We start from the raw sequence: 71,535 nt of genomic DNA, 5'->3' as shown, positions 1-71,535 counted from the left end.
TTAATATCCATAAATGAATGTCAACAACATAACTCTTCAAAAATAACTGAAGATATAAACACAGAGTGAAAAATCACAGAAACACAGAACTTTTGTGGTTGGAAGACACCTTTATGATCATCAAGTCCAACAGTTAACCCAGCACTGCCATGTCACCACTAAGCCATGTCCCTTAGCACCACATATATACAGCTTTGAAACCCCCACCAGGGATGGGGACTCCACCATTGCCCTGGGCAGCCTTTCCCAGAATTAAGCTCCTTATCCCATTGAAATTTTCAGGATAGACAAGCAAAAGAATGTTTCTCTGTGGATAGGAATAACCTTGCAGGTATTCAACAGTAGAGGAGAGTGTGTAGAAATGTGAAGCAGAAGGAGGACGGAGGTTTGGGGGCTATACCTAGTGAAAAAGCACCCATAGCACAGTGTTGAGCTGCCCCAGTCCTTTGATTTTCCCAAATCTTATGCAATAGCTCCCTTCTCCTTTATGAGAAGCTCTCTACAGCTCTCAGGAAGGAGGTTGGAATGAGGTGGGACTCAGTCTCTCCTCCCAAGGAACAAGAGGAAATGACCTTCAGGTTATACCAGGGGAGGTTTTGGAACAATTTCTTCCCCCAAGGGTTGTCAAGCCTCAGAACAGGCTGCCCAGGGTAGTGGCAAGGTCCCCATTGCTGGAGGGGTTTCAAAACCTTGTAGATGTGGTGCTGAGAGACATGGTTTAGGAGCAGACTCAGTAATGTTATGTTGAAGGTTGGACTCAATTATCTTAAAGATCTTTTCCAGCCTAAACAATTTTATGATTCTGTGATTCTATGACCTACTGCAGTAGGAGCATGGAAAAGATCAGAGCAAGCAACATCTTTCCAGCCTGAGCAATTAAAAGGCTCCTTTATTCTTTCTCTTTATATTTAAGGTAAGAGATATTTGGCAGTGAAAGAAAAATGCACAGAAAGCACACAAGACATTGCTAATTCTTTTTTGTTGGTACTCAAGGGTATGGTGTAGTAGTGGTCCTGGTAAAGTTAGATAATGGTTGGACTTGATGATCTTGAAGGTCTTTTCCAACCATAGTGGTCATAAGATTTCACTCTTTCATGGTAATGTTTCCTACACTAAGGAATATTCTTCTTGGCTTTCCACCATGAATATTCCCTGGCTTTGTGGAAACCATACTTCCTGTAGCTCTGGTTCATCCCATAAATTCAGCTTGGCTGTAGCACTGCAGAAAAACAATTTAGCAACTTATGCTTTGTTTGAATTGTATAATTTGCTACCTGTAAAGTCCCAAAACTGATTGAGAACAATTAGTATAACAACAGACATTTGAGTAACTGAACTGAGTGTTGCAACAGCGACACTCAAGACCAAGGCAGAGGTAGAGCATTTGTCGTGGTTTAATGGCCATGGTGGTCTTAGGTTGATTGGACTTGATGATCTTAGAGGTCTTTTCAAACCAAAACAATTCTATGATTCTACGAAGGCATGAAGTGGACCCTCAGCATGTTTGCCAATGATCCCAAACTAGAGAACAGCAGAGTGGATTTTCTCACTGTGCAGCAAGATCTAAAGGGTGGGGCAAGAGGATGGGGGCAAACCCTTTTCAGTGATGCCCAGTGACAGGACAGGGAGCAACCAGCACAAACTGGAACCCAGGAGGTTTCACCTGAACAGGAGGAGAAACTTCTTTGCTGTGAAGGTGCCAGAACCCTGATGCAGGCTCCTCAGAGAAGTTGTGGAGTCTCCTTCTCTGGAGAGATTCCAAACCCATTTGGACATTGTGATGCTGGGCAACCTCCTGTGGGTGACCCTTCTTTAGCAGAGGGCTTGGACTGAATGATCTCCAGATGTCCCTTACAATCCCCACCATGCTGTAATTTGGGTTGGTCTCCTCTCCCAGGCAACCAGTGACAGAACAAGAGGGCACAGTCTAAAGCTGCACCAGGGGAAGTTTACGCTCAAGGTGACGAGAAAGTTCATCATGGAAAGAGCAACTGGCCATTGGAATGTGCTGCCCAGGGAGGTGGTGGAGTCACTGTCCCTGGAGGTGTTCAAAAAAGGATTGGTTGTAGCACCTGAAGGTTTAGTTGTCAGGTGGTGTTCGGTAATAGGTTGGACTTGATCTCTGAGGTCCTTTCCAACTTGGTTGATTCTGTGATTCTGTGGTTCTTTTATTCTGCAACTCTCTTGCTCTGGCAATTCAAAGACTTCCTGTGTTAGAGTCAATACTTCCTCTGGCTTTCTTTATGTTCCCAAGATTAAGTCTTGGGCAAATTTGACCTTCAGTTTTGAGCAGATCGTCTATGACTTTGAAAGTGACAGCGATGAAGTATGGAGCTTTAAGGACCTTCACAATTCATCAGGGCTGTGACAAATTGTGTTAATAGCCCAGAAAAACTCTGTCTCTTGGATGAGTACTCTACATTAGCTTGCTGTGTCTCCACAGTGCTGATGAGACATCCAATGTAAAGCAAAGAAACAACTGTGATTTCAGGTCATGAAGGAAGGGAAATGACCGAACAATAACCCCACAAACAGGTCAGAAATTTGGGTTAATCTCTCCAGACAGCAGAGAGACTGCAATATTTTCCCTTCATTGAATGCTAAGTTAATCCTTCTAACAATGTAGGACAAAGATACCTCTCATCACCGTAAGGATGTGAGCACGCAGCGAGTGCTGGTCTGAGGAAACCCTTCTCTGGAAAGAAACAGTAGGATGCACTCAAGTGGTGTAGTACCCATCCCTGAAAGGGGTTTAAAAGATGCATAGATGTGATCTGATGCACAGTGTCTGTGCTCACTTCAGGGACAAACCAACCCAAACCTTTCTATGATTCTATGGTGCTGAGGGACATGGTTTAGCGGTGACCTGGCAGTGTTGGTTTAACAGTTGCACTTGATCTTTTTGGACATGAGGAAGAAGTTCTTTACTATGAGGGTGGTGGAACAAATTGCTCAGGGAGGTGGTAGAGGCCCCATTGCTGGAGACATTCAATGTCAGGCTTGGTGGGGTTCTGAGAAACCTTCTCTAGTTGAAGATGACCCTGCAGTGGGGGGTGGGCTAGATGACCTTTAAAGGTCTTTTCCAACTTAATGCAAACCATGATTCCTTGATCTTAAAGGTGTCTTTAAACCAGAATGATCCTGTGATTCTATGATTGTGTTTCTCTGCTGATATAGACTGTGCTCTCAAGCAGATTGCTGCAAATCATCTTATTATTAATTATAAGCATGATTATGCTTGATTGCTTTGTTCCAGGGTCTCACCAGACCAGTCAGGCATTTCTCCAGCTAACACAGGCACTGTGTATTTTGTAGAATGAAGAGTAGCTCTGCTCCTCAGCAGCCTGAGGGTTTGCTGGGAAGCAGCTGGTGCATCCCTAAGGAACAAGTAGAAACACTGACATCATTAAAACTGTCGACTATCTGCTCACTTCTCCTTCTGGTTGACTCATGGACTGGATGTCCTATCCTCACGTGGTGGAGGCAATTGCCCACCACTCCTCCCTGAACACTTCTTGACTAAGCTATTTTCATATGGTCAGGACCCTCTGATGTCACAACTTGCATTGAGCAGTGAAGATAGAAGGCACGAACATCTCTCTCCTTGCCAAAAAGCCTTTGCACAGAGCTGCAAAGATGCTGGTATGAGGTTTATTTTTAAAGATCCACAATTTCTAAACTCCCAAGGCTAAAAATCTTTCCAACACCTAGTGCCCTAGAAGAAGAAAAAGGGGGAAAAAAAGACAAGCAGGAGCCATATGTTATTGGTACCTTCTCATGTTCTCCTCCTACAACAAGAGCCTTGGCATACAAGGAATGTGCTTTTAATATCCCTTACAATAAAAACAGCTTCCAACCCTCTGTCCAACATACTTTGTCATTATTTCTCACAGACAAGTCCTGTCCCACTGACTCAAAATACTATTTTGCAGGCTTGTAGGTAAAAGAAGCTGGTTTATGAACTTGTCTTACAAAATACACATTATTTCCTGTAGATCTTGCTGGGTCCTGTACATGGGTCACAACAACTGCACAAACACTCCAGGCTTGGAGCAGAGTGGGTGGAAAGCTGTCAAGTGGAAAAGGACCTGGGTCTGTTGGTCAGCAATTAGCTGAGGATGATCCAGCATATGGACAGGTGGCCAAGAAGTCCATCAGTGTTTTGGTCTGGATCAGGAATAGTGAGGCCAGCAGGAGCAGGGGGGTGATTGTCTAACTGTATTCAGCATTGATAAGGCTGTGACCTGAATATTGTGTTCATTTTTGGGCCCGTCACTCCATGAAGGATATTGAGGTTCAGGAAGATGGTCCAGAGAGGAGCAATAAAGCTGGTGATGGGTCTGGAGCACAAGTCTTGTGAGGAGTGGCTGAGGGAACTGGGGTTGTTTAGCTTGAAGAAATGCAGGCTCAGGGGAGACATTCTCACTCTTTATAACTCATTGAAAAGAGGTTGGAGCCAGCTGGGGATTGGTCTCTTCTCCCACAAAACTAGTGACAGGACAAGAGGAAATAGCCTCAAGTTGCACTGAGTGAGGTTTAGATTGGACATGAGGAGAAATTGCCTCCTTAAAGGGCTGTCAAGCACTGAAATAGGCTGTCCAGGTCAGTGGAGGAATCACCATCCCTGCAGGGATTGAAAAGCTGTGTAGATGCGCTGCTGAGGGACATAGTTTAGTGGCAACCTGGCAGTACTGGGTTAATGGTCCAACTCGATGACCTTAAAGGTCTCTTTCAACCAAAATTATTCAATGGCTTTATGATTCTATGAATCTACAAGTCAAATAGGCAACAAAGAAAATTGAAACATGAAGAATGTGCTGATCATGAAACAGTTGTATGCAGATATCTCATTGGAGCTAAGGTCAAGTTGCTTTGGCATGGCCTCCCCCTCAAGGAGCAACATTATAGAGCAATGAGGTCAGCAGATGGGGAGCATCATTAAAGAAACATTAATTACAATGATCTAGGGAAATGCTACACTGATCTGACCTTCCAGATAAATAGTTTGGGAAGCTTCCTAATGAGCCTTTATGTGGTTTTGAGTCAACAAATAGCAGACACGGGGATTTTGCAGCTATTTGCAGTTGTCTTGTATCAACAAATTCAAAGTGAAGGCAAATAACATGGCTGACTGGTTCCTTGCTTCTCTTGAAGCCAGCAAGGAAATCATGCACAGAACATTAAAAGGCAACTGAGTGACATCTGCCCCTGAGCAAGGCTCATAACCTCAGGGTGTGACCATCACAGCTTCCTGCAATATGTCACAACTGACCCAGAAGCATTTCACATTCAGCCTCCTCTGGTTTCAAACTGCTTGCAGGACACCAATTACAAATATTTATCTTTATAAAGTGGCTGGTGTCGTTAATGCCTTGAAAAATCAAATCTACCCACAAGGAAGGTCAGTAAGCACCAAAGAGAAACTAGTACTTACTTCTTTTTTTCTTTTGGTGAAAAATCTTGTTCATCTGAAAGTATCAATTCCTCTTACCTTTCAAGCACCACATTTCATGTCTGTGTCTTTCCTTCACCCTGGCAAATGTTTCCAGCAAACTTTAGCTCTGCTATAATTAATTTTGAAAGAAGAGCAGACAAGCTGTTTGCTCTTGGTGGATCGTCTAGAGTCAGGTTTGCTATACAATGAAAAGTTGCTTCTGATTCTACTCTGAATATCAAATAAGCTGGACAAATGTAATACAAAATGTGAACACTGAATCCAGTTCTGGGGTCTCAAGAGAGACAAGGACCTACTGGAGAAAGTTCAGCAAAGGTTACACAGATGCTGAAGGGACTGAAGCATCTCTGTAAAGAGCAAAGGCTGACAGATCTGAGGCTGTCTAGCCTAGACTAGAAGAGCAGCCTGAGAGAGGTTTTCAGTGCTGATCAATAGCTAAAAGGTGGGGGGCAAGAGGATGAGGCCAGACTCTTTTTAGTGGTGTCCAGAGACAGTCTAAGGACCAATGAACAGAAACTGGAACCCAGGAGGTTCCATCTGAAGAGGAGGAGAAAATTGTTTGTAATGAGGGTGCCAGAGCCCTGCAGCAGGCTGCCCAGAGAGGCTATGGAATCTCCTTCTCTGGAGAGATTCCAAACCCACCTGGGCATTGTGATCCTGGGTAACTTGTTCTGGGTGACCTTGCTTCAGGAGGGAAGTTGGACTAGATGATTTCCAGAAGTCTCTTCCAATGCCTACCATGCTGGGATTCTGTGATTTGCCATGTTTGATGTAGGCCTACAAGAATTTCAATTATATTTTCTCAGTGAGGTTGATTTCTTGCAGTTAATTATTAGTTCTGCTCTTTTCCTCTGCATCAATTATCAAGCCATCATTAATCATATCAGATTCTCCACCATTAATCATAGCAGAATTCCCACTGCCATGGGAAAGAAAACAATAAGAAAAGTATACGGGACTACAATAAGACAAAGCAAGCACTCTGAGACCAGTGGCCAGACTGGGAGTGATGCTTTTCCAAGCTTGCTGCCTATTGAGTAAGATGGAGCTGTGAATCAAAATCATGGACTAGCATGAGTTGGAAGAGACCTTAAAGAATATCTACTTCCAACACTCCTGCCATAGGCAGGGACACCTCCTACTAGACCAGGTTGCTCCAGACTCTATCCAACCTGCCTTTGAATACTTCTAGGATTGGAGGCTTCACAGCTTCTCTGGGTCAGTGCCTCAACACCTTCACTGGGAAGAAATTCCTCCTAATGTCAAACCTAAATTGAGCTCCTTCCAGTTTGAAGCCATTACCCTTTGTCCTGTCACTCAGTGCCTTTGTAAACAGTCCCTTTCCAGTCACCCTGGTAGCCCACTTCAAACACTGAAAGACTGTTCTAAGGTCTCCCCGGACCCTTCTCTTCTGCAGGTTGAGCAACCCCAACTCTCTCAGCCTGTCTTTATAGCAGAGGTGCTCCAGGCCTCTGAGCATTTCATGGCCCTTCTCTGGACCCTTGTCTAACAGTTCCATACCTTTCTTGTGTTGGGAGCTCCACAGCTGGACACAGTATTCCCAGTGAGGTCTCTCCACCAATGAAGATGCAGGAAACCTTGGCATGTAGTTTAAGATACAGTGAGGCATATGCACAAAATGTACTTTTTTTTTTTTTATTTTATTAATGTAATAAATTAGCAAATCAAAAATAGCTGAATGAGGTATGATTAAAAGGGAGTTTTAGGCCAAAGCCACCATTGTGACAGGAAGGCATTCTGCTTGCAGGATAGAAGGTGAGATGATAATCCCCATTTGGTAATTCTGTTGCTACTCTACATATAAGAAACTGTGAAGATAAATCACTGGGGAAATCTGAAGTCTGTGGACAATGTCTCTTGTGCTTTTAATTGGACCACCCAGGGAAGTGGTGGACTCACTGTCCCTGGACAGTCCCAGAAGACTGGAAGCTGGCCAACATGGTGCCCATCCACAAGAAGGGCCGGTTGGATGAGCCAGGGAATTACAGACCTGTCAGCCTGACCTCAGTACCAGGCAAGATCATGGAACAGGTCATCCTGAGTGCAATCACACAGCACTTACAGGATGGCCACGGGATCATTCCCAGCCAGCGTGGATTTAGGAAGGGCAGGTCCTGCCTGACCAACCTGATCTCCTTCTATGATCAAGTGACTGCCTGGTGGATGTGGGGAGGCCTGTGGATGTAGTCTACCTGGACTTCAGCAAGGCCTTTGACACCGTCCTCCACAGCAAACTCCTGGCCAAGCTGTCAGCCCATGCCTTGGATGGGAGCACACTGCAATGGGTTAGGAATTGGCTGGAGGGCCGAGCCCAGAGAGTGGTCATGAATGGTGCCACATCCAGCTGGCAGCCAGTCACTAGTGGTGTGCCCCAAGGATCAGTGCTGGGCCCCAGGTTTAATGGCCACGGTCATCTTGGGTTGATGGTTGGATTCGACGATCTTAGAGGTCTTTTTCAACCAAAACAGTTCTGTGGTTCTGCGGTTCTAATAGTGCTCCCCTAAGAAGCCTTTTCAGTTTTAAGCTTTTAATCTTAAGCAATTATAACACACACAACAAGTAATGTTCTTCTTCCTGGCTTTGTTTGGTAGGGTTTCCACATCAGGAGCTGCAGTTTCTTGGCTGGAACCTAGCAGATATTGCAGACACCACTTTATATAAGGTTGTCATTTCAATTGCTTTTGGGCCTTGTGCTTGCTGAGGGCTGACATATATTAACTTGGCTATATATCTCCTGGACTGGAGCTGACCTCCTGCGCCAGCCCCAAGTGGAATCTGTTCAAGTGGATACACCAATATTGATGATATTGTTTTGAAGCAGATCCTGGGAAGAACCATGCCAAGGTCCATTTTATGGTCAAACAACCTAAGAAAAAGCAAGTATTTGCTGAAAAATTAGTGATTTTATAAAAATTAAGAGAGTGGAGAGAGAAGGAGAGAGGAGGGGAGGAGAGGAAAGGTTCAGTTTGGAGAGGAGAGGTTCGAGGAGGGGAGGTTCAGAGAGTTTCAGAGAGGAGAGGTTCAGAGAGGAAAGGAGAGGTTCAGAGGGGGGAGGTTTGGGGAGGGGGATAACCTTCTTGCAGGTCCTACTAATCCCTAGGTTTCACCATAGTTTGATGCTAGATGCTGAATTCCTAGGATCATGTAGGAAGTTGCACAAACAGAACAGGAGCCAAGCCTGCCAGCAGTGCTGGGAGTCAAGGCAAACACAGACGGTTGCAAATTAACTCAGGCAACCAGTAAAGCAGACCAGTAGGAAAGCTGCAATCTGCAACCATTCTGCTCCTGGGAAGACAAAAGTCCACATCAACTGAAAACGAAATAAATGGTTCACTGATGCTCCCACTGCATTTTTTAAACAAGATGAAGAATCTGTGGAATAGGTGGGGATGTGCCACTTGAAAGGTAATTTGCTCTGAGGGATTCAGCCTGTTGTCATACCACTGGTCCTTACTATAGAGAGAAAATTAGCTGCTGTGGAAGGACGCTTTCAGCATCGTTTTATCCAACAGCATATTCCTTGTTTGCCAGGATTTGGCCTCACCTACTATACCTTTCCCTCTGAAAACTGCAAATGTGATGATAGCCTAATCACTCAAACCTTCAAGCGATGAGGATCTGGAAAGGCTTGTTGTGTAAAAAGCTGGCTACACAGAATGGCTTAGCTTGACAGAAATAGAAAATATGACTCAGATAGGGAAAAGAGCTCTTTGCCCTTTAAAAAAATCACTCTCACTCTTCCTCCAACACAGAAGCCTTTTCAGGGAGAGCCTGGTGATGCTGCATTATTGATGTGAGACAGGTCTCCAGTGGAAACAGATGTGATCTGTTTGTTTTTCTCTGATAGTCTGGGTTGAGCACAAAGCAAATTACTGAAGGCCAGAAGACTTGGGTTCATCGAGTCCATTCAAAGCACGCTTTTGAAAGAGGATCTTAAATAATGAATCGAACATTTCAAGCCTGTTGCATAACCAGAAGTTCTACATGTGCTAAAAGAAATGGGTCCCGGGTGGCTTTGCCAAGGCAAACTGCAAATGACATCAAAATGCATATGTGCAGCTTTAGGACGTGTTTGTTCTCAAAGCAGGCGCTGAGAGTTGGGGTCGAAACCACATCACAGCCCAGGCTGGGGGAACACAGAATTGCTGAGGCTGGAAGAGATACAATTGAACTGAAATTGCAGGTTCTCACCAACAATTTTCCCAACCTGTGTTGGATCTTTTCTTTTTAAAAACACAGTTCACACCAGAAATGTTCTCTTTCTTGTCCATCATTTGCTGTCAGGCTGTTTCATACAGGGCATGTTGCTCCCACGCAAGGGGTCAAGCAGAGACAGGAGTGAGATGCTTTTGCCCAATCTGGTCACACTTCAGTTGCAAGAGGAATTCAAGGCCACTGCACAAAAAGACAGGTGGGGTCTCTCTACCCTAGAAAAGGCAAGTTGGGTCTCTCCACCCTAGAAAAGGCAGGTTGGGACTATCCACCCCAGAAACCCACACAATGTACATCAGGAGTAAACCCAAGCCACAGGATGAGGTTTCTGTATTTACTGAGATACCTGCTTAAGATTTGCCTTTCTAGCTCATGATGGACTCATAACAGGACTTGACTAAAGCAATCAGCAGTAATCTCTTGAGAATGAGAGAAGCAGGGTGATGGAACACGCTAGATTATGTCTCTAGTGATAGCTTCAGTTTAATCAGTGTTCGTGAAGGAGATCAGGAGAGAACACTGTTTCCTGGCCTCTGCTGAAAATAAGAGATTTCAAGTGATACCACTGACATATCTCAGCTGCCACTTCCTTCTTTTGTCCTCTTTCTTCATCTTTACACCTGTTTCTTGGCTTTCTTTCAATGCATTCAAGCAAACTTAGGGGGGACAAACAAAGGTGGGGTGGCTGAGGCTGCCAAGGTGCCACTGGTGAAAAGAAGACCAAGAGGCTTCCCACTCCTGATTACTGAACTCCTAAGTGGGAGATCTCATGAACTCTAGAAGGACTAAAGTGGGGAGAGGACAGGGGACCTCATATATTTCAGGAGAGGACAGCCCCAGTGGGATTGACATCAAGGAGGAAAATCATAGAATCATAGAATGGCTTGGAAGGGACCTTTAAAGCTTCTCTAGCCCAACACCCCTGCAGTCAGGAGGGACATCTTCAACTAGGGCAGGTTGCTCAGAGCTCCATCCAACATCACAAGGAATGTTTCCAGGCATGTAGCATTTACCACCTCTCTGGGCAACCTGGGCCAGGATTTCACCACCCTTGGCATAAAAAATTTCCTCCTTCTGTCTTGTCTAAAGCTCCCTCTTTTAGTTTAAACCCATCACCCCTTGTCCCATCACAGCAAGCCCAGCTAAAAGGTCTGTACCCAGCTTTTTGATTGTCCCCTTTAAGCACTGAAAGGCTACAAGAAGGTCTTCCTGCAGCCAGCTCTTCTCCAGGCTGAACAACTCCAACACTGTGGAGCAGAGGGTTTCCAGCCCCCTGATCATTTCTGCGACTTCCTCTGGCCCCTCTCCAACAGGCCCATGTCTCTTGTGCTGAGAACTCCGAAGACGGAGCCAGCACTGCAGGTACGGTCTCAGCAAAGTGGAGCAGAGGGGAAGAATCCCCTGCCCACGCTGCTGGGGATGCAGCCCAGGACACAGTTGGCTTCTGCACTATGAGCATGTGTTGCCAGGTCATTGAACCACGGAATCATTTTGGTTGAAAAGACCTTTAAGATCATTGAGTGCAACCATTCTCTAACCCTACCAAGTCTAGCGCTAAGCCATGACCTTCAGCACCACATTTCCACTCTTTGAAACATCTCCAGGGTGTCCAACCATGTGCAGCTCCACACCCCCAAGTCTACAAGACTCCCCAAGTCTACAAGTCTCCCCAAGCCTACAAGAAGGTTGGGGAGGGACTTCTCAGGATATCAGGCATTGATAGGACTAGGGGGAATGGAATGAAGCTGGAGGTGGGGAGATTCAGGCTGGATGTGAGGAGGAAGTTCTTCACCATAAAAGTGGTGAAGCCCTGGAAAGGGTTGTCCAGGGAGGTGGTTGAGGCCCCATCCCTGGAGGTGTTTAAGCCCAGGCTGGATGAGGCTCTGGCTAGCCTGATCTAGTGTGGGGTGTCCCTGCCCATGGCAGGGGTGTTGGAACTAGACGATCCTTGTGGTCCCTTCCAACCCTGACTGATACTATGACACTATGATACTTCTCCATCCCTTCATCACCCACCCTGCGCTGGTGCCAGGGCCTGCCTTATGGAACCTCGTGAGGTTCACACGGATGCCCTTCTCAGGCTTGCCCAGCGTACCGTCTTGTCCCGTAGCTGTGCCAGGCCGGGACGAGCTGCGGGACAGGGGACAGAGGAGCCCAGGGGGTAAAGGGGCGCACACATGCAGCCTGAGGGGTGAGGGCGCTGTGGGCGTGGACTATGAGGGAGGGGTCGCCTGGCGGGCGGGGTCAGTCGGTGGGTGCGGTCCCAGGATGGGCGTGGTCATGGTTTGGGGCGTGGCTTGGCGCAGGTGCGCAGGTGGCGTAAGGGGGGAGGCGGCCGCGTCCCTCCCGCCGCCATTTGCTTGTGTCGCGGGCACCGTCGCCTAGGCAACCGCGCAGAGTCCGGCCGCCAGCCGCGCACCGCCCGCCGCGGCACCGCGCTACCGGCAGCGGCTCTGCCGGGCCGGGCCAGGCCGAACTGGGCTGGGCTGGGAAGGATGCGGCATGGCGAGGGAACGGCGCTCCCGCCCGATTCCCTGAGGCGGCGGCGGATGCTGGTGGGGCCGAGAGGGCGTCCGGCGCTCGCCCCAGCCCCGCCGCCAGCCCGGCCGGAGCCGTGAGGAGCGGTGGGGGTGGCCGGTGGCGGGGCGGGGATGCCAGGTCGGGCCGGAAAGTTTCTTCCCCGCGGCGGCTCGGCCGCTTCCAAGGCGGATTTCACCCCGGTTCTCCTCGGTAAGTGACCGCGGTGATCCCCCGTGTGTCCCCCCGCCCACACAGACACTTCCAGCCGCCCCGCTGCCATCTTTGAGCTGCGGCTCCGTCCCAGCGACGCCCCAGGGTGGGGTGAGTGAGTCCTGGGGCTCCGAGCTCTGCACCCACGGCGGGGAGATGCCGGACTGAGCCTGGCCGTGGGGTACCAGGTGGAACCAGCCGTAACCACCGGGTCTGTGGAGCTCCCGACCACGGGGTTTGGTGACCCCTGCCCCGGTGAGCGCTGTCCGTGGGTGGGAAAGGGTTACACCGGGGCCGTTTAACTCTGTTTAAACCCTGTTCAGGCTTTACCGTGGACGGCCGAGCGGGCTCGGCGGGGGGCTGATGGAGATCTCGGTCAGAGCCTGCGGGCTGTGGCTCCTGCATGTCCCGGGGTGTCTCATGGCATTGCGGTCCCCCTCCTTGCTCTCCATCACCTGCACACCCTCGTTCTCGTGTCTCCAAAACTCACTGCCAGGCGCTGCCCGACTGCGAAGCTGCCTCGGAGCTGATTTTGTGTTAGTTTTCAGCTCGTTCTCCTCTCCAAAACCCGATAAAAATCATCTCCGAGGCACCTGGTGCGGGGCAGCAGAAAGAAGATTAAGCACTGGGAATTAAAGCTGGGTAATTCCGCTTTAGCATCACCAAAAATTGCAGCTGCTTTTTTATTTTCTTTTTTTCTCTTTCTTTTTAACTTAAATAGTTCAGTGCTAGGAAGGAGAAGACTGCTCTTTGTTTTGAGCACGCAGCTCCTGGGAGAGTAATTTAACCATGTCCTTGCTGACAACACCCTTCCCTTCCTGGAGAAAATAGATATGGGATGCAAAATCACTGCATCCGTGGCAAATCTGGGGATAGAAATGAGTTGAGATTTAAAAGCTGAAAAGGGAAAGAGGAGCAAGATATATTGCAGGGAGGGGAGGGGGGAAGGAGAGGGGGTTAGGTGCTTATTTAATCACCTTTCACTGAAATTAATTGAACTTTATGCATCATTTTCTATTCAGTGTTATCTCCCCATGGCAAGGGGATTGGAACAAGATGATCTTTAAGATCCCTTCCAAACCCTTCTGTGATCTTTGTGACACGCAGGAATAATTAGACACTGGGAAAGGGGGGAGAAGAAGATCGAGCTCCTCAGGAGCATGAAGGAATATCTCCCAAAAGAAAAATAATTTGCAAGATCTCCTTCACGCTGCTTTTTCGCAGCTCAAATCACTGGGACAGGAGATGACTCCGATGGGCCGTTGAAACAAAGCCATAAATGCTCAGTGTTAGTCCCCTGCCTGTCCGCTGCAAGCAGCCACTTCCCCAGGTGACTCTCACGAGGCTTCACTACTCCTGTAATCAGATTTGACTCGATATGTCATCTCCTACCTGCCAGCCACCATCTCCCCTTGCTGGGGGGCGGGGAGGAAGTGGCTGCCGTTACATAACAGTTACCTGAAGCATGGCACATGTTCCCAACCCAGGGGTGCCTCTGGACTGCAGGCAGGAGATGGATGTCTGTAATATTGCAGATCAAGGATGAAACTTTCACAGGGTTTCACTTTCCAGTGTGAAAATATTACCCTTGTGCATTTCACAGTTATTCCTGTCCCACTCCTTTGAGTCATAGAATTATTTCAGTTAGAAAAGACCTCTAAGCTCATTGAGACCAACCTTCAAACTAAGACCACCATGGCCATTAAACAATGTCCCAAAGTGTCACACACTTCTTAAAGGGACAGTGTCTCTACCACTTCCCAGGCAGCTTGTTCCAATGCCACTCTTCCAGGAAAGACATTTTCCTAATATCTAAACCTCCCCGGCACAATCTCAGTCCGTTTCCTCTCATTCTAAAAGGCAAATGTTGTGTTTAACTCTCCCCATAGTCATCTGCAAGTGGTGTAATGAAACAAATAGTGTCTGTAGATCAAATATTCCTGCTTTTATTTCCCCCATTCCTTCAAATCCTTTGTGACATCACTAATCCCAGTCAGTGTGCAGGGTAAACCCAGACCTTGTTAGAGAGTGGGGCTCAGCATCCTCTGAGCTTCATTGCTTTGTGAGCTCTTTCTGAGACCAGCAAGATCATTAATTTTCTTCACACCAGCAAGATAGTCTTGGTAGGAAAAGAGGAAACAGCCTCCAGTTGCACCATGGGAGGTTTATGTTGGACACGAAGGAAAAAATCTTCCCCAAAAGGGTTGTCAAGCCCTGGACCATGCTGCTCAAGGCAGTGGTGGAGACCCCATCCCTGAAGGGGTTTCAAAGCTGTGTAGATGTGGGGCTGAGGGACATGATTTAGTGGTGACCTGGCAGTGCTGGCCTAATGATTGGACTTGATTACCTTAGAGGTCTCTTCCAACCAAAACCGACTCTATGATTGTATAGCACTTCCTCTATCGTTTAGCTGTAGTGGAAATAAATTAATTGGTTGTTTGGCAGGAGCAGAGTGGGACATGTTGCTGCTGCGCTGCTGTCAGTCTGCAGGAGCTGTGTGGGCAAGCACAGCTGGTGTCAACCTTCATGTTGAGCATTTTAACTAGCAGGGGTTTAAGCAAGGAGCAGCAGAGACACCTTTTGTTCTGCAGGTCTCCCCCTGGTCCTCATCCTCTTTTATTTTCACTGCAGGAGCTGGAGTGGCCGTAGGGAGCAGCCCTCTGGGTAGCCAGCCATGATCGCCACTGGAGGCCTCCTGAGGATCTCAGCTAGGAAACAGGACCCCTTGCGACCCCAAAGCCAAGTCCCCAAACGCAAACGCAAGGCCAAAAAGAAGCGCAAGAACGACGTGGTGGTGGTGAAAGGCAAGCTCAAGCTGTGCTCCATCTCGGGGCTCATTGCCCTCTGTGGCATCCTTGTGCTGCTGGTGGGCATTGCCTTGGCTGTGGTGGGCTACTGGCCCAAGCCCAGCCAGGTGTACAGAGAAGGTAGCTTCAGCAGGGGTCGGCACCTGGCGCCACAGGGTGGCACCCCCAAGAACCGCTCCTGGAGCCAGGAAGGAGCAGAAGCAGGAATCCATCCAGACCGCCCTCCTAGAGCTAATAGCTCTACTGCTGCTACGAGCTGGGGATTCTCACAGTCCCCTTCTTCTTCCTCGCCTCCCCAGGCCTCAGCAGGTTTCCTTTTCCGTCTGTTCTCGAGCTACTTGCACTCAGACAAGCTGAAGGTGCTGGGGCCTCTCATCATGGGCATCGGCATTTTCCTGTTCATCTGCGCCAACGCGGTGTTGCACGAGAACCGCGACAAGAAGACCAAGATCATCAACCTGCGTGACCTCTACTCCACCGTCATCGATGCCCACAGCCTGCGGGCCAAGGACAGAGGCACCCCAGCCTCGGCCCCTCTCAATGGCTTTGTCAACTACATGCAGTCCCGGGGCCTGGAGCTCAAACCCGGTGGGGAAGGCCTGGGTGCTGCAGCCATGCTGGCCAAGAGCTCCTGGCCACCAGGACTTGGTGTCTCCCTTTCCCCACCGGACCTGGCGTCCCCACCACGGCGTTCCTCCTTCTGCATCCCACCACAGCCACCCAGCCTGGCCGAGGCTGTGTACAGCATCTACCAGGAGCGTGCGGCCCGTGCTGTCACCAGCCCACCTTGTAGCCCACCGGAGAGCTGGGACCGGCGCAGCACAACCAGCTCCATCGTTGGCTCTTCGCTGAGTGCTTTTGCCCTCCTGCCCTTGGCACCAAGCAATGGAGGAGGCTGGCGGAGGCCTCCTGGGGAGAAAGGAGCCCGGGAGATCCCACGGGGTGAGTTTGAACTGAGCTTGACCAACCTCAGCAGCGGGCACATGGAGGGAGGCTGTGGGTTAAGAAGGCACAGGCTGATCCTCAGGCGGCAGAGCACCAGCTGCTTGCCTGATGCCAAGCGTCCCCTTTTCCCTGAGCCACATTGCTCCCCAGCTGTTGACAGGGGTCTGGACTCTGGCTTCTTGGTAAAGGCATCTTCTAGCTACTCCAAATCTCTGGATCTCGAAGGGTCACCTCCGTCAACGCCTCCTGCCATCGCCAGGACAGACTCCCAGAGCTCCCAGTCTAAGCCTTCCAGCAGCAATAAGGGCTACAGCCACCTGGAGGAGGCAGGCACCTCCTTGGAGTCAGTTGCCAATACCCCAGCCAGTAAAACCCAGGACTGTGAGGAGGAATCACTTGAGAAGATGGACTCCCTCGAGTCTACCAACAGAGAACAAAGAGGGGAGCAATCCCAGAAAAGACAGTACACAAATAAACAGAAACTCTTTATGATTTCTAGGTCACATGCCGTGTTCGAGCTGGAGGACGGGGAGCTGGAGAGTACTGGCATCTAAACAAAAGGCACAGGGACACCTTGCAGCCCCCCACACCTTCCCCCCAACACACACCTTCCCCATCTCCTTGTGGACTTAGGAAGCTGATTAATATCCAAAGAGATGCAGTATGTTGCCCCTGAGAATTGAATTCCATCAGTCCTGCAGATGACTTCAGGAAGAGAAAAAGAAAATCCTTTCCTGTCCAAGCGTGACGGTTACATTCCAGGCAAGCCAAAATTGTATTAAATATCCACAATCCAGCAAGTTCTTGGGATCAGATTAATATGATTTTGGACAGTCTTAACTGTGCACTTTACTGGTTTGATTTTCCAAGTGCCCAAGTTCTTCTCCTCTGATTTCTTTCTTGCTGATTTGCCACCAACTGCTTGAAAAAAACCCAAACCAATGCAAGGCACCTTTGGAAGCTTGAGGAGCAGCGTGGTCTTCAGGTCAAGAAAGCTGAGCTCGCTCTTTGTTTTGGTTCAATCACTACAACGTTTGCAAGGCCTTAAGGATGACGCACCTTGACAAAGAATGAGTTTGTCTAAATCCTGGGGAGGGGAAAACAAACAAAAAAAAACCAAACAAAAGATGTCCACTGAGAAGAGACTGGAGCAGAACAGAGCTCTGACTGTTTAGTTGCAACCATGACACTCCTGAACCCAAAAATCCCACCTACAACCTGATACTTCGTTAAGTATTGTTACACATGTATCCACTAATAGCATTAAAAAGTTATTTTATTTTATTTTTTTTATCTAATAAAACATTTACAAGCAAAACTGCCACACACAACAAAAAAAACACCCAGCCCTTTCTTCTGGTAAGTAAGTACAGACAGCAGAAACTTTGAGTTTGGTTTTAACATCTGGAAGATTATAGAGATTATGTGAGGCCAAAAGGTTGCTTTTAAGTGGGTAATTAATCATTTAGGAGTCCTTCCACCATAAATAATGGCTCAAGCCCCTGAGAAAGCACGCTTGTCTTTTCCAACCTAGTTAATTCTATTCTATTCTAATATTTGCACTTTGGTCAGGCGTTAGAATAGACTACCTGGGGAGGTGCTGGAGTCACTGTCCCTGGAGGCGTTGATGAAACGTGTGGGCACGGCACTTTGGGGCATGGTTTAATGGCTATGGTGGTCTTAGATTGAAGGCTGGAGCTGATCTTGGGAGTTCTTTTCCCACCAAAACAATTCTATGATCCAATCAGCAGGTTCTTTCTCTGCTTCTAACAGTACTGACAGATGATGAGGTTTTGGACATGCTGAGGAAAAAATAATGGTTTGAAGGTTTGACCTATTAAAATTGGATATTTCTTTTTTATGAAGAACACATTAATCTTGCACCTGCAGCCTGTTCCTTCTGGATTTTTGGCTTCCCTTGTAAGCCTTTCGTTAAACCTCTCTGCTGTCACAGCTCCTATTCATGAATTCGCGTGCATCAACTTAATTTAAAAGCCTAATGATCACCCTGTCAGTCTCCCAGCAGCTGGCCCTGCTGAAGTCAGCAGAGATTTCGTGGTGAGGATTTCTCCCTGCCTGAGAACAGCAGCAGGTTTCCTGCCGGCTGCAGAGTGCCCTGTTCCGTAGGCAGATATTTTTTTGGGGGTAGATCGATGAGCTGTTTCATTTTGGTAGCTGCAGCACGGCAGACGCTCTCTTATTTTTGCTCAAACAGCTTTATGTGCTCGGAAGATTTTGTCAATACTTCAGATTTTTAAATATGGATGTGGCATTTCACTGCTAGGGGAAGACAAATCGACATTAAACAACCACAACGTGTAGGCAGGCAAGAGGCTTTCTGTTGCAATTAACATTTTCTTCTTAGGGTTTCGTGTTTTTAAATCACAGAATCCCAGCATGGTAGGGGTTGGAAGGGACCTCTGGAGGTCATTCAGGCCAACCTCCCTGCTAAAGCAGAGTCACCCACAGCAGGTTTGTTCAGTTCACAATGTCCAGGCGAGTTTGGAATCTCCCCAGAGAAGGGGGCTTCACAACCTCTCTGCTCAGCCTGCTCCAAGGCTCCAGCACCCTCACAGCAAAGAAGTTTCTCCTAATCCTCACATGGAAGTTCCTGGATTCAGTTTGTGGCTGTTGTCCCTTGCCCTGCCGTTGGACAGCAATGAAGAATCTGGCCTCATCCTCTTGCTCCCCTCCCTCACAGACTGGTTTGGGTTGCATCAGCTAGTTCCAACCCCCCTGCCATGGGCAGGGACACATCCTACTAGATCTGGTTGCTTAAGGGCCCATCTATCCTGGCCTTGAACACTTCCATGGAGGGGACATCCACAACCTCCCTGGGAAACTTGTTTCAGTGTCTCACCACCCTCACTGTAAAGAATTTCTTCCTACTAGCCAGTCTACCCTCTTCCAGCTTAAAGCTGCTCCCTCTCATCCTATTATACAAGATATTAATCAGCATTGAGAAGATCTCCTCTCACTCTGCTCTTCCCTACACTGAGGTTGGTGAGACACTGGCCTCGGTTGGCCAGAGTGGTGGGAGATGCCCCATCTTTGGAACCATTCCAGGTCAGCTTGTTTGGAGCCTTGAGCAACCTGTTCCAGTGGCAGGTGTCACTGCTGACTGCAGGGTGCTTGGACTATATGACCTTTAAGTTCTTTGACTGTGATTCTACCCACCACAAATCCAGGGCAGCCATGGGGCCTGGAGTTGAAGAAAGCTCACACACACAAAGTAATTAAATTGTAAAGCAATATTAAGATAACATTTAATGTGTCTTTCATTTCACCCACAAATTGGTCTAGCCCTCACTTCAAATATTTTATGCTGTCTGATCAATCAGCAACCGGTTGAATTAATCCTCATACATGCAACAACATTTCTTGATGGCAGACTTTTCCAGGACATTGTACTAGGTGTGGATCCAAAATGATCTGTGGAACATCTTGGTTTAATTTATAACCAGGGATAAATCTCCTTGGCAATTCAAGCAAATACATTTTAGGTAATTCTGATGCCACAGGAAAAAAAATAGGGGCAAGGGGAAATAGGATAAGTGATAGGATAAGAGCAAATGGCCTTAAGTTGCACCAGGGGAGGCTTAGGTTGGACATTAGGAAAAACTTCTTGACTGAAAGTGTTCTCAGACACTGCAACAAAGCTCCCCATGGAGATGATGGAATCCCCATCCCTGGAGGTGTTTAAAAGAGACATAGAGATGGTGCTGAGGGACATGGTTTAGCACCAGCCTTGGTAGAGTTAGAGAATCAGTGCACTTGATGATCTTAAAGGTCTTTTCCAACCAAAATGATTTCTCGACTCTCAAGTTTTTCAGTAAAACTGGTAAAGAAAGTGAATAGAGAAGCATTTTGTTTAATCCCAGCCTAAAGAAATAATTTGGTGGGAGACAGGAATCAAATTTGGGTCAACAATAGTTCTTTTATTCATAACTGCCACTTTAACAATTCTCTCTTTTACCAGAAGTGGAACTTTCCCCCTAATGGAGTTCAGAAATCCTGATACTTGGGTAGCTTCAAGATGTCAAAACAGGAAATTTATGCATAAATTCCTCAAACTATTTTAAAATGGGTTGTGGATTCCTCTGAGCAGTTGGAATGCCTTTAAACTGCAGCAAAACCCAAGATTAGCCCTGAATATCTTTAGATGTTCCTCAACCATTTCATCTTTCACACACAGACAGAGCAATGTGGGGAGGATGGGAAAGGTTGCAGTCAGGAGGCAGCTCAAGTGGCCTCAGCAAGTGATACATCCATTGTAAACTCCTGCTGATAAATGATCCATATGATGATGCTGTGTTGTCTAATCCCAGCATGGTGGGGGTTAGAAGGGACCTTGGGAGATCATCTAGTCCAACCCTCTGGTTAAAGCAGGGTCACCCACAGCAGGTTGCCAAGGATCACAATGTCCAGCTGGGTTTGGAATCTCTCCAGGACTCCAGCAACCTTGCACCAAAGAAGTTTCTCTTTCTCCTTTTCTACCCCATGAGTTGATTGGTTATTTTTGTGACACACAGTAACTGTGAGAAATATTCAGTGTGCAGCCCCCTCTTAAAAGGTCCATGCTTTTGAGGGATAGAGGGAGGTTTTGGCCTTTGTGGCTCAAAAATAGCAATTTATGCATTGCTTTTGCCATTTTGAAATACAGAAGCATTCAGAGGTCTTGTTCTATCATGAAGAATGCTGGGAATTGCTCTTTCTCTCCTCTTTCAAGGGCTAGAAAGTAGTAAGCTTTTGTTTAAAGCAGTTGTTCTGTCACAGCATTGAACTTGCTCAAGTCTCCACACTGCAGCCCCAAAGTGTATAGAAATGGTCATGTTTATGCCCAACTAGGCTACATTTCTTCAGAAGAGCCCAAAGAACTGAAACTGAGTGATGAAATTCTAGTACAACACATGGAGGAACATATGCACTGGGGGGTAAAACAGGTCTCCTAGAGGGAGAAGGTAATAAGGAGAACACTGGGCTCATCACAGCAGTGATTTAAAGGCATAAGTGCGGTAATCAGTTGTTTGAATGGGGAGGTTAGGCTGAACCCACTCCAAATTACCCCCCAAAAAGGAGAAAACCCAAGCAGTAACTGAAGGTGACACCAAGGAGCCCACCTGCAGCCCATGAAAATAGCAACACCTCAGAAGGTGAGGACAATGGGTGATGGTTTTAAACTAAAAGAGGGGAGAGACTGGAGTTAAGAATTTTAACATGAGGGTGATGAGACACTAGTCCAAGTTGCCCAGAGATGTAGCAGATGTTCTACCCCTGGAAACAGTCATGGTCAGGTCAGACAAGGCTCTACCTAAAGAGAATTTACTGTGGAAAACCCTCAACAGGATTTTGCCTCCAGTTCACTTCTCACAAGTAGAGCTGAGCAGCTTCTTTCCCTCAGAAAGAGGTAAGTTCACTTTTGAGGTAGCAGAGTTTCCTTATCTGGAGAGATTCCAAATCCACTTTGATGCAAGCCTGAGCAATCTGCAGTGGATAACTGCTCTCAGAGCAGGGTTGGACTAGATCTCCAGAGGTCCCTTCTAACCTCTTCCACGCTGGGGTTCCCATAAACTTAATGTATTAGAAACCTAGTGTGATCACAGCTCCCTGCTGCGTTTAGAATCAGAGAATTGTCTTGTTTCTAAAAGACCTCCAAGATTATCAAGTCCAACCTTAGGCCACCATGGCCATTTAGTGACTGTGTCACTAGTTTATGCTTATTCAACACCATTTTCTCCTCATTCATCAGTATAAAAGTTGAACTAATGCTGGACATTGGGGGGCTGGATAAGATGACCTTTAAAGGTCATCTATGGTTCTGCAAAGTACAGGGACATGCTAATCTCCCTCTCTTTCCAATTTCAGTTTCTGTGCTGAAATTTATTTCTGAAAGCAGCTGTCAGAACTCTTTCAGCTGCTCTCAAAAGCAGGGTTTTAATTATAAGATTAAAAAAAATAAAAGTCACTCTCCAGAATGAAAAAGAAAAATAAATATTATTTAAATGTACTTTACTTTTCTTTTACCAAAGTGTTTCATTTCTCTCCTGTGAGAGGCAAATCCATAGTTTGGGTACGATTCACTCCATAGTTCCGTAAGCAACTTCAGCCCTCCAGCTGGGGGTCAAGATGACAATGCAAGGTGGGGGACAGTGCAAGAAATTTCTTCAAGGGCAAGTAGAAGATTGGTTTAAGAGGATTGGTATTATTACTATTTCTGTTTATAAAAAAAAATAATCAGGGCAAGTTTTGGTGATTAAATGGTAGTGAAACCCTGGCTCAGGTTGCCCAGATCATTAGGAGATGCTCCATCCCTGGACCCATTCCTGGTCCTGTTGTTTGGACCTCTGAGCAACCTGCTCTAGGTGCGGATATCCCTGCTGATTGCAGGGGGGTTGGACTAGGTGACCCCAAAAGCTCCCTCCCAACACAAACCATCCTGTAATTCTATGAAATGTTTGGAATTGAGGGGTTATTCCCTTTTACCTGCATATAGAGGAACACCATAGGGAGGAGGGCATTTAGGATGAGGCATTTAAACTGCCTACAGCTTTATAGAATAGAATCATAGAATCAAGAAGGTTGGAAAAGACCTCAAAGACCATGAAGTCTAACCTGTCACCCAAGACCTCATGATTACTAGACCATGGCACCTAGTGCTACGTCCAATCCCCTCTTGAACACCTCCAGGGATGGTGACTCCACCACCTCCCTCAGCAGCCCATTCCAATGCCCTAACAACTCTGTGAAAAACTTTCTCCTGTGACAATAGAAGTCAAACCTGAAGCTACAGCCTTTCGTGATGGCTTGACAGAAGATGCTGGCATCATCCTGACATGAAATATAGGTAAATGAGAAGGCTTACCTGCCCTCTTCTTCATATGTAGAAAGAGCAGGACTGGTAAGGGAAAGCCAGCTGGACTAACCACTATGATCTTTGTGTAGTGGGCTCTTGCCAAAATAGCCTCCTACACATAACACTCAGAAGCAAGAACTGCTCCAGCTCTTAAGGTGGCAAGGGTCCATCTGATGCTTAGCACACAACAGCAACCAGTATCAGGTTATTCAGGGCAATACGCTTACAGTACCCTCCTGCCTTTGGCTTTTGGATCTTGATTATTAGAATATCTAGCTTAAGAAACTTCTGATTAAAGCCAGCCAAGAAGTGGGGAGATGCTGTTGTCAAGGTCTCCTCTCAAATAACTTGAAAAATAGTCATTGTTGCAGAGCAAGTCAGTGTTTAATTTTTCTTTCCAAAAGAGGAGAAAACAAAAAGAAAATCAGAACTAGTGGGGATGTAATGCAAGTTCTCTCCCACCCCAACATGGTACCAGTTTCAATAACTGAAGTTACATTAAGCTACATTCAGCTAGAAGAAATTAGCACATTGCATTTATCTTCTACATAAACTAGCAGTGCATACAAAAAGAAATTACTCAAAGTGGGGGGGAGGGGGAAATAGGTAAATTAGAGACCATAAAGGGGAAAATGATCATAGAAAAAGAACAGCAAATGCAGGGATCAAAGAATAACTCAAACTCACTTCTGAGCCTAGACCTCAGAGTGTAATTCCCCTTTAGTACTCAAAGAAGGACAATTAAACTGCTCCAGCAGTCTGAAGTTATTTTTCGTTTCAGAAGCTGACTTGCACCTGCTCTGCTCACATCAGAAGTGCCTAATCAAACATATTTCAATTAATTCAAATCAAAAGCCACCAGGGAACAAAACCCATGAATCCCCATGGCTAAAACAGCACCAAACCCCAAAACCTATTTTCTGTTCCCCGCCATAAAGCAGCTCTGATTTGATCAGCACTCTAGAAGCTTGTTTGGACTCAGTTGTCATTAGAGACTAAAGAGCTGAAGGTTGTATTTAGTAGATTTTGGGGGTTTAAGCACTAATCCAACTTGTCAAGATTAAATCACAGTGATACAACTCAAGTATTTTAACTTAATTTACCAAACCAAGCACACAAGCCTCCCAAGATAAGCAAAATTAATTGCCTTCCAATCATCACAATAATCCTGAACCAGAATCCAACAAATTGGAACCTGTACACATGTAGGGGGGGGGGGGGGGGGAAAACAACACCAACACCAAACCACACACCAAATAATTCACAAGCACAGGATCACCACACATTTGCTACACTCCAGTGCCATCTGTCTATAAAAAGATAATTAACATTTCCATGGAGGAGAAAACACAGCTTGTTGTAACTCGTGCTTCATCCTAGGCTACTGAATCCACTTCAGTTGAACGACACTACTGGTCCTTTTTTGTGGATGAAGAAATCATTAGGATTCACTGAGGAAGCAAAGTTAACTTAAAGCAAAACTACTTTATTTTTAAGGGAAATTCACCCAGAACTTGCTGGCACACACATGCTCTCCAGAAATTTCACTCTTAACTGCTCCCCTAAGTCAACCTGAACGTCTTCCTCTCCCTTCGACAATTCAGGTGCTTGTTAAAGCCCCCTGAGAAACTAGGAATTACTCAAATTAGCATGCAGAAGACCATTTAGGGACAACCCTTTGAAAGTCCACAGCCATGAGTGGAGTGATACAAACAAACACTCTGCCAAGTACTACCACACAAGGGATACAACCCTGGAGCTGAGGACAAAACGAGTTCATTAAATGCAGAGCCTTCCCTTTCCTTCTGCACAGGGGCTGGCTTCCCCCTCCTTATGAAAAGGACATAAATACAGGATTTGAGGTTTTAAGCTTCCTAAGCAGCTGAGCAGGCTTCCAGGACCTTGATGTTCCTTTAACCAAGTGCATCCTGCCCACATGCCACATCAGGAAACAAATTCCCATATAATTAATGTTCCCAAATTTTGAGGGAGAAAGAAGGGCAACCTGATCACACTTCAGAAATTCACATTTCTTCAAGGTAAAAATGGAGTTGTAAAGAAAGCTAAATGCTGCTTTTCAAGGAGCAATTGGGGCAGAACAGAAAAATAAGGCATTTTCCAAGTGCCCCAGTGCCTTTCTCCTGATTTATCGCCCTCAATATAGATGTCTCCCAAGCCTGCTGTGAGCGTTGAAGACTTGGAGGCAGCAGGATCCCTTCCCAGTCGCAGCTGTTTTTCCAGTAGTGCCATCTTCTGGTTTCAGCAGCTCTGCAGAGAAAACCCTTTCCCCACCCCTCGAGATTGGACGGAGAGGCCACAGCTCAGCTCCTTGGCTTCAGTAAGGAAACTGCAGCCCCCACAGTGACTCAAAACTCCAAATCTCCCCAGAAATTAACATTTTTCTGGTTTATTTTTGTTCTTTACTAATTCATACACACAAGTGAGGCTACAACACTACTTCACCTGAGGGTGTTGTGCCCCGTTTCCTCCAGCCGTTTTGCAACAAAAAAAAAAATTCATTCTTCTTCATCTAAACAAAATTGAACATTACACCTCGATTTTATTCCCAAAATACCATTTCCATAAGTCAACCAAAAATAGTTCTCATTACAGAGCTACTAATCAAACAAAAATCCCCCCAAACCAACCAAACAACATAGCACATCTCACAGAAGTATGTTAACTAAATTCCCCTACCATTTGTGGATGTGCAACAGACGATGGTGTTGGAGTCATGGTTTGGAGTTTTCACTTGGAGCAGCTGTGCAAATTAGGCATGAAGAGGTCTTTTCAGGCAGAACGTAGAGAAGGCAAGTAGGCAAAGGACGGAGCAGAATCAGGGCTGAGAAGAAATGCAGCAAAGGTAGAATTGTGCTTTTAGGCACCAGAAATGCCTGGCAACAACTTTGGTATCGATGTGTGGCTTCTGAAGAGCCTGCTCCTGCAAAACAGGGCTCATTTATCTGCAGAGTGCATCTGCTGACACACCTCTATGGTAGGTTCTTGTTTTTACACAGCTATTTCACCATTACAGGAGTCAATGTGGTTAACCCTCAGATTTTTGGCCTACTTTGCTTTGTCACTCTCCTAAAAGGATGCTTTTGCACCCAAAATCACCATCCACACCTCGACACTGCTGTGGTTGCCTTCTACACTATCATCAAGCATGGGTGCAGGTCACCAAGGACTGCCACATCTTTATCCTGAATGTGGTGCCTGATCAGATGCATGCTCTGTGGCTTCAGTTTTCTGTAAGCTGCCATCTGCTCTCATTTCTTCTTCTTCTTTCTCCACACTTTTCAGCACATCTGAACTTGCTGGCAGCAGACCAAGTACTGACTGGGAGCAGATCTCCCCAGCTGCATGAGAAATCCCAGCTGTAGCTTCAGGCTGTCCCTTCACCTCATTGATTTCTTCACTCGCAGTTGAAGCCTCAGCAATATTTTCAGATGGTTTATTATCAGCTACTACCAAATGTGAGGTGAGTTTAGGGCTTGCAGCAGTTGCTCCTGTTTCAGCCTTTGCAGGACTGTGTGGAAGGTCTCCAGTGAATGTTTCTCCCACATCTGTCTGCATTTCTTGCTCTTCATCCTTTTTCATACCAGTGGAGCCCACGTGGATTGAGCACTCACAATAATAGTAACCAGATTCCTGCCTCTTCTTCTTCATGGCACAAAGATCCATTCGGCTGAAGACCTCTGTGCCAAAGTAGCTGTCTGCAAACTCTTTATACAGGTCAGAACAAATTTTTCTGTAGCCCTAAATATTGAAAGATCAACATGACATCATAAATACACACATCAAAATCATGCATTTGGGAAATGTAGAAGAACAGAACATGGCAAAGAAAATACTTCCCCGTCCCCAGGATCCCAGTGATTCGATGATTCCATGAATATCAACTTTATTTGATAGTATTTCAGTTGATAATGAGAAGAATTATTTTTTCCAGTGGTACCCAGCAACAGGACAAGCAGCAACAGGCACGGACAGGAACCCAGGAGGCTCCCCCTGAACATGGGGGGAAACCTCATCACTTTAAAGGTGCCAGAGCCTTTGAAGCTCATAGAGAGACTGTGGAGTCTCCAAACACACCTGGACATTATGGTCCTGGGAAAACTGCTATGGGTGACCCTAGTTTAGCAGTGGGGGTTGCGCTAGGTGATCTGCAGAGGTGTCTTCCAATCCTCACCACACTGGGGTTCTGTGATAATTATTTTTAAACATGTTCATTGATTATTGCAAAAGAGGTAGCTGTAATCTCTGGGCAGCCTGCTCCAGGGCTCCAACACCTTACCAGGAGACATTTTCCTCATGTTCACACAGAACCTCCTGGGGTCCAGTTTGTACCAGCTGACCTTTGTCCTGTCACTGGGCACCACTGACAAAAATCTGGACCTCTTCTCTTACTCCCCACCCTTTAGCTCCTGCTGAGCATTCAGAAGATTCCCTTTTAGGCTACTCTTCTCTAGACTCAACAGCCCCAGATGTGTCAGTCTTCCCTCCTCACAGACATCCTGCAGTCCATTCAGCATCTTTGGACTCTTTCCAGTAGTTCCCTGTCCCTCTTGACCTGGGGAGCCCAGAAAAGGGCCCAGTGCTCCAGATGTGGCCTCACTAGGACAGAGTAAAGCAGAGGCATGACCTCCCTCAACCTGCTAGATGCTCTTTTTGATGCATCCCAGGACACCATTAGCTTTCTTTTCCCTGAGAGCACACTGCTTATGGTGAACTTGTTGTCCACCAGCACTCCCAGTTCTTTCTCCACAAGACAGCTTTCCAGCAGGTCAGCACCTTACTGTACTGGTGCAGGGGGTTATTTTTCCTCAGGTGAAGGATTCTACACTTGCCCTGGCCTTAAATGATAATTTAGGGCTATCAAGACTTAAAATCAGACACTTAGTAATTTCTTAGCAGTCTTCCCCCTGGGTTCCTTGTATGGGTGTCATGAGGGATGGGTGAGCACCCCAACAACTCCATAGTCCATAGGGCTTTAGCTCAGCTGTCAGTTTAAAGGACTCCCACAAAGAATTTAGCACATAGCAAACCACATCTGACAGAGGCACACATGGAAAAAAGAGGAGATAAATCACTATGCAACAGGGAATCATCTCCACCTTCTCTTAACCTAATGAGCAAGTGAGCTAACAAGGCTCCAAGGAGACCCTTATAGTACACATTGCCTCAGAAAGGTCTCAGTTGGTTTGGTCACCCTGCTCAAAATGCACAATTAAAAACAACCCCAAAGTCTCTATACAAGCTTCCTTCCTTGTAATGACAGACCTTTTAGGCAGAAGGACACACACAGGGTGGAGATTGCAAGAGGATTCCTTTCCCAAAAGGGTTGTCAAGCCCTGGAACAGGCTGCCCAGGGCACTGGTGGAATCCCCATCCCTGGAGGGGTTTCAAAGACATGTATGTGAGTGACATGGTTTATGGTTATGGCATGTTGTGGCAGTGCTCAGATGGATTTGATCTTAAAAGTCTCTTTCAACCAAAACAGCTGTGATTATATTCTATGATGTCCAGAACATCCAGAGTCACTTGGAGGAAACCAGATAGCAATAGCTCCGCTACCAAAGACATGAAACCATAAGGCAGTGCTGCTCCTGATGACCAAAAGCACTGCAAAGCTGAGCAAAACAAGCTGCACATGTTCTCCTGTGCTCCGGAGATACCCATGTGTCAATCAGAACCCGGCTAGTTTTGATCACCTTTGTCACCAGGTTCAAATTCTGATGAAACAGAGCATGGAATCTTTTCTAGGTAATTTGGCAGAAGGATGGAAACTTGAGGGAGGTCATGCCATTGAAGATAACTTATCAGACAGCAAGAAGAGGGTCAGGATTAAGGCTGCCTCTTCATTAAAAAAATCCCCAAATATCTTAATACAAGTCCATGACTGCAAGACTGCTGCTGTCTCACCACCCAGGGAAGACCACAGCAGATCTGTCCCAACTGCAACTGCTTAGAGCAGCATAAAAAACACTCCAAGAACAAACATTTCCCACTTCAGCATGGAGATCTTTGATCCCCACTTCACTCCAGTGTAGGTGAGCACAGGCAGCAGCCAGCATTGTAGGTCAACAAACCACCCCAACAAAAGTCTTATTGCAGAGAGACACTGGGGTTGATCTTAAGAGTTGAATTCTTCCTTTTTAGGCTCATTGGAAAAGCAGAAAACCTGAAGAGCCTGCCAGGTTTATGCCAGGGGCACACTGCAGACTACGAACTTGATCAGCAAACACCACACAGTGCTTCTTCAGTAGCAATGCAAACTACATCCCATTATGCTGGTGGTTGGAAGGGACCTCTAGAGATCATCTTATCCAACCCCCTGCTAAAGCAGTGTCACCTAGAGCAGGTTTTACAGAACCTCTTGTGTTCTAGCTCATGCCCAGGCTAAACAGCCCAGCCATAGAAGACCATTACTAACTACTGGTAAACTTGTCTACCAGCACTCCCAGGTCCTTCTTGAAGCTACTTTCAAGCAGGTCAGCCCCTCACCTCTGCTGTGGTGTGGGGAGTTACTCCTCCCCAGATGCAGGACTCCAGAGTTGCTCTTGTTGAACTTCATGAGGCTCCCCTCTGCCCAGCTCTCCAGTGTGTCCACATCACACTGAATGGAATGGCAGCAGGGCCTGGCATGGTGTCAGCCACTCCTTCCAGTTTGGTATTCAAACTGGCTTAAGGCCTACTCTGGCCCTTCATCCAGGTCATTAATGAAAATGTTGCCCAAAAGTTAACTCAGTCCTGGCCCTTAGGGACCACCAGCAACAAGGCCTCCAACTAGACTCTGCACCACTGTTCACAACCCTCTGATCTCTGTCATTCAGCTGGCTCTCAATCCACCTCACCACTCACTCATCTAACCCACACACACCAACCAAGTCCTCCCCAACCTTGTGCGATCTTTAGACCTGCAACTGAAAGGCAGACACACAAAATTCCCTGACATCAAACTCTGGGGTTGGTGTGGAAAGAGAACTAGCTGCTTCTTCCCCACAAATAAGGACAGGGTCTGCACCTCCTCCACCAGCATCATGACACTGAGATGCAGAACAAACAGCAAGTCTTGGTAAAAATTTGTTGAGCTCCAAGAGCAGCACTTCAGTTGCACAAGGGACATAAACCCTGCAATTTATTGCAAGGAAAGAGCTATTTATAGCATAAAGAAAGTTATTACTGCCAGTAGATGGCATCATAATAACTAAAATAATATTTTCTGTTATTCATACTTGTGCATCTTCTAGTGTTTAGAAGGTTGATTCCTCCCCTGCAGTCTTTAGGGAATGGGATATTATGGAAGAAATTAATTTTCTTCCTTTTTTCCCCTCCCCATTATATTCTGATTTTGAAGCCATCACCGTTTTCAGCTGATATGTCAGACCTCCAAAATCCATACACATTCATCGTCCAGTCTAATCTTTGGGGTCACATCCTGTGTCTAGGGTGGAGCCTTACTAACCTGAGAGGGATTTCTACACGGGCAAAGTGTCCATATACCCTCTAGCAGCTAACTTAACACGGCACAGCCATGCTCTGCTTCAGTTCCACATCCCTAAAGTGTAGTAGAATAATGTTTTAGCAGCAACAGCTTTAAAGTGCAAACAAGTCTGGACAGGAATGAGCAGTTCTGGGTAGGCAACAAAATAGCAAATGTGGTCTACTTGGACTTCAGGAAGGCTTTTGGCACTGTTTCCCTAGAAGATCCTCAGAGAAGCTGATGAACTGTGGGTTGGATGAGCATGGTGAGGTGGATTGAAAACCAAGTTAACAGCCATGGCCTGAGGGTAGAGAGTGGTGGCATTAAGTCTAATTGGTGGGTGGTAGCTAGAGACGTACCTCAGTACTGGGTCCAGTACCATTCAATATCTTCATTAAAGGTTTGGATAATGGGTCAGGGTATGCTCTCAGCAACTTTACTCATGACAAAAACTGGGAGGAGTGGCTGCTTCACCAGAGGGTTGTTACTGCCATTCAGAGGGACCTCAACAGGCTGGAGAAATGGGCTGACAGGAGCCTTGCCAACTAGAGGGACCTTAACAGGCTAGAGAAGTGAGCTGATAGGAACCTTAAAGTGCAGCCAGGGGAAGAGCAAAGTCTTTCCAGTGCGGGTGAACAAACCCAGGCACCAGTGCAGTCTGGAAGCATTGGACAATTCTGATGCCTGATATTCCCCTTAGGCACCAGAAAAGAAAAAGCTCCCAGCTCCAAGCTGTCAGCACCATCCAACTCTGATTGCAGAAGGCAATCAAGTCAATACAATGCACTTGCCATACACAAACCCAAGGTCATTTTCCCCAGCCATTATGACATTTTCTGTTTCCTTTCTGCACTCTCCTTTAGCATCTCAGGTTTACAAGATATTGACCTCATAAATAGAGGCACTATTCCTGGAAACAGGCAAGAAAATATTCCACTGGGAAGCCAGCAATCTAATCAGGGTTGGGGTTTTGTTTGGTTGGTTAGTTTGGGTTCTGTTATGTTTTTTTCTTAAACTCTGTGTGTGATAAAAATCCCATACAATGCTGCAGCAAAGGTTAGAAAAGCACATCACACAGTTCCAGCATAAATCAAGGCACCAGCCCAGCTTCCAACACAACATTCATCATGGTTCTGGGATAAAATATTGCTTGGAAGCCACCCCGCCCTATGGAAACTACGCTTGATGTTGTGTTTGCAGACAGGAATTGACTGCAAACAGCCAAAGGAAAGCAATTTGTTGTGCTCCACCATAAAGGCACAGTCAGCAAGAGACCACCTCTTCAAGCCAGATAAAAATCATAGAGTACTTTGAGTTGGAAGGGTCCTTAAAGATCACCTAGTTCCAACCCTCCTGCTGTGGGCAGGGACGCCTTTCACTAGACCAGGATGCTCAAGGCCACATCCAGCCTGACCTTGATCACTTGCAGGAAGGGGGGATCCACAACAGTAACAGCAGCTGCATTTGGCCCCACCCCCACCCCCACCCCCCCCACCCCCTTTTTTATTTTCCTCTTTAAATAGGGTTGGAAGGGAACCTCTGGAGACCTAGTCCTGCCCACACACACCTGCCAGGTTCACCTAGAGCAGATTGCTTAGGATCTCAGTATCCAGGTAGGTTTAGAATCATTCCAGAGATGGAGACTCCACAATCTCTCTGGGTAGCCTGTTCCACCCTCAAAGAATTTTTCCCCCCCTCATGTTTAGATGCAGCTTCCTATGTTAATATTTGAGCCTGTTAACTCTTGTCCTGCCACCAGGCACCAGTGGTAAGAGCCTGGCCCCATCCTCTGGTTCTTGCTGAGCACTGAGAAAAACTCCCATCAGTCTTCTTTTCTCCAGGCTAAAAAGCTCCAAGTCCCTCAAGCCTTTCTTCATAAAAGATGTTCAAGGTTTCTTAAATAGAAGTTGTATTTTTCCTCTAGTTCTAGCCTTTCACTAGGAGAAAAATCATCATCAGAACAGATCCCAGTAAAACAATTCAAACCTGGTTTCTTACCCTTCTCTTCAAGCTTGGTGCTTTGGAGAGCTTGAGGAAAGTCAGATGAGGTATGAAATTCTTACTCCCTGAAATGTCAAGGTTCATTTCAACAAAGCATTCTTCTACAGCTTCTGGGGGAAAGAGAATTAAAAATACAGAACATAACAGTTGGGAGGTAGGGAAAAAAAGTCTTTGAAGGAAGATTGGACAAAAAAGCCACCAGGTCTGTCTTGAGCAAGACACACAATTAAAAAGACACAGCAGATACAATCACAGAATGGGTTGGAAGACACTTTTAAAGGTCATCTAGTCCAACCTCCCTGCAGTAAGCAGCAACAGAATCATTTTCAGTTGGAAAAGATCAAGTGTGACTACTAAACAAAGATCACACTCCACTAGATCATTACAGTATAAGCAGAGAAGAACACATCCTGCTCCCAGGAACTGCCGTGTCAGTGAGCCATGGGGAGTACTAGGAGCATCAATCAGAAACCGTCATGGGGGGGGCTTCAAACCGGACCCTACAACTAGGAAGTGTCTACAGACAGCTTTGATGCTGTGAAAATCTGACTGGATTTCCTCATACCTTTTCCCTGAGCTGTTCTCTAGCAAATCCATGCATTAAACTAATGCTAAATCCTGGAGAACAGCAGGCTTGGGGAGACCTCCTTGTTCTCGAAAGCAACCCAAGAAGGAGTTTGTAGTGAGGTGGGGGTTCTAACAAAATAGCAAGTGACAGAAAGAGAGGCAACTGCCTCAAGCTGTTCCAGGGAAGGTTCAGAACTCCTGACTTCACAGACCTCTTATCACAATGATGAGTTCTGAAAGCACATGCCCATGGCAGCCCTGCCAGGAACAAGGTGCAGCACCAGTGCCCATGGCTGGGGAGTATGACAGATTCTACCTCAGTTAATACAAAAAACCCTGAGAGAAGCAAAGTGCTTCCAGCAAAGTGGCAAGATTCCCCAAGTCAGCACATAGAACAATTCAGAAGGAAGAAGTCACACCAACAGTTCTCCTGACCCAGATTTTGTGCTGTGAAGTCTTTGTAGTGGTGTTGTCTTCAGAACTTCAGCCACAATTCTAAAGCAATAAGTACACAGAGAGGTGGCAGAGGTCCCATCCCTGGAAACATTCCAGATCAGGTTGGAGTGGGCTCTGAGCAACCTGCTCCAGCAGAAGATGTCCCTGCTTACTGTGGGGAGGTTGGACTAGATGACCTTTAAAGGTCATTTCCAAATCCCTATGGGGTTTTATTCTGCATCAAAAAAAGTGTCTGGGCAACTCCAGAATTCATATTCAAGGTCTTTCAGCCAGGGATTGGAATGAGAAGTCAAGTCAAGTTTATCCACTCTTGCTGTTAAACTTTCAACGGGGGGATGCAACAACTCACACAACCAGCGAGGTGAAGCTTGCATGAAACCCCTTCCAGCCTGGCAGATGCAGAAGATGAAGCATTGTTCAACAGTTATGCTTCAACAGCAAAGAATAACCCCAGAGGAACACTGACAGCCTTGGCTAGGTCTAGAGGACCACTTCATACCTCTCTCCTGCAATTCTTATTGCTAGAAGTCTTTCTGCCTTAGTTATATAAGGAGGATAAAGTGGGGGAAAAAAAAATAAATCAACATCTGCCCTGTAAAACTGAACCATTGATGTGGTTCTTCCTGACAGGCCCTCCACCTGGCCACCTGTCTGGATTTAGATGGTGCTAGGTGATAGGTTGGACTCAGTCTCAAAGGTCTTTTCCAAGCTGTTTATTTCTGTATTCTATAGTTGAATATTACTCCTTAGTTGCTTAGACACTGGAAGGAGCAGGTTTGTGTCTATTGGATGAGAGCATTGCTTGCAACCATCCCACTTTCCCTTCTCTGTTTCCATCTAGCAGGACATTTAACTCAGTGTGTGTTTGTTACTTTGTCACATGTGTTTGTCTCAAGGCCAAAGACTCTGGATCAGAGTTGAGCTAATTAATACGTCAAAATGTTTCATCTCCGTGCCTGAAGAAACAGCAGCTGGGGCTGTCTGGCCACTTTGCCAAGGCAACTGCTTTGTTTTCCAGCTGGAAAATATGTGAAGAATAGTATCCAGTTGCCTGAATGAGCATCTAATGCCCTTTTAGATGTTCTACAGGATGGTCACCTGGCCACCAGTTGCTGCAGTAGAAAGGTACTATTTGGCTGTGGACATCACACACTTTAGGGCATCTTGAAGTGAAACTAGGTGACTGTGGATAAATATCCAACAGCTCCTGAGGTGACTCTGGTACTTTGTCAAATAAAACACATTAACATGAGGAGGTTCTGCATATTAAGTCTCGCTTACACACAGGTAGGTCAAAACACAACAAGTCCCATAGAGCATGTACAGCAAAGTGTTGAAGCTCCTTCCAGGAAGAAGTCCTTCCCAGGCCATCATCTGAACAAGTAACATCCTCTGGACACACCAAAAGCAGCAAATTAGAGCTTAATGTAACAAATAACTGGAAGCAGCATCTCCTCACTACAGACAGCAGTATCATGTAGAATCTCAGCAAGATGGCACCAAGCTGAGTGGCACAATAGACATCTGAAGGATAGCATGCTATTAGAAAGACCTAGAAATGGTGGGAAAGAGGGCTTGCATGAAATTCAAGAGCTGCAAGGACTTGTACCTGTCAGAGCAACCTGCAGCATCAATTCAGACTGTGGTATGAAGGGCTGAAGAGCAGCCTTGTGGAGAACTCGGGGGTGCTGGTGGGTGAAAAGCTGGACATAGTTTCATAGTTTCATAGTTTCATTCAGGGTTGGAAGGGACCACAAGGATCATCTAGTTCCAACCCCCCTGCCATGGGCAGGGACACCCCACACTAGATCAGGCTGGACAGAGCCTCATCCAGCCTGCTCTTAAACACCCCCAGGGACGGGGCCTCGACCACCTCCCTGGACAACCCATTCCAGGGTTTCACCACTCTCATGGTGAAGAACCTCCTCCTCACATCCAGCCTGAATCTCCCCACCTCCAGCTTCATTCCATAATGTGCTGGCAACACATGCTCACAGCCCAGAACCAACCATGTCTTGGGCCACAGTCCCAGCAAGGAAGCGGATTCTGTCCCTCTGCTCTACTGAGACCCTGCCTATAGTGCTAGGTCTAGCTCTGGAGTCCTCAGCACAAGAGAGACATAGGGCCTGTTGGAGCAGGGCCAGAAGAGGCCACAACAATGTGAGGACAAACAGTTGGGATTGTTCAGCCAGGAAAAGAGAAGGCTCCAGGGAGACCTTATGGTGGCCTTTCAAGACATGTAGAAGAAAGATGGAGATAGACATTTTACCAGGGCCTGCTGTGACAGGACAAAAGGTGATGAGATTAAACTAAGAGAGAGATCCAGACTGAAGAAAAAGACATTTTTTTGTTTCTGCTGAGGGCACTGAGACTCTGGCTTGGGTTACCCAGAGAGGTGGCAGATTCCCCATCCCTAGAACCATTTCAGGTCAGGTTGTTCAGGCCTCTGAGCGTCCTGCTCAAGTTACAGATATCCCTGATGATTTCAGTGGGGGGGGGGGTCAGACTAGATGACCTTTAAAAGGTCCTCTCCAACCCAAAACAGCCTATGAATCTATTCTCATCTTCACCACCCACCAAGAAGAAATTACTACTGCAAGGCGAGTCTTACTGCCGTGAGAGTTTCATCAGAAAACTGATGATGGAAGAAAGGTCAAGGGTAGGAATCATCTTCAAGAAACTAGTTTAGGAAGAAGTTTCATAACTGATGTCCTGCCTATGTCAGAATGACACAGTTTTCCAGACACTATTGTCCCTAAGTCACTTGATAAATATCCTAGGAAACAGCAGGACCTCTTCTAAGCAGATGAAGTCACTAGCAGCAAGACAAGGCCAGTAATGCTCAGTATTTACCAGTTACCTAGAGTTAATTGATCAAGAGATGATTAACTCTCCATTTCAAAATGTCCACGACGCAAGAATGAAGGCAAAGAAGAGCTAAGTAATTTTTTACCTTTTCCAACACCAGGAATACTTCAGGGGTTCAAAACCTTCATTAGAGCAGGTTGAACTATTCAGATGCAGGTGACAAATGATCAATATGGGCAGAGGCATCTGGCAGGAGTTGTTTGACCTCTGCCAGTTAAATGATTTGCCCATCACAGTGCTTGAAAAGGCAGCATTTGAGCATCCACACCTACCTCATGAGCAACCAGAAATATTGACTGAAATGGAGGGAAAATATCCTTCTGCATTGTAAAACAATTCAATCACTAATTAGAGGAGAGAAAACAGGAAAGCATTGCATAGGGGTCATTAAGAGGAGAGACTTTCATACATATCTGCATAATTCCCAGCCTCATTAAAGTTATAGAAATGGTCAGAAGCTATGCAGAAAGCAAAGTGACACTGGGAATTGTCCCTCTGCACAGCAAAGCCATCAGCAACACTCAACAAGCTTGAAAAACTGACAGCTTGTCTCAGCTAAGGAATTATTGCAGGCAACCAGTGAACAACCATCTGACACCAAAAGCCACACAAACACTGGCAGAATATTCCTGGGGCTTGCAATCTTTTTCTTCCTCCTTCATCCCACTAAGAAAGAGGTTTAGATTACAAGATAGACACCAGATTTCCAGAACCCTTAAGAAAAAAGTTATCCAGATGAAGAACACAAAAGATGCAATCATAATTGTTTAGGTTAGAATGGATTTGAGAGATCATAAGGTCCAAACACTAAACTATGTGCCTCAGCACCACATCTACACAGCTTTTAAATCCCTCCAGAAATGGGGACTCCAACCCTGCCCTGGGCAGCCTGTTCCAGGCCTTGACAACCTTTTCAGGGAAAAACTTGGTCTTTCCCTGGTGCAACTTGAGGCTATTTCCTGTCACCCTATCACTTGTTCCTTGGGAGAAGCAACTGCCACCTACCTGGTTCCTACCTCCTTTCAGGAAGTTGTAGAGAGTGAGAAGGTCTCTCCTCAACATCCTTTAGTCCAAACTGGAAAAAAACCCAGTTCCCTCAACTGCTCCTCACAAAACTGTTCTCCAGACCTCTCTCTAACTTTATTACCCTTCTTTGGGTCTACTACAGCACCTTAATGTCCTTCTTGTAGCAAGGGGCCCAAAAGTGAACCCAGTGTTTGAGGTGCAGCCTCAGTGAAGAGTATAGGGATGAGTACCTCTAGGACAGGAGGTGGACATGTACACCAGTGTTCTGCTTCTGCTATCAAAGATGGAACAGACATGAGTAACTTGTTTCTGCTCCAGCTTTCCTTAGCACTGAGGGCTCTTGGACATGCTCCAGATCATTGACCTGCTTACCTACATCTGAACACAATTTCAGAAGAGCTTGATGCTTTCCCTTCCCCCTCACCCTGCTCTGTTTTGAGGAGATGCTTTACCCTGCAATGCAGAACATAATTTATGTCCTCAGCTCCCACTTCCAACAGAGCAGAAATAAAATCAATGCACTTTTCCCCTTCTCTGTGATTTCCTACTAAGCAAAAAGGAAGCACAGTTCAACTAATACTTCTCAAAAAGGCATGTAGCACAAAGGCACCATGCAATCTTCAAAGGATATGACTTCTCAGAATAGTCCTGTTTTCTTTTTGTTGAAGCTCCTTCCTACCTCCTAGATCAAAGCTAAGAACTGGAGTAGTCCTGCTCTCTTCCCCTCCTGTTTGTTCTCCCTTTTAAGTTGTCAGTGTTGTAACCAGCCAGAAGATGCCTCTTAAAAGCGTTTTTTTTTTGCCTCAGCTAAATCAAAATTAGCAGCTTCATTATTTGGTACCTTTTGCTTGACTCTGGCCTTCAACCCAAACTATTCCATGATTCAATGAAATCAAGAGACCTTTAAAGGTCATCTAGTCCAATCCCCCTGCAGTCAGCAGGAACTTCTTTAACTAGATCAGGCTCCATCAAGCCTAATCTCAAATACATCCAGGAATAGGGCCTCCAGCACCTCCCAGAGCAACATGTTCCAGTGTTTCATCACCTTATCAGTATAGAAATTCTTCCTGGTGTCCAATCTAAATCTACCCTTCTGTAGCTTAAAGCCATTTTCTTTTGTCCTATTGTTACATATCCAAAACAAGTCCCTCCCCAGATTTTCGAAGGACCTCTTCAGGCAGCAGAAGGTTGCTAAATGCTCTCCCTGGAGCTTCCTCTTCTCCATGTTGAGCAACCCCAACTCTCTCAACTTGTCTTTGCAGGAGAGGTGTGCCAACCCTCTGATCAGATTTCTCTTATGGTTCCATTCATGGCAAAGAATTTGACTCAAGTGGCACTTTTGCTCAAAGGACTCTGTCACCCCCACTCACTAGGATTAGAGCCTCCATGAACTTCCTGTTACCCAGATCCTTTCTTCTAAAGTCTAACACAAAATCTTGGCTGGGAGATGATTAAGTAGAAGGCACACCATGCAATTCCCTTTTAAGAACCTATTTTGTACCTGCCTCTCCATCACATGTGTACTTCAGTGCCATTGCCATCAGAAGAAGAGACTGCTTGACTGTTTTAATGCTACTCCACCATGGCTTCCTCCTGGTTTGCTTCTTGAAGCTGCTCAGTTAAATACCTCCTTTCTTTTGCCTGTCTGCTGCTGGTTTTCCCCTCTACTCATTGTTTTGTTTCACTGAGAATTTTCTTCCCAGTGAATCATAGCAGATGAGATGAACCTTGATCGTGCTATTTTAGCACCAGTGGAGATGTTTAATTTTGGTTCTGCAGAGTGTGTGCTCGGTTACTCTTCCCTCTTTTCTTTTTTAATTACATTGGAGCTGCATTAATTATAAAAGCCATTGTAGTAGTGAATGTATGAGGCCACTGGGATGAGGTCCAACAAAGCAAAGTGCCATGTTCTGCACTTGGGTAACAACCACCATGTGCAACACTACAGGCTTGGGGCACAGGGGCTGGAAAACTACCTATCTGGCAAAAGGACATGGGAACATTGCTCAGCAGCCAGTGAAGATATAAGCATGTGATAAGTACGTGTCCAGATGGTCAAGGCCAACAGCATCCTCACTTGGACCAAAAACAGTGTGTCCAGCAGGACCAGGACAATGATCATCCCCCATACTCAGCACTAGGCAGGCTACACCTTGAACACTGGGTTCAGTTTTGAGCCCTTCACTACAAGGAGGTCACTGAGGTGTTGGAGCAGGTCCAAGAGTAGGGTAACAAAAATGATGAAGGGTTTAGAGCACAAGGTTTATGAAGAGCAGCTGAGGGAACTGGCATTGTTTAGCCTGAAGGAAAGGATGGTCAGGGGAGACCTCCTCACTCTCTGCAGCTCCCTGAAAGGAGGTTGGAGCCACACGGAGGTTGGTCTCCTCCCAGGGAATAATAGACTGAACAAGAGGAAACAGCCTCAAGTTGTACCAGGTGAAGGTCACGTTGGACAGGATGAAAAATTTCTTCCCCAGAAGGGTTGTCAAGCCCTGGAACAAGCTACCCAGAAGAGTAGTACAGTCCCCATCCCTGAAGGGATTAAAAAAGCCACATAGATGTGGTGCTGAGGGACATGGTTTAGTGGTGGCATGGCAGTGCTGGGTTAATGGTTGAACCTGATGATCTTAAAGGCCTGCTCTAACCAAAACAATTCCACACTTCTATTTGTCACCTCCTGTCCCAGAGATACTCATGACTTCATGCATGCTCCCCAATTTAAAGAAATCCATCATAAGCTCAACTGAGGCCAAGACTTAAAAGATTTCCAGTTTATTAGAATGGACAGAGCCTCAGTTTTGAGGTGTCATTTTGAAGACCCTGCATACACCCAACCATGCAAGATGCCAACTGCAGGGCAAGCTAAGAGAGCCTTTCTGTGGAATCTTGACACATCACTTGTCTGTCCATGTAACCTCTCCCAAATCAGCACAGAGCAATTAGTTTGTCTCTTGTGCTCCACACAACCCCAGATATCAGCTTCACATATGAAAATTAAGAGGGAACAAGGAGCCCATTTGGCCATGCACAACAGCTCTGCCCAGTGGTCACTAGAGCTGACAGATTCCTCAAACTGATTCACAAGTGCCAAGGAGTTAAGTTAGGTAATTACCTGTAATTCTTATCAGCATTTTCTTGTCGTCCTCCAACATGTTCACATAGAGCACTTGGTCATTAAACTGCCCAATCCCATGAAACCTCATATGAAGGTCTTTACCCTGCAAGAGGGCTTCCACTTTGGCCTTGCTTTGCTTCAGAGCCAAAACAGCCCTTAAAGAAACCCAGACAAAACATAGTTATTAAAAATGTGTACTTTCTGAAGGTTGATTATTGAATGTGAAACTATTTAACAATGACGTAACAACAAATCTGCAAGCTAAGGTTGAAGTTCAAGTTAGTTTTGCTGGCAAGATGAACACTCAAGTCATCCAGATGCCACAAATACCTTCATAAATCTGCTGCTAAAGAGGCTAAAAGTCTAAAACCTCAATTTATATTTGTTTCATGAAGTCCAAAAACTTCCTCCTTGCCCTTTTCAGCTGGTTCACTAATTTACTTAAGCCAAAATAAATTCATTCCCCCATCTGACTTACACTGAGCACTTGTCTGTATTCTCTTTCAGGACATCTAACAAAATACCAGACTGATGCTGATGTGGGGATCTCTGTGCCATTTCAGCAAAGTTTGGATGTGCACCTTGCCCACGGGCAGCCAGCTCCAAAAAATATGAGTTAACCAAAGGCATTGATATGTCAAATCCAATAATTTTTCTTAAAGACATATTAGAAGTATAGTTAATAGGTTTCTAAGTGGAGAGACCAAGTCCTTCAGCACATTCACACCTGCTGAAGTTTTCCAGGTGCACTTTACCTTGGTAAAGCAGAAGCTTTTACTAATATTCATACTTGGCACAAAATGCTGCAAAACTAAGGCCTGCAAGACACCAGCCCATGGATTTCTCTAGCTCATTTAATTCATCATTACACCTAGTTTGGACTACATCGATTTCACTGTTCAAAAGCCTTCCAGCTCTGTAACATTATCCAATTAGAAACCAGGCATGATGGTCCACCTACCACAAAGTAATCCTCTAAGGAACTGTGTAGAATACCACATTGGAAGGGCGCCCAAGGATCATGCAGAAGCATGGTCTAGAGGAGAAAACTTCTCGAAGTCCACTTCAACACTACTCATAACATTAGGAGCGATCCTCACACACATTGGAGTTATTTTGACTATAACATAAGAGCTGCTTCTTCAGGAGACTCCTGGGGACTCTGCAGCTGAAGATTTAGGGAGGACAGAACTGAATGTGGAAAGGGAATGAGTTCTTTGGAGGGGATCTTGATTATTCCACATTAATAAGAAACAGGACTAATCTGGCCTTTCATTCAAGCCTATAATGTCTAAGCTACCATTAAATGGTGCCAGAGCAAATTCATAGAATGGTTTTGGTTAGAAGAGAATTTTAAAAATCATCTAAGTCAATTTAGACCTCATCCTAAATGGCCTCCTCAACTAGAAGCAGGGAGTTTTAAGGGTAACTGGTACCGAGTGAGACCTTCTTGAGATACTTCATTTCCATGTGTGCATTCTGGTTGACATTAGCCACAGCTTCTGCCTTGGTACTGTCCTACACAAAGCCCTACAATGTTCTTCTGTGTGCAGGTAAAAGGGAATAATCCCTCAATTCTAAATGCTTCATAGAACTGTAGGATGGCATGGATTGGAAGGGACCTTTAAAGCTCATCTAGTCCAACTCCCCCCTGCAGTCAACAGGGACATCTTCAACTAGAGCATGGTTGCTCAGAGCCCCAGACAATGTGATCAGGAATGTTTCCAGGGATAAAGCATCTCTGTAGGGAGGTAGAAGATATAGGATGAATAGCATTTAGCAAGGGAGATCTGTTTCTCATTAGGTACATCTATTATTTTTATGTTATAGCCACACATCCACTCTTAAGTTCATTAACACCACTTAGCTCCGTTCACCTCCCTAACCACTTCATTTCCATTTTGATTGCTGCTCTCCCACAAGCTTCCCATCCTCTTGGATGACAGCCTGCCCACTCAGCAGCTCTGGCACAGGTTTTTATTACTGAATTACTGTACATGGTGTCTTCTGCATGCAGGCTCCATAGCTCAGGTTGTCCAGTGATGGTAGATGCCCCATCCTTGGAAACATTCCAGGTCAGGTGGGACAGGGCTCTGAGCAACTTCATCTAGTTAAATATGTTCCTGCTTAGTGCAGGAGGGTGGATTTGATGACATTGAGATCCCTTTCAGCCCATTCCATGATATCACATAATGGTCCTCCTACCTTTTTTCCCCCCTTCAGGCTCTCCAAAAAAACCTTCTGAGGGGTTGATATTAAAATAAGATACATGCAAATCTTCCATGTGCACCTTAGTCCTGTTTAGCTGTTGCTGCTTGTATGGTCAGAAGGGTTTTTTCTACTCACGCTGGTTCTACTGACATCTTTCCAGCTAGGCATTCTGCTTCATGCCCCAAGAGATCCTCTGTCACACTAGAATGGTTGAGCTCTTGGTTTTCATTCCCCTGCTGATGTCCACCAAAGCACTTAGAGAAAGGACTACTCTCTCCATTCTACCACACAATACCTTCCCAGACACCTGAGGACCTTCTCTTCCTGTCTCCTCATGCCAAGAAGTCTCAAGTTTCCTAGTGTGGAACAGTAAGATAAGGCTTGGGGGAAAACACTACAGCACGATGGTTTTATTTGCTGGACTTTCTAGCGGCTCTGGCCTTCCTAACTGCAGCATAGGCGTCTATAATCATCTTCCAGCACCCTCATCTTAATTCACAGAGTCCAAGTGACAGCCCACAGCTGGAATTAGACATGAGAACAGCTTGGACAGCCTAGGCAGATGTTTTGGTTTTCTTCTCAACATAACATTTTCCAGCTGGTGAAGGGAACACAAGGAGAAACTTCTTTGCTGTGGAAGTGCTAGAGCAGGCTGCCCAGAGAGGTTGTAGAGTCTATCTGGAGAGATTCCAAACCCACCTGGCCATTATGATCCTGGGCAACCTGCTATAGGTGCCCTGCTTTAGCAGGGGTGTTGGGCTGGATGATCTCCAAAGGTCCCTTCTAACCCCCACCATGCTGGGATTCTGAAATTTCTCAGAAGGCAGCAACTCAGGCAACTTTATATCCCTTGAGTTAATTTATGGTAGCAACACAGCAGAAATATTATTTAGAATTGTTAAGGTTGGGAAAGACCTCTAAGACTATCAACCCAACACCACCATGCCCACTAAACCACGTCCATGCATTTCCTGAACACCTCCAGGGACAGTGACTCCACTGCTTCCCTGGGCAACGTCTTCCAACGCCTGACCACCCTTTCGGGACAGTGTTTGTTCCTAATATCCAACCTAAGCCTCCCTTGTTGCAACTTGAGGCCATTTGCAGCCATGCTTGCTTTCTCTTGTCACCCCACAGCAGACACAAAAAAAGGGTCAGGCTCTGAAACATCACATGTAGCTTTAAGATCTTTCCTCACAGGTGCAGAGCAAGCCACGAAATAATCAAGAAGGCTCAAGAGAAATAGTGTAGGCTCTACTACAACATAATTACTCACAGCAGCAGTAAGGTTACTATGCTTATGAGAAAAAATTAGCTGCACTAGAATTCTGCAGGATCCTTACTTTTTGATGTCCTCTTCTGTTCCCAGGTGAGCTACTATTAGAGTAAGGTGCATAGTTTGAATGGGAAGAAAAGCTTTCAGCAGGAGAGGTTCCTTAGTGAATATGAGCTCTTGGACATCTTCAATTCTGTCCAAAATCTGCAATGCAGTAAAGGAGACAGGGAAATGTTCATTTGATAGCAACTAGCTATCACTGGAAGAATTCAGAATGCTGAAACCAAATCCATCCAAAAATGCAACTCAGGTTGAAAATCCATGATCCACAGAATACTCCACCCCCACCCCACAAGATCCCAGACTGGAAAAAACTTGATCATCATGAAGCACAACCGTAAACCCAGCACTGCCAGCTCACCCCTAAACCATGTCCCTCAGCACCACATCTACATGGCTTTTTAATTCCTCCAGGGATGGGAACTCCACCACCTCCCTGACCAGCCTGTTCCAGGTCTTGACAACCCTTTCGGGGAAGACATTGTTCCTCATGTCCAACTTAAACCACTCCTTGTGCAACTTGAGTCCCATCTTGTTCTGATGCTTGGGCAAGGTATACCGGAACGATTTCAACTGCAAAGTTAATTTCTCAGCCATTGATTGATCTGTTTCCCTTTTTAAAGCCAAAACCCATACCTCTCATATAAGCCATAGATCTTCAAGTAGGGCTAAAATCTGACCCCAGGCACATTAAAACGAAGCTCACAGTGCTTTGTAAATATTAATGAGGTCTTCATGGAGTTGTCAGTTGTTAATAGACTGTGGAAATTGAATAGCATTTCTATAATTAATCTCATGCCATTTTCTGATTACAAGTTTGATCACAGATTAAGCTGATGTCTCTTCTGACAAGGAAACTGCAATAGCAAACAGATCTACTGGGTAAACAAGCTGTTTTCTGAGTTGGTGTTTCACCTAAGCACAAGAAAAATCTTTTCCTGTAGTGGTGATGGAGCATTAGAACATCAGAGCTGCCAGATTACCAAAGCTGGTATGAGAGCAGAGAAATCTGGAAGAACAGAACTGAGAGAAGTAGAAAGAGGGAAAGGGCATCCATAGAGCTGTGAAGAAAATGGTCACAGGTCATATGCTAAGACACTCCAATCTCATTAAAACCCCATCATGCTGTGGTTGGAAGGGACCTCTGGAGATAATCTTGCCCAACCCCTTTGCTCAAGCAGGGGGACCTATAGCAGGTTGCTCAGCATCACAACATCCAGGAGGGTTTGGAATCTCTCCAGAGAATCTCTCCACAACATCTCTGGGCAGCCTGCTTCAGGGCTTTGGCATACTCACAGGAAAGTTCTTCCTCATGTTCAGATGGAACCTCCTGGGTTCCTGTTTGTGCCTGTTGTCTCTTGTCCTATCACTGAGCATCACTTAATCTGGCCCCATGCTTTTGACCTTCACTCAGTAGATATTGAGGAGCAGTTTACCAGTTTACTCTCCAGGCTAAACAGCTCCAGGTCTCTCAGCAGACTAAGTTAAGCATTCACGTCCCTTCTCAAGCTGTTCCATGATCTCATTCCTCAGATGGCAGGAAACTTTCTAGTTTCCAGCCCTGATTTATCCCATGCCCACTTCATACCCATTTGTCCCTCTGCCAACATTGTCTTCCAGCTTACACAGGCCTTTTCTCTTCCTGGCATTTATCTTCCTGATGTGCTCTGCACTTTTGTTCACCTCTCAAAAAGCCAGGAACCACTGAAAGGTACATGAGGCCATCCTCCAGATAACCTTCAGCAATTATTCCATTGGAGACAAAGCCAGAGCAAATAATGGCCTACCAAGAGTAAGGCATCCATAACTTCCCCATCATACCTTAGAGTTTCTACACTTAAAGAAGGTAAAAACACAACTCAACAGCCTGCCAAAGCAAACCACATTGCTGCAGCTGCTTGTCACACTGGAGAAAAGGGAGAGAAAAGGAGATGTACAACAGCTAGAACCATCCTACTTAATTACTGCCTTTCAGCAGTGTAAATAGTCATGCCAGATGCTTCATGGAAACCTAAGCTAGGAGAAAAAAAAGAGTATCAAGGAATCAAGTTATATATTGCAACAAGCAAAATCAGCTGGGTTCACTGGATAAAAAATCATCATGAAGTTCCAGCAGAAGCTGGTAGCTGAGGGTTGTTATCACTGCGTTCATACAAGTTAGCGTTTGGGGCTTGCCTTCCACATTTGCATTGTAAAAGGAGACCTCAAGATGCAAAACTATCATAAATATTAATAATTCAAGCAATTTGTATGCTGCTTCTCCATTCTACTCATGCTATCTGATACAAAGTAGTTACTGTCTCTGTTGGGTGGAAAACTATCATCATAGACTTGTTTTGGTGGTAAGAGACTTTAAAAAGTGATCAGGTCACACCATTAACCCATCATTGCCAGGTCAACTCTAAACCACATCCCTCAGCACCACATCTACATAGCTTCTGAACCACTCCAGAGATGGGGACTCTACCACTGTCCTGGGCAGCCTGTTCCAGGCCTTGACAACCCTTTTGGAAAAGAAATTGTTCCCACGTCCAACCTAAACCTCCTCTGGTGCAATTTGAGGCCATTTCCTCTCGGCCTATTGCTTGTTCATTGGGAGATAAGACCAACCCCCACCTCATTCCAACCTTTCAGGGAGTTGTAGAGAGTGAGAAGGCCTCCCCTCAGCCTCCTTTTCTCCAGGCTAAACCACCCCAGGTTTGCTGAGCCATTCCTCACAATACCTGTTCTCTTGGCCCTTCACCAGCTTCCTTGCCTTTCTTTGGATACACACCAGCACCTCAATGTCCTTTGACAGGATGGGGCCAGTATCTTTTCAGTGGTGCCCAGCAACAGGACAAAGGGTAACAGGCACAAACTGGAACCCAGGAGGTTCCATCTGAGCCAAAGAGACTTCTTTGCCCTGTTTCTGGCTTCCCAGAGAGGTTGTGGAGTCTCCACATCTGGAGAGATTCCAAACCCCGTGTACATTGTGATCCTAGGCAGCCTGCTGTGGGTGACCCTGCTTTAGCAGTGGTGGTTAGACTGGATGACTCCAGATGTCCCTTCCAACCCCTACCAATCTGTGTCTGAGGAGAGACATCCACTCATACCTTACAGAAAAAGCAATGGGAATTTTGTTGTGTTTCCCTAACAGCAGTTAAAACCTTGGTGTGGTCTCAATACTGTCCTAGCTACAAATACAAAGCACAGCAGCTACAAGGGCTTCTACAGAGGAGTTAGCTCCATCCCAGACAGATCCAATAGACCACTTCATGCAGGGGAGCATAATTTGATCACTGTTGGCTTCTTAAGCTTCAAAAACAAGTTAACTTAAAACTTCTGCTGAGGTTTACATTGAAGGGTTTAGTTTTGCTAGAACAGCTCTTTCAATATACCTGATCATTTGTTATTGGAAAAGCCACAAAATAATTTGCAGCCTCTCGTGGATGTTTCTTAGACACTTCTTGTCCCAGGTCTTCCTTCTGGTCTTTTACCATCCCCATAGGTCCTTCTTGGGCATCATCTTGCTTCTGCCTCATCTCTGTAGCTCTTTGACCTTCCTTTTGTGGGGGCAGGTCTGCTGCTGGCTGTTTTTCCTCTTGGCTCTGATCCTGCAGCTGCTCCTCTGTCATCATCCCATTCAGGTCTGCTGTGTCTCCATCCTGGATCTGCTGTAGTGCCACCAATTCTGCTTTTTCCTCTTCTTGATTCTGGTCCTCTTGGGCTTTTGTCACCCCTCCTTGATTCTGCTTTTGGCTTGGAGCCCCCTGGGGCTCCAGCTTCACCTCAGCCAATTCCCTCTCCACTTCAGACCTTGCCACTTGCTCTCCCTGATTTTGTTCTGATGTCAGCTGCTCTCCATTCATTGTCACTTCCTCACCTTGGTCCTGGAGCCAAGTTACCTCTTCTGAGTTACAGCCCAGCTGCACAGTGATCTTGATGCCAGCCATACCTTGTCCCTGCTGTTGTACCTGTGGTTGTACCTGTACTGTTACTTGGGTTCCTTGGCCTTGCTGCTGCAGCTGCACCTGTGTGGTCACTGATGGGGCCACCCAGCTTGGGCTTGGCTTCTGAGGCTGCACCTGCACAGTCACCTCTGGAGACTCCCACCTCTGGCTCACCTTCTCTGGTTGCACCTTCACTGTCACCTCCAGTGTCTCCCACCCCTGGTTCCTTTGTTGTGGTCCCCTGTTTGGGGCCATGCCTCCTTGCACTGTCTGTCTCTGCATCAGAGCATGGACATTGTCCTCTTCCTGGGGCTGCTGATCAGGAGGCAGCAGCTGTGCTGCTGGGAAATAGTCTCCTCCTTGCCCCAGCTGTACTGGTGAGCAGAGCTGCTGAGCTCCCTCAGGATTTTCATCCCCCTGAACCTGCTCCTGGACCATCTCTTGATGCCTTCTCTTCCACGACTGCCATTTTGCCACCTTCAGCCTGCGACGAAGCTTTCTTCTTGCGGGCTGGGGATTCTCCAAGATCCTCCTCCTCTTTCTTCGGGGCTTGAATTCATTCTTTAAAGGAACTACAAAGCAAAGGGGGGGGGAACAAACAAACAAACAGCTATCAGAATTACTTACTATAGTTCAGCCCTGCAGTTTGACTCACTACAGGGAGCTCCAACTAGGTCAAACAGATCAATCTGCCCAGGGCAGCGACAGAGTCTCCATCCCTGAAGAGGTTTCAAAGTCATGGAGATGTGGTGCTGAGGGGCATGGCTTCATGGTAACCTGGCAATGCTGGGTTAACAGTTGAACTTTGTGATCCTAAGGGTCTCCTCCAACCAAAGGGATTCTATAATTTTATCTTGTTTCCTCCCTCTCCTCTACAATGAGGTTGCAGAGAAGACGCTCTTCTTATCCATACTGTTTGGAGAGAAGTGAACAAGGCACTGAAGCCCAAATGGGTTTATTTTTTTCCTACCTGTTTCAGAGGCAAACTCTCCAGAAACCCAGAGAGCAAAAAACATTTCTTCATTAGTCAGTGCAGCACTCTGGATGCAATAGATCCAGCTGTGCTGAAGTGCCACTTTAAAGAACCACTGAACAGCTACATTCTATAGGCCAAGCAGAACTCGTCTCTGAGGAGAAATGCTTCAGACCCTAGGTTATGACCTGCCTTAGCTTCAGGTCCTTCCAAGCCATGGCAACACCGAGTTTCTCCCCTGAAGCTGCAAAGATGTAGGCAGAGCTATTTTTCCACAAATCTGCTCTCCAAGACAACCAAAACATTTGTTCAAAAAATTTCCAGGAACACCAGAGCTCTCCCCACCCTCACAAAACCCACATCCATTAAAAAAAAAACAAGCCATCAAAATTAAATAGAAATAAAACAAGCCCCACACCACCACACCACTTAAAGTTTAATACATCACCTAAATATTTTAAACATTGAACAGTCTAACCATAGGTAGTACAGCTTTCTCCCCTCCATGAAAGGAATAATCCCCCTGTACTGGTCCAGGTGAGGGGCTGAGCTGCTGGAAAGCAGCTCTGCAGACCTAGGAGTGCTGGTGGGCAGCAAGTTCACCATGAGCCAGCAGTGTCCTCCTGGGCCAAGAAGGCCAATGTTTTCCTGTGGGGCATTAGGATGACACTGCAATCCTGAGCAACCTGCTCCAGGAGAGGTAACCTCTTGGAGGAGACAGAGCTGGCCTCACTAATGTTTATAAATGTACAAAGGGCAAGTGTCAGAAGGACAGAGCCAGGCTCTTCTCAGTGATGCCAAATGATAAGACAGGGGGCAATGAGTGCAAGCTGGAGCACAGCAAGTTCCATGTGAACACAGGGAAAGACTTTTTCACTGTGGTGATGACAAAACATTGGAATGGGCTGCCCACAGGTTGTGGAGTCTCAGTCTCTGGAGACTCTCAAAACCCACATGGGCATGTTCCTGTGTGACCTACACTAGGTGATCCTGCTGTGGCAGGGGGGGTGGACTAGATGATCCTTTGAGGTCCACAGTATCACTTAGGTTGGAAAGGACCTCGGGGATCATCGAGTCCAATCTATCAACACAGACCCCATGACTAGACCATGGCACCAAGTGCCACGTCCAATCTCCCCTTGAACGCCTCCAGGGTCGATGACTCAACCACCTCCCTGGGCAACCGGTTCCAAAGCCGAATGACTCGCTCAGTGAAGAACTTCCCCTGAACCTCCCCTGGCGCAGCTTGAGACTGTGTCCCCTTGTTCTGGTGCTGGTTGCCTGGGAGAAGAGGCCAACCCCCTCCTGGCTACAACCACCCTTCAGATAGTTGTAGAGGGCAATGAGGTCACCCCTGAGCCTCCTCTTCTCCAGGCTAAACAATCCCAGCTCCCTCAGCCTCTCCTCATAGGGCTTGTGTGCAAGGCCTCTCCCCAGCCTTGTTGCCCTTCTCTGGACACGCTCAAGTGTTTCGATGTCCTTCTTAAACTGAGGGGCCCAGAACTGGACACAGTACTCAAGGTGCGGCCTAACCAGAGCAGAGTACAGGGGCACAATGACCTCCCTGCTCCTGCTGGCCACACTATTCCTAATGCAGGCAACCCCTGCAACCCCTAATGTTCTGTGATTCTGGGTAGGTGACTGCTTTAAGAGTGGGGAGTGGGGGTGGTGTTGGACTAAATGATCTCCAGAGATCCCCTCCAATCCTGACCATGCTGGGATTCTGCAAAAAAGACTAATGAAGTTTGGGGGTTTATTTAAATGTAAGAGACCAAATGCTTGGAAATAGATCCTACCCCTGGAGATGAAGCACTATGGTCATAAACTAATTATAAAACCAGCTATTACCCATGGTAATTTTGCCTGGGCTCCAACAGAAGACTTTGTCCTTCTGGATGAGAGTTTAATCAGGGATATGCTAGGATGGCACTTCATTCTGACACAGAAGCAAACTTACTTTCAAATACCTCCATGACATCAGCTTTGACAAAAGGGAACTCTGCCATCAATGTCACATCTTCACTGTCCAAGTGAGGAGCTGGAAAAGAAGAAAAATATTGGCATGTGCCAGAGAATCCCTCACAATCATTCCACTGCTGGAGAACCTCTGTATTTTTCATATAGTCATGGAATGGTTTGGGTTAGAAGGCACATTGAGTGGTCATCTAGTTCTACCCCCCTGCATTCAGCAAGGATATCTGCAACTAGAGCAGGTTGCTCAGAGCCCTGGCAGCCCGACCCAGAACAGTTCCAAGGATGGGGCTTCCACCACCTCTTTGAGCAAGCTGGGCCAGTGTCACACCACCCTCATTTTAAACAATTTCTTCCTTCTCTCCAGCCTGAATCTCCCTCTTTCATTTTAAACCCATCATGCCTTGTTGTGTCACAACAGGCTGACAAAAAATATTGTCCCCAGCTTCCTTCTGGGCACCCTTTAATTCCTGGGATATCTTCAGAATATCTCTCTGGAACCTTCTCTTCTCCAGGTGAAACAATCCCAGCTCTCTCAGCCTGTCCTGTCAGCAGAGGGGTTTTAGCCCTTTAATCATTGTTGTAGCCTCCTCTGGCCCTACTCCAACAGGTCCATGTCTCTCCTGTGCTGAGGACTCCAGAAGTGGACCCAGCTCTCTATTGTTTCTTATGCACACCTCTACTGCTACATTTTCTGGTGGCAATGCCACCACCTAAAAAGAATTAGTGTGATGATGGCTAGGTGACAGTTGCAGCTCTGTTTGAAAGTCCTTATAGCCATTGTGTGGCTGTCAAGTCAAGGACTGTGTATTCAGGATTTTTTTCTCTTTACTTAGTACAACCTGAACTCCTTGGTGATTGTTGAGTTGGTAGCATCTTGATCCTTCAAACAATTCAGCACCTGTGGAAGAGAAAAAGCAGATGGAGATCCCAAGTGCTACTAGCATTCCTGAAAGCTCCTAAAGCTTCCCCCAGATCCCTGTACCTCTCTACTCTAAGCTTGGCCAAGCCTTTGAGCCCCGGTGACAACATCAAGTAACTGTCTACCCTCAACAAGTTCCCATGCAAGGCAGACTTCTGCTGCTTCCCACCCACTCAGTCTTACAGGAATCAAACACCCCATGGGTAATACAGAATTAAAGTCTGGTGCTCTGAGCTTCTAGTGTGAAACAATTTCTCTTTGATCAACTGACTGCACTGTCAGCATTAAGCCATCACACCACACAAACCCTGGAAGCCAAGCAGCATTTGCTTCTACGCAGAAACCATTTTGACACTTCAGGGAAGTGCCATGAGAAACTGCTGACTGGGTAACACTGCCTTGGGTAGCTCAACATTGATGTCTGCTGCTGCCTCCCTGAGCAGAAAATAAGTTCTGACAACAGCTTCTGCACAGATCTGCTCCATCAGGTAGGTCACAAAACTCCTCCATGGTGTGACAGGGACATGAAAGTTTGCTGGCACTGGTCTGGGAAACCCAATATAAATGTGTAGTTATGATTCCAAAGTCCTGTGAGTGCATTGGGTTGGAAGGGACCTCTAAAGGGCCAGTCCCCCCTGCAGTCAGCAGGGATATCCCCAACTAGATAAAGCTGGTCAGAGCCCCATCAAGCCTGAGTTGAATGCCTCCAGGGACCCCCCTGGGACTCCAGGGAACCCCCACCATAAGCAAATAAGAATAATAAACCAGGTTGGAAGAGACCTTCAAGATCGTGTCCAACCTATCAACCAATCCAACCCACCTAAACAACTAACCCATGGCACCAAGCACCCCATCAAGTCTCCTCCTGAACACCTCCAATGATGGTGACTCCACCACCTCCCCAGGCAGCCCATTCCAATGGGCAATCACTCTCTCTGTATAGAACTTCTTCCTAACATCCAACCTGAACCTCCCCTGGTGCAGCCTGAGACTGTGTCCTCTTGTTCTGGTACTGGCTGCCTGGGAGAAGAGACCAACATCCGCCTGTCTACAACCTCCCTTCAGGTAGTTGTAGAGAGCAAAATGTGAGGTGTCTGGACCATTTCTATGAGAAGGAAAGGTTGAGAAACTTTGGGCTGTTTAGCCTGGAGCAGAGAAGAATGAGAGGGGATCTTCCCAGTGCTGAGCAATAGCTGAGAGGTGGGGGGCAAGAGGATGGAGCCAGATTCTTCTCAGTGGTGCCCAGAGGTAGGGCAAGGGGCAACAAGCACAAACGCTAATGTAGGATGTTCCAACTACATCTTAGGAAAGGCATCATTTTGAGAGTACTTGAGCCATGGAGCAAGCTGCCCAGGGAGGTTGTGGAGTCTCCTTCTCTAGAGAGATTCCAAACCTGCTGGGACATCAACCTTCTGTGGGTGACACTTCTTTAGCAGGGGGGCTGGAGTAGATGATCCCCAGAGGTACTTTCCAACCCCCCACCAATCTGTGATTCCACAGCTCTATGAATATATATGTTTGGTGGAAAGACAGCTACACCCACCCTTTGCAGAGGAAGCACATCCTTTACAGAGATACTTTTTCCTTGGCTCATTAGGATTCAGTACATGGTCAGACCACACTGAATGAATTGCTCCCCAAGCACAGATGAAAGATAAGGAAGGCTTGACTGGTATTTAATGACCCACCATTAACATATCTATATGGGGGTCGAGTTTTGGCATTTAGTACACAGGACAGGTGGAACAGTTACTACGGTGTCAAAGACCACCACTACCTGGTGGAAAAGGCAAGTGGAATGATGTTATTAGCTTTTAAACAATGGTGTGGAGCTTGCTTTTATTAGCCATTGTTTAAAGCTTTATAATTAAAAGTGACATTAGATATGCAAGATAAACCATCTTCCCTCAAACACTGCATCTTCCCCTGGGAGTTCTAGTGATCAAACACAGTGTTCAGGATGGGTTTGTAGAACTTTCTTTACACTGGCTGAAATCATGCAACCTTTTTGCCACAACCCCATTGCAGCAAAGCCTGGTACAGCCATAAAATGTGTCCCAGTCATCATTTCACATTATCATAGAACCATAGAGCTGTTGAGGTTGGAATAGAACTTCCAGATCAAGTCCAACCACTCACCTGGTGCTCACAGTCCTACCACTGCTAAGCTACTACCACTGAACCACATTCTTCCCCAGCAGTCTTAAATCCCTCCAGGGATGGTGACTCCCCCACTGCCCTGGGCAGCCAGTTCCAATACTTCACAACCCTTTCTGTGAAGAAATTTCTCCTCCAACATAAACCTCCCTTAGCACAACTTGAGGCCATTTCCACTCATCCTGTCATTTATTGCATGTGAGTGGAAACCAACCCCCACCTGCCTCCAACCTATTTTGAGGTGGTTGTAGAGAGCAATGAGGTCTCCTCTCAGCCTCCTCTTCTTCAGACTGAACAAGCCCAGTTCCCTCAGCCATTCCTCCTAGGACTTGTTCAGGTCCCTAACCAGCTTTGTTGCTCCTCCAGTACCTCAATGTCCTTCTTGTCATGATGGGCCTCAAACTGAACACAGCTAGACTTCTGTGGCCACACCAATGCCTAGTGTAGGGGTACAATGACATCCCTAGACCTGCTGGTCACACTGTTCCTGATCCAAGCCAGAATGTTATTGGCCTTTTTGGCCACCTGAGCACATTTGCCTCACATTCAGCTGGCCATCAATCAACACCCCCAGATCCCCACCTAGTAGATTTCCAATCAATCTGCCCCAAGCCTGCATTATCATGGGAGGTTGTTCTGGCCCAAGTGCAGCACTCAACACTTGACCTTATTGAAGGTCTCCAAGCAGCTGTAAAGTAGCAATTATCTTTGATGTCCTACTAATCTTTTAGGGGTCAGAGGCATATACTTTGAACTTTCTCAGCTGGTTTAAGTTGTCAGCCTTGCTGCAGTCCTGCTCTGGGTGAAGCAAAGTTCATAGAATGACTTGGGTTGGAAGGGATCTTTAATGTTCATCTAGTCTAACACCCCTGCACTCAGCAGGGACATCTGCAACTAGAGCAGATTTCTCAGAGCCCCATCAAGGCTGACCTTGATTATCTCCAGCTCAGTTAAGGTGCAATCAATTCAGCCATGCCAGTCTGCACTTCAAAGCACATCTTTATGTTCCCTTGAATAAAACAAGATAAACTTCAGATAAATTGCAGGAGATAATCAGCACATACTAGAGATCACTGTGATTGAGTAGGTTCATCGTTTATGCAAGCAAATGATCTTTGACAAGGTAAGATTCAATCACTTCAGAGACATGAGTATCTTTCAATACTTAAAGGGGTCCTAGGAGAAAGATGAGGACAATCCATTCTAGGAGGACATGTTGTGACAGGACAAGGGGTGATGGGTTTAAACTAAGAGAGATTTAAACTAGAGCAAAAGAAGAAATTGTTTAAAATAGAGGTGGTTCAACCCTGGCCCAGGTTGCCAGGTAGATGCCCCATGCCTGGAATAATTCCAGGTCAGGCTGCTTGGGGCTCTGAGCAACCTGCTCTAGTTTAAGATGTCCATGCTCACTGCAGGAGGTTGGACTAGAAAACCTTCAGAAGTCCTTTCCAACCCAAGCCAGTCTGATTCTATGTAAATACTGGGGCTGAAGCAATAGTTTAAAAGGATGAGGTTACACACAACAGAAGGTTGCTCACCATTGTGTCTTGTAGGCATGTCCTGCCTTTGTTACTCCTTCACAGGAGCGCTACCTAAGCCTTCACTCAGAGGGTGGGAGGGCTAAAACCAAGGCTGATTTGGGAAGCCCCAGCTCTGGTACAAAATTTTCTCCACACCTGTACATCCCTAGCTACCACCAGCTCAGCCAGATGTGACACTGCTATCACCCTTTGGCACCAGGTGGTCTGAAGCACTCACAAACCAAGCCAGCTGTATGTAGAATGGATGTCTCTTCTTTAAGTGCTTCTGTCTTCATTCCAAAGCAGCTTGTATGTTAAGACAATGTTTAACGCTGTCAGCTTGACACCAAAGCCTACATCCACACTTTTGATAGAGTACAGACCAGCTGCTACCTCTTTACTCCATCATGGACAGTTTCTTGTCATGCTTCTACATGTTCATTATCTCAGCAATATTTCACAAGCCAGAATATTTCAAGTGCCTGCTTTCCAGCTGTCAATTAAGGAAATAACCTTTACTCAGAACTACAGTGCATTGTATCACCTCAGCTTCTGCTTTTGATGGACTCCAGCAGTGGTGATTGCCAGCAGCCTAAAGGATTTGCTCAGCAAACTAATGGCTCTTATTAAGAGACTCATAACCACTTGGAAAAACAAACAGAGATTATTTGCTCCTTTGAAACAAATTACTCTCCAAGTACACATGCATATCTAGAAGTCTCCATTTGAAGTGAATGACTACCCAGCTTTGGAGAGAGAGAGAGAGAGAGAGAGAAAGAACCATACCTGAACAGCTCAGCCCTTACTACAAGCTGTAATTTCACATGCTTTCAAACCCTGCACTACTCAGACAAGGAGTGTGAAAGGACTCAGGATAACATTATTTCACCTAGAAGTGGATCCTCCACTCCAAGGAGGACATTAAAATGCTGGAGCATGTCCAGAGAAGGGAAACAAAGCTGGTGAAGGGTCCAGAGCACAAGCCCGGTGAGGACCATCTGAGGGGTTGTTTAGCTTGGAGAAAAGGAGGCTGAGGGGAGACCTCCTTACTCCATACAATAGTGCAGTGGTGACCTGGTAGTGCTGGGTTAATGGTTGGATTTGAAAGGTCTCTTCCAATGAAAATGATTCTATGATTCAAATTTTAGACATGCACAGAACATAGCACAGCCAGGGCATCCGTCACCTCTGCAGCAAGAGAACATCTACAGAAGAACATCTGATCATCCTATAGCATCCAGCCCACTTCAGCCCCAGTAGTCTGGGATGCAAGCGGTGCTGAAGGCAGGTACTATGCTTCTGGAGATCACAAAAACCAGCAGGGCAGAAGTTGAAAGGGACCCCTGCTAAAACAGGATCACTCACAACAGGTTTTCCAGGGAGGGATCACATCCAGGCAAGTTTTGAAGACCTCCAGAGGAAAAACTTGGAACATTCCTCTCCAAAGAGGCATAGCTGAAGGACTAGAGAAAACATCTCACACGTCATCAATAAAGAAATAACTAACTAACCACATGCAATTTCTTTTTACTTGCATGGTGACTGAAGATTATTTCAGGGAAACAAAACTGCTGTTTTAAAATGAGCCTGCTGTTTTAAACACACATAAATTCATCTATAAATTCATCTGTCCTTTAAATAAAGATATTTTAATCCCAAACTGCCTTCACAGAATCCCAGAAGCAATAAGGTTGGAAAAGACCTCCAAGATCATCAAGTCCAACCTCCTACCCAACACCCCCATGACTGCTAGTTCATAGTATCATAGTATCATTCAGGGTTGGAAGGGACCACAAGGATCATCTAGTTCCAACCCCCCTGCCATGGGCAGGGACTTGTTGCCAGACTTCCAGTTGCCCAAAAGACATGGTGGGAGTCACTGGTATCGAGACCATATATTGCACAAGGCCTGGTTTACAGCTCTTGGATAACGAATATCAGCTGGAATTTCATTTTGGTTATGCAGAAGTCAAGCAGTGTGAGGAGATCATGGTTTTGGTGTTTGAGTAAGTTTTAAGTCACTAGCTTAAGTATTTCTTCACAAATTCAACTCTGATGAATGATTATTTTTTTTACTTCCTCTTGAAGCATTTCACACAGTATGGTAGGGGCTGGAAGGGACCTCTAGGGATTGAGTTCAACCCCCCTGCCACAGCAGGTTCACCTAAAGGTCACACAGGAACACATCCAAGCAGATTTTGAATGTCTTCAGAGAGTGAGATTTCATCACCTCTCTGGGCTTCTTCCAGTGCTCTATCACCCTTAAAGTTCCTCCTCATGTTTAGATGGAGCTTCTTATGTTCAAGTTTGTGCCTGTTACCCCTTGTCTTGTCACTAGGTAGAGCTAGGAAAAGGATGGCCCCATACTCCTGACATCCAACCTTGAAGTATTCAAGCATTTGAAATCCACATCAGTCTTCTCTTTTCCAGATAAAAAAAAACCCTAACTTGATGTCTTCCCTCATAAATGAGATGTTCTAGTCCCTTAATAATCTTTGTAGCCCTTTGCTGTATCCTCTCCAGCAAGTCCCAGTTTAAGAATGTGCTGGTTTGAGCCTTTACTGGAGTTTAAAATCTCAAATGATAACAGATTGAGATTCCTCCCCTCTCCCTTTCCCCAGTAAGGAAAGGAAAAAATGGAAAAGTAAAGGGAGGAGGTAAACGTATGAAAGAAATAGCCTGGAATCAGTTTGGAAGTAGAAGAGGTAAATTTTTGAACAAAATGCATATATAGCAATAGCAGGGAGGGTCCACAAGGTAAGGCATAAGGATAAATAGGAAAATAGACAAAAGCAAGCCTAGAGGGCCTTGTATTCCCCTGGACACAAGTGGACTCAGTCCTTTAGAAAGCGTAGATGCAGCTTGGAGAGCAGGCCCCAGCCGTGTGGTCAGTGCAGGGAGCAGGCAGGAGCTGACCAGTCTCAATTCCGCAATGCAAGAAAGAGGGAAGCAGCAGCGGATTGTCTCCCTTTTTATAGGCTTGCTAGACAGGAAGGGAGAGTGGAATAGACTACCTCTCACCCACAGGACCCCTCCTCCTGGGAGGGGGGAAAAACAAGTCTTTCTCTGCCCACCAGGATGAAGTTTCTTTTGCCCACCTGGGGAGTGGGTTCTTTCAGCCCCCATCCAGGATGGGTGTAACCCAGCACAAAGGACAGAGGGAGACCAGAACTGGACACAGTACTCCAGGTGTGGCCTCCCCACGGTAGAGTAGAGGGGAAGAAAACCACCCATAACCTGCCTGCCACAGTCATTGATGCACCCCAGGATGCCATTGGCCTTTTTGGCCACAAGGGCACATTTGCTGTCTCGTGGTCATCCTGTTGCCCACCAGACTCCCAGGTCCTTATCCCCAGCACTGCTAAAACAGCATTTCCCATTCTTCAGCTGGAGCAAGTGTAACAATATTTACCTGCCTCCAAACCCAAATATTTTCCAATAAGGTTTAAAAATATGGATGTTACCTCCTCAGGGATATTTATTTGGAGCTTTTGGGGCATGTTTAAATAAACACAAGCCTGTGTATTGGTGTATGTAAAACACTGAGTCACAACTGGGATTATTTTTTCTGCCATGCAAAGTGATGCTTCTGCAGAGTCATGTTCCTGTTGCAGCTCACCCTGTGTTGAGGGACTGCAGATCTTTTCAGATATCAAAGAGATGTTTTTTCCAGCCCCCACCATCCTCCCTACCTGCATGCTCAAAGGAGAGCTCAGCAAAAAATCCCAACACACACACAAACGTCTCTGTACAGTCCAAGAAAATATGCTTCTATTTCAATAAGTAGCTCACATTATGCATTGCCTTCTGTTAGAGGAACACAGATACTTCTTCCCCAGATGATAGAAAAGCGTCTGAGCCGGGGGATGAAAACCATGACGTAAGAGGCAGCCAGTGGAAAGACATATGGAGGTAGAGAAATAAGGGAGATAGCAGTTGGCAAATCTCCTCTCAGATTTCACATTCATCTGCTCGCTACATTTAGACAAAAAGGCTGTATCTAACACTCCAGCACCAGAAGAGGGGTTATTTTTCCACTTCCCAAAGCAGCACATGCTATTACAGACACAGCCCCATCCAGCACAAGAATCCTGCATCCTGTGTCAAAATCAAAAACAGTGACAACAAGCTGGACCATAGTGAAATCACACAATACATTGCTCTTCAACCATCATGTAAGGATGAACTGTCAGCTCCTCATAGAATCCTCCATTTTGGCTAGAAAATACCTCTAAGATTAGAGAGTCCAACCATCAACCCAACACCACCATGACCATTAAACCACATCCCAAAGTGCCATGTCTACACATGCCAGGTATGGTGAGTCCAGTTCCCTGAGCAGCCTGTTCCAATGCTTGATCACTCTTTCTGTGAAGAAATTCTTCCTAAAATCCATCCTAAACCTCCCCTGTCACAATTTCAGACCATTTCCTCTCATTCTATCACCTGATACTAGTAGAAGACAAACCCCCACCTCACAACAACCTCCTTTCAGGTAGTTGTAGAGGGCAACCTCCTCTTCTGACTGAACTACTGCAGCTCCCTCAGTTGTTCCTCATAAAACCCATTCTCCAGACCCTTCACAAGCTTTGCTTGCCCTGCACCAGGAAACCAATGTTTTTCTTGTAGTGAGGGGCCTAGTCTGGCATTAAAGCCAGAATTAATGACAAAAGTTGGACCAAACTGAAACCACACACTGCATCACTATTAAACCATTATGTAATGATGAGCTGTCAACTACGTTTGAGCTATCAGCTACATTTGATTCCTACATTGCCTTTGTGTCCTGCAAACAGGGAGAATCAGACAGAGCAAAAGCAATTGAGATACTTGGCTGTTTAAAAAAAATAGTAGTGATTTTATCCTCAGGGTGAAGGGTATGAAGAAAACAGTTATCCCTGAAGATCCTTTATTCACTCTGCCAAGATGACCATTCAACCTATCATAGAGTGGTAGGGGTTAGAAGAGATCTCCAGAGAGTATAGATCTCCTCTCAATCTTCTCCAGGCTAAACAGCCTCAGGTCTCTCAGCATTTCCCATAAGACAGATATTCCAGTCCCTTCATCATCCTTGGCCTCTGTGCAACCTCACAGCAGTCAGCAGGGACATCTGCAACTAGAGTAGGTTGTTCAGAGCCCCAGATAATATGACCTGAAATGGTTCCATGGTTGGGGCATCAACCACCTCTGGGCAACCTGGGACGGGGTTCTCACCATCCTCAGTGTGAACAACTTCTTTCTAGTCTGAATCTTCATCTTTTAGCCAAAACCCATCACCTGTCACAACAGGCTCTGGTAAACATCTATCTCCATCTTCTTTCTCAGTCCCTTTAAGTACTGAAAGGTCACACGAAGGTCACCCTCAAGCCTTCTCTTCTCCAAGCTGAACAACCTCAAATTTTATAGCAGAGGGCTTCCAGCCCTCTCATCACTTTGCCTCACCCCAGGCCTGCTCCAAGAGGTCCATGTCTCTCCTGTGCTGAGGACACCAGAACTGGACCCATCATTGCAGGTGATGTCCCAGCAGAGCTGAGCAGAGGTACAGAATCATTTCCATCCCCACTGCTGCCCATGCAGCCCAGGACACAGCTGGTTCTGGGCTATAAGCACACTACCAGTTCACATTTTGGAATGTGTTTGGGAAGGATCTGGTAGGAAGACAGGAGAAAGGTCACCTCTGCCTGCCACCTAGCAAGCTACCAAAAGAAAATTCAAGTTTGCTGCACAGATTTAGTCTGCTACTACACCATGTCTGACTAAACCACACAATATACCTAGAATCAGAAGTTACAGGCTGACAGCTAAATGACAGGAGGATTTTGGACAGAGCACTGTATTTATAAGGGCCTATGGTAATAGGACAAGGGACAATGCTTTTGAACTAGAGTTGGGTAGATTTAGACTGAATATTAGGAAGAAGTTCTTTACTATGAGGGTGGTGAGACACTGGAATGGGTTACCTAGGAAAGCTGTGGATGCCTCGTCCCTGGAAGCATTTCAGGCCAGGCTGAATGGGGCCTTGTGCAAGCTGGCCTAGTTGGGAATTGCCCATGCCCATGGCAGGGGGATTGGAACTAGATGATCTTTTAAGGTCACTTCCAACTCAAACCATTCCCTGATTCTATGATGACAGCCATTAGGGAGCCATTAAGACAGACCTGCCAATGCCGGAGTAAAGCAGAAGCAAATTAACTGCTTTGATGGTATTTTGTGACTATGTTTGAGCCTTCAAAGAAAAGACAAGCCTGGAAGATAAGATTTCATTCATGGAGGAGTTTATCTTAATTTGCTAGAAAATCCTTTCAGGGAGGAATAACAGCTCTGTGTATGTATTATGCAAACAAGTTTTACACACTATGGCTTGTGCAGCGTGTCAGAACTATTGTAGGTACTTACTACACTCTTAGTCAAACAAGCATCTTGAAGATGTTTCATCTAGTTAATTTTCATGCTGATTGCAAGGGGTTTGGACTAGATGACCTTTAAAGGTCCCTTCCAACCCATAATATTCCATGATGCTGTAATTTCAATTCTCTAATTACTAATTTTCTGCAGGTCTCTTGAAGAGATGTTGGATACCCACTGAAGAGGAGGCTCTTCCGTGGGCCAGCCACCCCCACCCAACATGTGACGCTACATATATGCAATCAAGAAGCTGAAACTGCAGCAGAAAAATAAAAGGAAGTTACAGTATTAATTGGATGAGGTCCTCTGGGGAACAAAGAAATGGGAACTTTTGAAACTGCAAGCTTGTTTCTGGAGAAGTTCTGACAAGGCTATTACTCAGAAGCATCCACAGGAGAAGAAAAAAATATTACCCAGTGCTACAAGATAAGCAATTGCTCTCTATTTGTGGAACACACATTCAGCATGTGTATAGACTCAATGCTTTCTTTAGCAACTGCTTTGAGTTTTATTCTGTCACCAGAAGGAGAAACAACACTATATGCTTAATTAACTGCTCAAATGAAGGATAAAAAAAACCAGATTATTTACAGGAGTTATTTTGTCTTTATTATGGATTTTTCAGGAAGCAGCAAATCACCTTTCTGTGTGAAGAAGGAGGCACAAGAGAGAAGATACATAGCTATACATCTAATTAATTGCAGAGTAAGGCATAATATCATTCACAGTTATGGAAGCTGTCCCATCTCCTTTATTCTTTCAGCTTCTGACAAAATCCCAGACTGGTGAAGGTTGGAAGGGACTTTTGGAGGGGTCACCCACGACAGGTTGCCCAGGATTGCTATGTCCAGGCGTGTTAAGAATCTCTCCAGAGAAGGAGACTCTGCAACCTTTTTTGGCAGCCTGCTTCAGGGCTCCAGCACCCTCACAGCAAAGAAGTTTCTTCTCCTGTTCAGGTGGAACCTATCCACATGAGTTTGGAATCTCTCCAGAGGAGATTCCACAACTACTCTGAAAATCAATTTTAAAGACACACACACAATTTAATCTTTCTACCAAAATCCTGGTGTGGATTAAATCTGTGCTGAGAATGAGCTATCATTAATTACTTGTAACTAGAAGCTTTAGAACCACTTTAGAGACGTTGCAGTACACTGCCCAAGGAGGTGGTGGAATTGCCATCTCTGAAGGAATTCAAGAAACGTGTGGACATGGTTTAATGGCCACGGTGGTCTTAGGTTGGACTCAATGGTTTTGAAGACCTCTTCCATCCAAAAGAATTCTATGAATAATCCCAGAACTTCAGAAGCTGGGCCTTGAATGAGCAAACAGCTGCACCACCAGCTTGGAGACAAAAGCTTCAGAAGCAATTCAAATAGATCAAGAAGAGACATCAGCTGTAGTTGATCTATTGAAATTCATGAGACCATATTTGGATACATGGAACAGAGCTGCAGGAGGATAAATCTCTTTGAATGAAGTCTTATAGAAAAAAAAAAAATTGTCTTTTGATAGACTTTTCAACATCTCAAGGCAGTCTGGCACCATTATGTGGAACATCAGAGTGAGGAATAAAGAAGGCCACAAAACCCATGATTAATAAAAAGGGCCTTGAGTTATAAAACACATGCTCTGGGTTGGGAGATGGAAGCTTTTCAGAATTCAATATATGGCAACAAGAGCCTCCAGCTACAGCTTGTACACACATATACACAAAAATATATTTATACAACCTAAACATGCATTTTGCTTCTACAGATTGTTGATATCTATCAGCATTACAGGATAAATCAGCTCATTCATTCCTTAACTGTGGAAACCCTTTAGATACCCATATGTTCCTTTCAGCAATAAAAGGATCTCTAAAGAAAGAGCAAACAGTGCATGTTTATCCCTGTCAGCAGTCTGTGAAGGACCCACTGAACCACACTTCCACCCCTCCCACTATTCCCTTCTGATTCCCACTTTAAGGCATCACCCAAAGCCATGAATTAGTCTAAAGTCACAGCAGACTTGAAATTATAGAATCACTCTGGTTGGAAAAGACCTAAAGACCATTAAGTCCAATGTTAACCTAGGACTACCAGATCACCACTAAGGGATACATGTCCCTAAGAATCACATCTATATGTTATTTCAATCTCTCCAAGTGTGGTGACTCCACCACTGCCCTGTGCAGCCTGTTCTAGGGCTTGACAACCTTTTTGGGGAAGAAATTTCTCCTCTTGCCCAAGCTAAACCTCTGGCACAAACTAAGGCCATTTTCTCTTGTCCCATAGTTTATTACCAGGGAGATGAAACCAACATCCACCTCACTCTCTACAGCTTTCTGAAAGGAGATTGGAAAGTCTCCCTTGAGCCTCCTTTTCTCCAGTCTAAACCACACCAGGTCCCTCAGCTGCTCTTTACTAGACCTTTTCACCAGCTTTTTTGAAGTGCTAGAGCATATCCAGAGAAGGGCAATCTCCTCCTTGGCATGCAGGGACCAAATTGAAAACAGTATTGAAGGAGTGACCTCACCAGTGCTCAGTAGAGGGGGATGATCCCTGCCCTGATCCTGTTGGCCACACATTTGCTGATCCAAGCCAGGATGTTTACTGTGCAGCCAAATGAAAAAGATAAATTGGATTGCAGATGGTTATTCCATAGGTGGAATGGAACAGCAATCCCAGACAGGCTCTCAGGTTAACCAGATAGAATCAGCAGCCTGAGGCGAGTGAGGGACAAAGGGGATCTCCTCACATTTCAGCTTACCCAAGCAGTACTCCTCAGTCCCTCAGCAAAGCTGTAGAGCTATAAGACATCCCCCAAGGGTGATGAAATACTCCCAGCCACCAGGTTACCCTCCCTCAGGCATTCTACCAGTACTCCCAGAACAAGGCATACCTGCCTTACCAGTGTTGCTCTTGGGCAAACAAGAGAGGTGATCTACACTTCAAAGCTACTGACCTAGCATTGTCTCAGCAGACACCACATTCATCCTGAAGATGTTATCAAAACCACATTCCAAAGCTAAGAGAACCTTTATTGCCTTGTTGTTTCAAACTGCATCACGATAGCAACCACTAAAGCATAGACAGAGGTCACGTATAAATGTGACACTTCTGTCATTCACTACTCCCACTGGTGGTTACTTATTAGGCTTCTATCAGTTGATAATAACCTTAGACTCAGGTCATTATTCAAGGTGTATGTCTTTAAAGGCAACACCAGCATAGCCCAGCATACTGAAGAGGTACATCTTAGGGAGGAGGCTTGAACAAAACAGTAAGATGGCATTGGAGACCAACTTGCTCCAAAGACAAACATCAGTAAAATTAAGAAACAAATAAGCTACATAGGAGAAATGTGTTTATGACCATCTCTGTCCCTTCAAGAAAATACTTGTTGATCAACAACCTGGGTGAGGGAACAGAGGGCACGCTCCACCAGTTTGCTGAGGATACCAAAGTGGGAGGAGTGGCTGACACCCTGTCAAGCTGTGCTGCCACGGAACAAGGTCTAAACAGGCTAGAGAGCTGGGCAGAGAAGAACCTCATGAAGTTCAACAAGAGGAAAGCCCCCTGCACTGGTACAGGTGAGGTGTTGACCTCCTAGAAAGTAGCTCTGCTGAGAAGGGCCCTGGGAGTAGTGGTGGTGGACAAGTTCACCATGAGCTAGCAATGCACCCTCGTGGCCAAAAAGACAATGGTCTCCTGGGGTGCATTAAGAAGAGTGTGGCCAGCAGGTCAAAGGAGGTTCTCCTCCACATCTACTCTGCCCTAGTCAGGCCACATCTGGAATATTGGGCCAAATTCTGGGCTCCCCAGTTCAAGAGAGGCAGGGAGCCACTGGAGACAGTCCATTGTAAGCTACAGAGATTGAAGGGACTGGGCCACAGCTGTGAGGAGGAAGGGCTGAGAGACCTGAGGCTGCTCAGCTTGAAGAAAAGCAGAGGGAATCTTCTCAATGCATATGAACATTTAAATAGTGAGGTCATAAGAATGAGCTGAGCTCTTATCAGTAAGTTCAAGGAAAAAGGGTAACAATCACAAACCAGGAAACAGGTGGTTTCACTTGAACTTGAGGAGAAAGTTCTTTATTTTGAGTGTGTTGGAGGCCTGGAGCAGACTGCCCAGAGAGGCTGTGGAGTCTCTGGAGAGATTCCAAACCCACCTGGACATTGTGATCGTGGGCACTGTGCTGAGAGTGACCCTACTTCAGCCGGGGGGTGGGGGTCGAATAGGCAATCTCCAGAGCATTCTATGATTTTATTATTCTATCAAAGAGGATCCAGATCCAGTTCAAACTAGCCTGGGCCCTGCTCCTCTGGAGTTCACCAAATCATTACAGCATCACAAATAGACACAGCCAAAAATACCAAAGAACAGAGCTTTAAAATAAGCGAGAGCCAAACAATTTATCATCTAGCCTCACAGCAGATTGCTCCCTCCTGCTCTCCAAGCCAGCACTAATAGACAGCACTATAAAACATTTCATACCTCAAGGAGCACGGTGTAAAGGGAGATTCCTTCAGAAGGAAAAAAACAGGGTCATAAAGCACAATGCAGCACCATCATAAAAAGCCACAGTCCAAACATACTGAGCAATTAGGCTCTTTGTATCCAAGGGTTGCATTTAACCCTCCCCACCACAAAAAATTTTTCAGACCCCACCATTTTCCATCTACTATCCTCCCAGAAAGTCCTACTACTCTTCATCCTTTTCCAACCCTTTTAGGAGGAAGTAACAGCTATTTCTCCATGCACAGCACACTTGTGTAACACCTACAGCTCCTTTAAGAGCAAAAATACAGGTTAGATAAGTTAAATTTAATTAGGCATTTATTTACCTACCTTCTAACAGGAGAAGCCCTTTATTTTTTTGGTCAGCAAAAAGGTACCACAAGCTTTATACTCAAATGCTGCCTTAGGCACAGAAGGGAACTTCTGGGATGGGTTTTTATAGCAAATCCAATTCACCTCATGGAGCCTTTCTCAAGGACTGACCCATCTACACCTGTGGTGAAAAAAGAGTGGTCATTCAGGAGGAAAACAATAAAGAACCCCAAAGCTGAGCTACTACAGGTTGTGGCTTATCTGATAGATTGAGAAGGCATCAGGATCAACAGTGATACAGCTAGAAAAAAAATATTTCTCAAAAGATGTACTGCTTCAGTTTGTTTTCATAACCAGAACACCTGAGGCTTTTGGACATTCTGAAGTAGGTGTTAATGACTAAATGCCCAGGGCTGGTTGTGACCTACTTGTATGAAAGCTTTGCTTTCAGCAGGCTCTTTTGGGTTTTTTTTTGTCTTCTGCCCTACATGAGTTTTGAAATTATGGAAAAGACACTCTTGGAGACATTCAGAGATGAAGTCAAGCTAAGAAAGTATGTGATAAAGCTTTGTGATGTTCTTCAGTGTTTTGCTTCTAAAAGGAAGGAGTCAGCTGGTTTGAGTTAAGTGTTTTTAACTTAATACTAATAAAGATCTAATATGAATAATTAATACTTATCCATAGCTTTAAAAGCAGGGATCAAGAGAAGGAGGCCCAGAGAGGTTGTGGAGTCTCCTTCAGAGAAGGAGAAGGGTCTTCAAACCCACCTGGGCATTGTGATGTTGGACAGCCTGCTGTGGGTGACCCTGCTTGAGCAGGAAGGTTGGGCTAGATGTTCTCTAGAGATCCCTTCCAACCCTCACCGTGCTGGGATTCTGTGTTTTTCCAACTGGTATGAAATATGTGTCCCTAAGCAATCAGGACAGTGAGAATTTTAGGGAATTATTCTTACATGAGCAAAATTACCTTTGAGAAGGCAAGCAAGGCAAGGCAGTCAATAATGGCACTGCACCACTTGCTGGTACTACCAGTTGTTTCTTTTAGTCATGCTTCAAGGGAAGAATGCAGATTACACTGCAGAAGATACCAGGTCTTGTACTATAATCCCTGCTGGTAACTCTTCCCTGCTGTACATTAGGGCCATCTACCACCTCTCTGTGCTTCACCACCCTCAGTGTCACACATTTCATCCTTCTCTCCAGTCTGAATCTCTCGGTTTAAAAAGCTTGGCAAGGTGTTTCAGCTCTCTGGGGTGCAGGGGAGGGTCATGGCCCAGCTTCCAGCATTCCTCCTCAATCTGATGGGAGGTGGCCTCCTGTCCCAAGGAAGAAGCAATAGGACATGAGGAAATGGCCTCAAGTTGCACCAGGGGAGGATTAGGTTTGGAAATTAGGAATAGTTTCTTCCCCAAAAGGGTTGTCATGGCCTGGAGCAGGCTGTCCAGGGCAGTGGTGGAGTCTCCATGCCTGGACAAATTGTAGCTGTGTAGCTGTAGCACTGAAGGGCATGCTTTAGTGGTGGCCTGATAGCACTGGATTAATGGTTGGACTTGATGATCATTCTGAGCCTTTCAGTACCAAAAGGGGCAGACCAGAAAACTAGGTACAGCCTTTAGAGCAGGGCCTATTGTGACAGGACGAGGGATGGTGGTTTGAACTAAAAGAGGGAGATATAGACTAGAGAGAAGGAAGAAACTATTTACAGCGAGGGTGGTGAGACCCTCTCCCAGGTTGCACAAAGAGGAGGTAGATGCCTCATCCCTGGAACCATTCCAGGTCAAGTTGTATGGGGCTTTGAGCAATCTGCTCTAGTTGCAGATGCCCCTGCTGACTGCAGGGGGCTTTAAATATCCTTTCCAACCAAACCCTTCTATGATTCTATGAGTACTCAAAGCAGTCACGGGTTCATCTGTGTCCCTAGCATGGTTAAAGCCCAGCTGATGGTCATCTGTCACAGCAGGCTAATGAAATGTGGTGCCTGCTGTGTGGGCAGAAGGCACTCATGGCTTCAACAGGTGTGAAGGAGCAGCCCAGCAGGCAGTGAGAGGCTGTCTTGTGACACATTTCTATCTCAGAAATCACCTACAACTTCTTAATGATCCCAAGAAGGGAGGGGGGCAGTATTTTTGAAAGGCTTCTATTATTCCTCTTCTTCTTTTTTCATTCTGTGACACAAACATTCCTGAACTTGGAGTAGATATGCAATAAAATGTTTTTATGGTTACCTGAATGAGTTGCTCCAGGATTTAATCACTCACTGAAGACTCATCTTTTCCCTATGGTGAATGCTGTCACTTCAACAACTCAATTACCTTCCCAGAAAGGTGGTTTCAAGCAGAAAACAACACTGTAGGAATAAAGTGCTTCAATTCCTCTATGTTTAGGGTTGAATTAGCTATGTAGGATGTCCTCCAGAAGCCTCTCATGATTAGCTGTTCTATTGTGCTGGCTTTGATAAATATTATCAGAGCAATCTCTGCCTGATGAGAGTTTTCAAAGGAACCCCTTGCCTTTGAGTGGAAATTGCATGGGTTTTACCAACTGGATACCATTAACATTTAAAGATGATGTGGTGGACAGCTAATCTCAGGGATGTTAACCTTTCTAAGCCTCCAATTGTAAAAAATTTCCATTGTTTGGTCCTTCTTTAAAGGAAATCTTCAGGGGTTTGCACAGCTGGTGCTTGAGCTGCTAATTCGCTGCCTAAATCCCTGCCCTGGCCAGGAGAAAGTCCCTACTTTTACTTAGGAGAGCCCCAACTTGGTCACAGAATCCCAGTAGGGTGGGGTTTGGAAAGGACCTCTGGAGATCATTCAAACCTCCCTGCTAAAGCAGAATCACAATATGCATGTGGGTTTGGAATCTCTCCAGAGAGAGACAACCTCTCTGGTTAGCCTGCTTCAGGGCTCCAGCACCCTTACAGCTAAGAAATTTCTCGTCATGTTAAAACAGAACCTCCTGGGCTCCAGTTTGTGCCAGTTGCCCCTTGTCCTGTCACTGGACACCACTGAAAAGAGTCTGCACTCTGCTCTCTAGGGCTTTCTGAGCATTGAGAAGGTCCACTCTCAGGCTGCTCTTCTCCAGCCTCAACAGTCCCAGGTCTCTCAGCGTTTCCTCCTCGCAGATATGCTTTGCAGTCTCCACTGGACTCTCTCCAGTAGTTTCCTGTATCTCTTGAAGTGGGAAGCCCAGAACTGGACACAATACTCCAGATGTGGCTTCACTAGGTCAGAGTAGAGGGGGAGGAGAGCCTCCCTTGACCTGCTGGCCACTCTCCTAATGCACCCAAGATACTACAGCAGGTCCTATTGGCTGGCAGTTGCAAAGCAGCTGTTTGTTAAAGGATGATCTCTCCAGACTGTAATTAAGAAATGAATATGAATATCTGAGTGAAGGCATGAGGGCTAGAAACATTTTTTCCTAACTCTTTCTTGGCAATCACATTAGCATTGTCTATGTCCCCAGTGGGTTTTATTATGCAGGCTCTTGCCACTTCCAGAAGCTGGAAAATATAAAAGATTCTTTCATTCCTTGCACAGCTGCTTAATTCAAGACCAGCTATGGATAGGAGACATCAAATTTGATTGCGCTTTTACACATGCTGCACAAACACTTAAGGAGAAATTATGGAGGGGACTCAGCATCACCAGCCCTCCACCCAACCTCTGTAAGGCACCTTGTAAAGGCTCATTCATGTTGTGTACCTAGTGCAGGTCTAAGTCCAGGATCGTGCCCTAAAGTGCACATTCCACAGAGAAACCCCTAAGGATATAGAGTCATAGAAATGGTTAGGTTGGAAGAGGCCTTTAAGATTATCAGGTCCGGTCATTAGCCCAGTACTGCCAAGTCCAACACTACATCATGTCCTTCAGCACACCATCTACACGTTTTCAGTCTCTCCAGGGATGGGGACTCGACTACTTTCCTGGCCAGCCTGTTCCAGGACTTGACAACCCTTTGTGGGGAGACATCTTTCAGGGATCTACTGAAGATAGTCCAGAGGAGGTTACAAAAATGCTAAGGAGACTGGAGAATGTCTGTGAGGAGCAAGGGCTGAGAGACCTGGGCTATTTAGCCTGGAGAAGAGCAGCCTGAGAGGGGATCATATCAATGCTCAGCAAGAGCTAAAGGGTGGGTGGCCATGAGGATGGGGACAGACTCTTTTCACTGCTGCCCTGTAAAAGGGGCAACAGGCACAGCCTGGAACCCAGGAGGTTCCATCTGAACGTGAGGAAAAGCTTCTTTGCTGTGAGGGTGCTGGATCCCTGGAGCAGGCTGCCCAGAGAGGTTGTGGAGTCTCCTTCTCTGGAGAGATTCCCAACCCACCTGGACATTGTGATCCTGGGCAACCTGCTGCAGGTGACCCTGTTTTAGCAGAGAGCTTGTACTAGATGATCTCCTGCTTTAGCAGGGGGGGTTGGAATAGATGAGCTCCAGAGGTTGCTACCAACCCCTGCCATCCTGGGATTGTGGGGTTTTTCTCCTTTATTTTTTTCTGTTTCTTCCATTCTGTGATTCTGTTGTGAGTCCATGCTCACAGTGCTCATAAGAGCACATTCTGTTTTGGCTAAGTAGAGGGACACCTTTGTGACGCTATTTGCAGACCAGCCAGCTGGAGAAGAGCAGGCCTGTAAACCTCAAGAGGTGAAATATCTGGGAATCATTATTAATTTGTTTTACTTTAAAATACCCTTGAAGTCTACTTTCCTGTTAAAACCAGCCAGAAACCACTCAGGAGCCTGAACAGTTAATT

At 46.0% G+C, this 71,535-nt stretch overlaps 2 protein-coding genes across 2 annotated transcripts; one reads left to right on the top strand and one right to left on the bottom strand.

Moving 5' to 3' along the window:
• Positions 1–12,062: 12,062 nt before the first annotated feature.
• On the top strand, positions 12,063–17,108 carry TMEM200C (transmembrane protein 200C). Its single transcript, XM_068147590.1, has 2 exons — positions 12,063–12,418; positions 15,050–17,108. The coding sequence occupies exon 2, from the start codon at positions 15,093–15,095 to the stop codon at positions 16,722–16,724; it is 1,632 nt and encodes a 543-aa protein (XP_068003691.1). The 5' UTR covers positions 12,063–12,418; positions 15,050–15,092; the 3' UTR covers positions 16,725–17,108.
• An 8,207-nt stretch (positions 17,109–25,315) lies between these two features.
• Positions 25,316–66,867, bottom strand: LOC137445776 (uncharacterized). The gene is made up of 8 exons (XM_068147767.1): positions 66,802–66,867; positions 51,805–51,863; positions 50,949–51,029; positions 47,467–48,590; positions 44,097–44,233; positions 40,540–40,697; positions 32,508–32,620; positions 25,316–26,782 (listed from the first exon to the last, which is right to left on the bottom strand). Exons 2-8 carry the CDS (start codon positions 51,836–51,838, stop codon positions 26,222–26,224), a joined length of 2,208 nt encoding a protein of 735 aa, XP_068003868.1. The 5' UTR covers positions 51,839–51,863; positions 66,802–66,867; the 3' UTR covers positions 25,316–26,221.
• Positions 66,868–71,535: the final 4,668 nt, after the last annotated feature.

The sequence above is a fragment of the Melanerpes formicivorus genome, unplaced genomic scaffold (genome assembly GCF_026170545.1).
Source record: "Melanerpes formicivorus ecotype bairdi unplaced genomic scaffold, bMelFor1.0.p_v2 SCAF_15, whole genome shotgun sequence".
NCBI lineage: Eukaryota > Metazoa > Chordata > Aves > Piciformes > Picidae > Melanerpes > Melanerpes formicivorus.
The sequence above is the reverse complement of the archived record's forward strand: the minus strand, read 5'-3'. Positions and strand labels throughout refer to the sequence as shown.

Excerpts from the sequence above, each read along its gene's own strand:
- TMEM200C (XM_068147590.1), top strand. The coding sequence starts at position 15,093 with ATGATCGCCACTGGAGGCCTCCTGAGGATCTCAGCTAGGAAACAGGAC.
- LOC137445776 (XM_068147767.1), bottom strand. The coding sequence starts at position 51,838 with ATGCTACCAACTCAACAATCACCAAGGAGTTCAG. Across the intron at positions 48,591-50,948 it reads TGTCATGGAGGTATTTGAAA|TTCCTTTAAAGAATGAATTC; the intron begins GTAAGTTTGCTT and ends TTTGCTTTGTAG. Across the intron at positions 40,698-44,096 it reads ACAGAAGAGGACATCAAAAA|GGCTGTTTTGGCTCTGAAGC; the intron begins GTAAGGATCCTG and ends GGTTTCTTTAAG.